Source organism: Rhinopithecus roxellana, chromosome 8, assembly GCF_007565055.1.
Source record: "Rhinopithecus roxellana isolate Shanxi Qingling chromosome 8, ASM756505v1, whole genome shotgun sequence".
Lineage (NCBI taxonomy): Eukaryota > Metazoa > Chordata > Mammalia > Primates > Cercopithecidae > Rhinopithecus > Rhinopithecus roxellana.
Window position 1 is genome coordinate 32,251,509 of NC_044556.1, and position 71,846 is coordinate 32,323,354.

The 71,846-nt window shown below is 47.3% G+C and overlaps 1 protein-coding gene across 1 annotated transcript; it reads left to right on the forward strand.

The window, feature by feature from the left end:
- The first annotated feature begins 15,850 nt into the window (after positions 1 to 15,850).
- On the forward strand, positions 15,851 to 36,238 carry CSF1 (colony stimulating factor 1). Its single transcript, XM_030936646.1, is given in 11 exon segments — positions 15,851 to 15,999; positions 16,184 to 16,433; positions 19,732 to 19,854; positions 21,099 to 21,161; positions 22,772 to 22,942; positions 27,109 to 27,256; positions 28,423 to 28,973; positions 28,975 to 29,448; positions 30,035 to 30,087; positions 30,403 to 30,460; positions 34,112 to 36,238. Coding segments are annotated over 9 exon segments (1,668 nt in total). The 5' UTR covers positions 15,851 to 15,999; positions 16,184 to 16,394; the 3' UTR covers positions 30,449 to 30,460; positions 34,112 to 36,238.
- The last annotated feature ends 35,608 nt before the right edge of the window (positions 36,239 to 71,846 follow it).

Below are 71,846 nucleotides of genomic sequence, written 5' to 3' on the forward strand. Positions count from 1 at the left end.
TGGTGTCTGTCTGCACACTCTGGAAGCTGCAGTGGGCTTCCCCCAGGGGCTTTGGCAGCCTCCAGCTCTCTGAGGCTTGCGATGCTCTTGGTCCGCTCCTCCTGTTGGGAATCTCCACTCCCTGGCACCTTGGTGCTGCACCACACAACCTAAAGCGCCCATCCGGGACACAAAGCACAGCACCTGTATAAAGTCCACTCTCTGACCATCCCTTCTTTCCTCCTCTACCGGCTCTTGTCCTCTCCCTGAGGCAGAGGTGACCCTCAGGTTCTGTCCCAGGCCCCTTCTCTTCCCACTCTGACTGCGGTTCTGCTGTCACCCCCACCGTCCCATTCCCTGCTGCAGGTGCAGCTATGGTGCTTCCTGGTGAGTCAGATGCTCCCAATTGCATCCCGTCACCAGTGTCTACTAGGTGTCCACTCTGGGCATGCCTCAGAAGGCAAAGAAGGCAGATTAAACCCCTCCCCTGAGGGAGGTCTCATTCTAGTGACGGAGATAGAAAAACACATGTGCAACCTATGATCTATCAGTCGGGGAATGATAAATGCCAAGATTAAAATTAAAGCAAGGGAAGCACATTGAGAATGATGGTCAGGGTCTACTCTAGACAGAAACCTGGATTATTTGGATGCAGAAGTCATGTGAGTGTCAAGGGCAAGAGTGTTTCAGGCAGAGGAAAGAGCAAGTGCATGGCCCCAGTTGGAAAATGAGCTCGCAAAGAAGGCGAATGTGGCTGGAGGGTGAAGGGGAACACGACTCACACCCCCATGACCTTGGCCCAGACCATGTAAACTCTTCCCATGTAAAGTCTCTCCACCTGCAGCTCACCCTCCTCCAATCTGTGGTCCCCACTCCAGTCACGCTGGACTTTCCAAGGTGAAGTTTTGCACACTGGGAACCTCTGCTATAAACCATTCACTGGCTTCTCATGGCTCTTAGGATAAAGACCAAACTGTGAGGGACCACTGGGCCACTCCCCGCCTCTTCTCACCACCCACCTCACACCCTCGACTCCAAATTTTATGACCAACTTTCAGTTCCTAGAATGCACGGACTCTTGACTGAGGTCTTCCTACTTTCTGATTCCTCTGGTCCACACATTTTTGCTGCCAGCCTCCAGCCCTTGTTCCCTTACCCACCTACCTCCTACTCACTCGCCAGGAAATCAGCAGGGGTGTGACCTCCTCCAGCCACCTTCCGTGATCTCAAGGTGGGTGAGGTGTCCCTCCCAGGTGCTATATTGCAAGTGCCTGAGTATGTCTCTGTACCTCTGCAAGCCTGACAGGCCCATGAGTGCTTGTCTAGCTCATCGGAGATGGAAACTTCAGCTCACAGCAGTGGACTTGGCACACAGAAGGTGCTCATTAAATATTTTTTGAATAGATGGAAGGGTAATGTAGGAATGGAAATGGGAATGGTGCATCTGGAAAGGAAAAGGCATTCCAAGGAAGGGGATGATGAAGGGCATGGCGAAGGCAGAAGTGTGGAGACGGCCGTGTGTGCTATGTCACATGCAGCAGCCAAGGAGGCCAGCCTGATGGAGCAGAAGGCATGAAGGAGCAGAGGGTGAGGAGATCGAAGAGGAGGTTGGGGCCAAGCAAGGGCATTTGGACTTTACTCTGGAGGTAACAAGGAGCCTCTGAAGATTATAATCAAGATGTGACATGGTCACAGCTGTGTTTAAGAACATCAATCTGGTGTGACCTGCAGGTGAAACTGCAGGGCAGGGAGGAGAGAGAGGAGGCATTTGGAGACTACCCCCACTTTTGGGGGTCAGCAGGCAGACTATTTTAAACCCCTTCTTCAGCAGTAAGACCCTGGTCTAGCCACAAGCCTCAGTGACCCTGGACAGTGAGCCTCCCCTCCCGGGGTTCCTCCTCCCCTCGGCAGAGGCGGATTGCCCTTCCTGGTGACTCACCCCAGAGGGGTCAGCTCCAAGCAGAAAGTCATTGTTGACAGGAAGAGGGGTCAGACTTTCCCTTCTCCGGCCAGCTTCCTGGGTACCAAAATAGCAACGCAGCACAGCAAAGAGCTGGGGTGGTGGAGGCCTCCCAAATGGGTTGGAGGACACATTGGCCCCACCCCATGCTGCCCACCCGCCCATGGGACCCACCATGCCACATGACAGCCAGCCTGACAGCACCATTCGCTGGTGAGTCAGGCAGCCCTAGAAACCCTCTCACAGCCAGCCAAGGAGATGGGAGGGACACAGAGAGGAGGTGCCATTTCAGCCCCCCGTGCCAGGCAGGTCAGGGTGAGAAGGGCACACCAATTAGGTCTAGTTCTGAGGCTCGCATCCGGAGGGAGATGCTGGAACCAGGGCTGAGGCTCGCATCCGGAGGGAGATGCTGGAACCAGGGCTGAGGCTCGCATCCGGAGGGGGATGCTGGAACCAGGGCTGAGGCTCGCATCCGGAGGGAGATGCTGGAACCAGGGGGCATCTGAGTTGGGGACACAGTCTGGGAAGGTGTCTAAAGGAAGTGAGAATTGAAGGAGGGACAGAGTGCTACCCAGAAGGGCATAAGTAGAGGCTGGGACCAGGTCAGGAAACGTGTCCCTCTGGTGTAGAAGCTGCAAGTGAGAAACCACTGTGGTAGGAACCTCAGCAGGCTGCCTCCAGCTCCAGAAGCTGTTGGAGTTGAGGATTTGTTCTCTGTAGAAGAGCAACATCACCTGCGTGGTCTGGTTCCTAGGCTAGACCATCCTCTAGAATTCTGTGTGAGCCAAAATGTTCAACTAATAAGAGAAAGCTGCACACTGGGGTAAAGGGCAGGAAAGAAGGGGGGCTTGCAGCATCTGCAGGGGCCAGAAACCACATGCACAGAGGTGCTTTCTCAGTCAGAAAAGAGCTTAGGAAACATTGAACCAGAGAACAATGCAAGCAAACCTGTGTCCGGGAGTGGCTCCAGTGAAACCCACCTCATTCTCTGTGTATGGAATTCCAAACACCCCTTGTACAGGAGGAAGCAGCTACAGACTGTCCTACTCACCAGCTGGGTGGCACCTCCGGTTTTAAGTAATGGGTAAACTGGCTCAAGCAAGCCTGGAACTCAGAGACAGATGTGCCAAGCAGAGATGTTGCCATGCCTAGACTGAGGGCCTTCAGCCAATTGGTGAGGGGAATGGAGGAGAAAGGAGAGAGGGGTGTTGGGCTGAGGGCCAGGATATTAAGAAAAGGGGTGTATCCTGAGAGATGGGCTAAGGACCTGGAGGGTGAAGAGAAACACCCCCTCCCACAGCCTCTGCAGCACCCAGAGTTGCAAGATCCGAGATGTTCCTTTCTGTCCTCTCTTTGCTGTCCCCCTCTCCTCCGGGCCCTCGCAGCATTGCAGACCCTGCCTCTGGTTCGCAGCTGGGCTAAAAGCAGAAGCAGGAGCCTGAGCTGCTTTGTCCTGCCTGGATTTCTGTTCTTGCAGTTGCCACAGAGCTGGCTCCTTTCCATCAGGCTGGTCTTGGCTTGAATGTTACATCCTCCAAGAAGCTTTTGCTAGTCACCACAGTGATGTAGTCCACCCTGACATCACTATCACAGTCCCTGCTTTAGTTTTAAGATAGCACTTACCACGAACTGGTGTTTTCTCTCGTTTCCTTGTTTATTTTTGTCTCCCCCAACTAGAATGGAAGCTCCCCGAGAGCAGGAACCTTGTCAGTGTTGTTCATGGCTATATCCCCAGCACTCAGAACAAGGCCTGGCACAGAGTAGGTGCTCAAATACTTAGCTGATTCATGATTGAATAATAATTGCTAACATTGGTTCAGTGTTACTACATGATAAGTACTTAGTTATTAACTCATGGACGAGCGAGCTATAGGCATCAGGGCAAATCCAGCTCCCTGCCTGTTTTTATAAATACATTTTATTGGAACACATGCCCATCGTGTATATATTGTCCATGACCACTTTCATGATACAATGGCAGCATGGAGTAGTTGTGACAGAGCCTGAGGCCTCCTAGAAGTGCTAGAAGCTTTTCCTTACCCCTCCAATCCTCTACCACTCACATTCACCACACCGAGCCAGTATCCCCTCTCCCCTTTGTTTTTGCTGCTCCCTCTGCCTGAGACCCCCTTCCCTGCCCGGTCCTTCTCTCTTTTCCTTGGCTCACTTGTCATTGGCCCTGAAAATTGCACCTGATCCTGGACCTTCTCCTGGAGGCTCCCAGAGCAACCTGGGCTTCCTCCCCCATAGCACTAACTATGGGATGCTGTCACTGGCTGCTTACCAGGCTCACCCCTTCCAACTCTGCTGGACTGTGAGCTCATTGACAGTAGACTATCTTCTACTTTGGAAATCCCAGCACTTAATCTTGAGCCAGGCACATAGTAAACATTAAGTAAAGATTTATCAGCCGGGCACAGTGGCTCACACTTGTAATTCCAACACTTTGGGAGGTCAAGTTGGGTGGACCACTTGAGGTCAGGAGTTTGAGACCAGCCTGGCCAACATGGTGAAATCCCATCTCTACTAAAAACACAAAAATTAGCCAGGCATGATGGCGGGCCCCTGTAGCCCCAGCTACCTGGGAGGCTGAGGTGGGAGAATCGCTTGAACCTGGGAGGCGGAGGTTGCAGTGAGCCGAGATCGTGCCACTGCACTCCAGCCTGGGTGAGAGAGCAAGAGATCAACACTCTGTCTGAAAAAAAAAAAAAAAAAAAGATTTATCCAGTGGACGGCTACCGATTTTTGTCAGGCATAGGGGTGAATAACGGTGCACACTAAAAATATTTACTATCTGGCCCTTTACAGAAAAGATCTGTAGACCCCTGTAGTAACTCAGTTAATCCTCACCAGTACCATTAAGGTCAGTGCTGTTATTATCTCCGTTTTATAGATAAGGCAACTGAAGCATGGAGGCACAGAGGGATTGTCCAAGATTACATAGCTATTAAGTACGGAGGCTAGAGTTGAATCAGGCAGTCTCGCTCCAGCCCATGTTGGATCATTCCCTTTCTAAGAATGTTACCTGCTTCATTCCCTTTCTAAGAATGATCAGGAGGTGCTGATGGGGTGGGAGGGATGGGCTGGCCAATGTCATAATGGAAGCAGCACAGCAGGAAGGAGAGCTGGGAGCCCAGCAGAGCCCTGATGGCCCAGGGCTATTGTTTTTGAGGCTTGGCCTGATTCTGGGACCCAGAGCTCTCAAATTCTGTTTCCTAGAGCAGGAGTCCTACCCCTAAACATACATAAACACCCCCAACCTTCCCAATCTGAAGACTGAGTGTAGAATACTCCCCACTTAGGACTTGAGGTCTCAACATTTTCCTTAAACCATTGACCCCTGCTACGTATTGTCTACATGAGAGTTGTCTTAGTCTGTTTTCTTTTTTTTCTTTTTTTTTTTTTTTTGAGACGGAGTCTCGCTCTGTCGCCCGGGCTGGAGTGCAGTGGCCGGATCTCAGCTCACTGCAAGCGCCGCCTCCCGGGTTTACGCCATTCTCCTGCCTCAGCCTCCCGAGTAGCTGGGACTACAGGCGCCCGCCACCTCGCCCGGCTAGTTTTTTGTATTTTTTAGTAGAGACGGGGTTTCACAGTGTTAGCCAGGATGGTCTCGATCTCCTGACCTCGTGATCCGCCCGTCTCGGCCTCCCAAAGTGCTGGGATTACAGGCTTGAGCCACCGCGCCCGGCCGTCTTAGTCTGTTTTCTGCTGCTATAGCAGAATACTTGAGACTGGGTAATTTATAAAGAAAGGAAATGTATTTCCCCAGTTATGGAAGCAGGGTAGTGCAAGGGCATGGCCCCAGCATCTGCCTGGCATCTGGTGAGGGTTTTCTTGCTGTGTTATAACAGGGTAGAAGGGCAAGCAAGCACGTGAGACACAAAGAGAGAAGCATCAGAGGACAGACTCAATGGATGACAGCACACTCGCATGATAACATGAATCCATTCATGAGGACCCCCCTCGTAGCCCCACCTCCCAACATGGTCACATTGAGGATTAAGTTTCTAACACATGAACTTTTGGGGGACATGTTAAAACCATAGCAAGAACAAGGATCCAGTTGTCTCTGATTTAACACAAGTTAGGTTAATTTAAGACTGAATATACTGTTATTTAAAAAGAGGTCGGGTGAGGTGACTCACGCCTGTAATCCCAGTGCTTTGGGAGTCCGAGGCAGGCGGATCACCTGAGGTCAGGAGTTCAAGATCAGCCTGGACAACATTGTGAAACCCCATCTCTACTAAAATACAAAAATTAGCTGGGCACGGTGGCGCACATCTGTAGTCCCAGCAACTCAGGAGGCTGAGGCAAGAGAATTGCTCCAACCCAAGAGGCAGATGTTGCAGTGAGTCGAGATCGTGCCACTGCACGTAAGACTCCATCTCCAAAAAAATAGAAATTTTTATTGTAGTTCCACAAAAGAATGATCTGGCTTCTATGGGCTTCACAGTTTAAACATGTTCAAGAACTTCCCATTCTTCTGATGTTGACATTTGGATGCGGTTCAACTCAGAGGTTAAAAAAAAAAAAAACAAGAAGTAAATCCTCTAGAATCAGAAGAAAAATTGCAGCCTTGAAAATCACAGCTTTACTCATAAAGCCTCCCAGAAGTGCTAGAAACTTTTCCTTACTGATAAGAAGTGCAAAAAAAAAAAAAAGAAGGCAAGTGCTTTCTCCTTAAGGCCCCCAGAGCAACCTGGGCTTCCTCCCCAATAGCACTAATTATGGGATGCTGTCACCACCTGCTTCCAGTCTCACCCCTCCAGCCCACTGGACTGTGAGCTCACTGACAGCAGACTGTCTTCTACTTTGGAAATCCCAGCATGTAACCTTAAGCCAGGCACATAGAAAACATTCAATAAAGATTTATCCAGTGTACGGCTATCCAATTTTTGTCAGGCGTAGGGGTGTATAATGGAAAACAAGACAGAAGCAGAAGGTTGGGACCAACCTGACGAAGGCCCTGGCATCAGTCAAGGGTGCTAGCATTCATGCTGTGGGTGTATGGAGCCACTGTCAGCACTAGGTGAGGCCACGGCAGGGAGGACAAGGCCCATCGACAGGACTGCTATGCCACATGAGGGCTGGAGCAGAGCAAGGACAGATCAAGAGTGAGGAAGGCCTGACAGGTGCCCCAGCATCCTGTATGCATGCAGGTCTCTGCAGCCTTTGGAGAGCCTGGACAAGTACCCCGAGTTCTGCTAGCACCTGGGTTACACTGACAGAGCAAGTTCTGACCTGCAGCTCTGGCATCCTGCCAGAGCCCATGACCTCACCCAAGTGCAGAGGGCCCATGACAAGCATGTGACACAGCAGCCAGCACGGGGACAGGCCACAGTGGGATGAAGGGATGGAGCTTAGCTTAGAAACAGGAGAGGGAAAAAGGTTGCTTCCAGCAGGGAGAATGGCCTGGATTCATAAAATCCATTCATTCACTTATTCATTCATCCATTCAACAAAGCTTTATTGAGCACCTAGTATATATGGGGTCTGTGGGAGATAAAAGCTGTCTCTACATTCATAGTTTATTAAGAAGAAGGGTAAGAAATGTACATAAACACAAGAGAGACACAGAGACCAAAGAACCACGGGGCCAGAGGAGAGAGGAAGCATTCCTGTTGAAAGTGAGGGGGAAGGCTTTCCGAGGAGGGGACTTTTCAGACAGGCCCTAAAGATGAGTACAAGGAGATTCCAACAAGAAGACATGGGAGGGGCAAGCAGGGAAGGCAGGAGACCATGAGCTCCTGGGGGTGGGAACCATGGCAATCTGATTCCTAATTGTCCCTGGTCCCCGCTTGGTGGTCAGTGAGCATTTGTCTTGTTTGGTGAATGAGACAATGACTGTTTCCTGGCCCCTCCTTCTCTCTTCACCTGGATCCACCACTGATTACCTGAATTTCTCCCTCTACAGCACTTAGTCTCCTGAGCTCTGTTCCTTCTGCCAAACCCACATCTTGGCCCTCAAAGGCAAAATGTCCCTTTCTCTGACCCCACAGACCCTCTCCTGATCTCACCCCTGCCTATCCCCAGGACCCTGCTCCTTCAGTGGCCCTGTCTCTCCATCTGCTTAGCTTCTCCCTCTGTGGGCTCCTTCCCTTTAGCTGATAAACCTGTATAAGTGTCTGGCACTCCCCCAAGCCCTCACTTCCTAATAAGATGCTGCATTTCCTAAGAACAAGTCCAGGCACCACGGGATGTGCCTCTTCACGGACCCCATCAGATGGTGCCCTATGCTTGGAAAACATTCATTAATGGATGCATCCAATCCTGTCATCTCCTAGCATCCTCAGTGGTCCTCAATGTAAAGTCAAATGTCACGTGTATGACCTACAGATGCCCAGTGAATGGGATTGGTCTGGCCTGTCTCTCACTTCCTCTAGTCTTCCTCCCCAGCTCCAATCATTCCTGAGTAATTATACTACCCAGAACCCACTACACTGCCCTTGCCTCTCCTGAGCTTTGTGCATGCTGTTCCCTCTCTCTGGAATGCTCCTTCCCTCTCTCTGGAATGCTCTGCACCATGTGCACTTTTGCTCTCAATGCAGCTCGAGGGTCTCCTCCTCCCACGAGACTGTGAGTTTCCTGGGAGTAAAAGGTGGTCCTGGTTAATAACGTTAGCCCTAGTGCCTATGTAGCTGCTCAATAGATGTTCATTAAATAAGCAAGTTAAGGAATGTAGGGAGAGGTGCTAGTGATTCCAGAGGCATATGCTCAATTTTCCTCTTGAGTCCTGGCTCCCACCTGCAAAAAGAGGTGAAATTCCTTAGGGGCACAGAGTGTCCAAGAAGACATGAGCCCGTAGTCTGGTTTCCCCCAAACTCAGCTCTAGGAAGATTCTTCTTTTAAGCTGGCTTAAAGAATTAGGCATGTGCTCAATGATTTTCTTTTAATTCAAGGCAGAACACGAGTATGACTTCTATTGTCATGTTCTAAAAATACTTTTTCTATGGTTCTCTGCTTTCTTCACAGTAAAATAGCCTTGGCATGACTCTGTTTTTGCATAACTGAAAACACAATTTAATGAAATAGCACTTTATGAGCTTTAAGGGAAGCAAATATCTGACCTAATCAGGGGTGAAAAAGGGGATAGAGACTCTATGCCAGGCTGTTCCATCTCTGTTAGGAAAGGCCCAGGGCCAGGCAGTTCCCAGCTTTTCAAGGAACATTGGCACTGGAGTCCAGGATCAATTATCCTCAATCAATCAGCAAATATTTATTGAGTGAGTACAGCATGGGGGCCTATAGCTGCAGAAAATAAGATGCATGTGAACCTGGTTTGCTTTCTATGGTGAGCTCTGTCTGGTCATATCATTCCTGTTACCTCTATGAATAATTGTAGCTAATAGTCACTGGGCAGCCACTCTGCAACATGGGCCTGTCAACACTATGTTGACTTTTTGTAACACTCTGAGACAGGTAGTATGACTTCCACTTAGTAGATGAGGAAATTGAAGTTCATAAAACTGCCTACATTGCCTCAGGTAACAAAGCTAGAAAGTAGCAGATCTGAGATCTGAATGTAGATCTGATTTCAACCCCAAAGTCCTTTACTAATGATAGCCAACATCACATGAGTCTTCTAAGATTACAGAGCATTTTCCAGTAAATTTCTAATTTGATTCTGTCACTACTCATGGGAGGCCAAAATTATGATAATTCCCATTTTACAGATAAGAGAACTGAGGCTTGGAGGATTCAAGCAAACTTGCCAAAGGTCCCTGTTGGTAAATGGTATATCCAAAAAGATCTGAGCTGAAGCCAATTCCTGCATTCCTTCTGCTACACCTTGGCAAGGACTGGATCATTGAGTGTTGGCCCCTCAGCTGCTTCTAGCAAAGAGCTGCACACTGACAGGCAGAATTCTCACCTAACAGCCCCAGCGAACACCCTGGTGCCAAGCCATGGATGGCCCTGACTGGACTCTGCCCCAGACACCTGCCCATGGAGGACAGAAGAGGAGGCTGTTCCAGGCCAAGTGACCAGCTGCTCTGGGGACTTGCAGCCCAGCACTGGGAGCTGACAGGGAGCAGGAGGGGCAGAGTGCTCTGCCTGGGCTCCAACAAACAGGCTTTCTAGTGAATGGACCAATTGGCAGTTGTGGGTTATGTGGCCAATTGTGGTTAGGGGAAGGGAGGAGCTCCTGGAGGAACACTGCATTCCTGCTCCTGTCAGTGACTCCGAGAGAGTTCTGGACTAAGAGGTGGGAACACAAGCCGTGTCAACTCCTCTGGGCTCCAGAATTAAGCTCACCCCCACATCCTCCTGGCCCCTGGAGCAGGGGCTCTCCCCATGACAGGATTCAGAAGGGCTTTCCTGAGTGGAACCAGCCTTGGTCATACGCCACCCCGCTCCCTGCACCCCCGCCACTGTTCCCTGACTGAGAAGGCATTAGCACAGACACTCTGGAGTCCCCCTTTAATGACACCTGAGGTAGCACTGACTGAACAACAAATGCAGTGCCCTCTCTGCTTCACCAGCCCCTCAACAACGACCACTCTACTCCTTCTCTAGCTATATTCTATATTCTATATATTCTAAGCAATGCTTTAGGCGTTTCATGCATAATCACCTAACTGATCCTTATACCAACCCTATGAGTAAGGCACCATTATTATTTTTATTTATTTATTTTTTACTTTTTTTTTTTTTTTTTTTGAGATGGACTGTCACTGTCGCCCAGGCTGGAGTGCAGTGGCACGATCTCGGCTCACTGTAAGCTCCGCCTCCCGGGTTTACGCCATTCTCCTGCCTCAGCCTCCTGGGTAGCTGGGACTACAGGCACCCGCTACCATGCCTGGCTACTTTTTTGTAGTTTTGGTAGAGACGGGTTTTCACCGTGTTAGCCAGGATGGTCTCCATCTGACCTCGTGATCTGTCCTCCTCGGCCTCCCAAAGTGTTGGGATTACAGGTGTGAGCCACCGTGCCTGGCCGAGTAAGGGCACCATTGTTAACTTCATTTTACAGATGAGAAAACTGAGGCACAAAAAGGTTAGGTACCCTACCCAGGGTCATGGAGCTATCAGGAGGCAGAGCTTGGATTTTAGCCCAAGCAGTTCAGTTACAGAGCTAATGCTCTTACTCGCCACATTCCACTTGTGAGGGCTGTGAGACTTTTCCTTCCCCCAGGGAGAAGTGCTCAGCAGCAACCAATGGAAAGGGGACTTGTCTTCTGGCTGGAAGACCCGGGACTGGGCTGGGCTGGGCCCCTGGCCTGGGGCTCACGGCAGCCACAGAAATGAGTGAGTATTGCTTATTGTAGTTGGAGTCACCTATGCCTTTCCTCCCTTCACACGGGGCAACCTTAGGAAGGTGTCCTCTCCCCACTTACTCTCCTGCTCTGGGCCTCCCCCATCTCTGCCCAGCCTGGCCTCCATACAGAGCATCCAAGCATCACCTTGGACTTCCCAGTTGGCACTGGGCAAACCAACATAGAGAACCAAGACAAGGAACAACCTTAAATCACGTAAGTGGAATAGAGGGGTCTGTCTCTCTGGCTGTATCTAGGACCTGATTTCTTCTAATTCCCAATCTCTTCTCTACTCCAGGTTTCTGATTTCCTTCAAGTGACTTCTGAAGCCAAACCACTTTGGGCCTTTGGGGCACTGGAACATTTCTTCATTGTCATACTCATACCCCTTGATGTGTGTGTCCCTGCCAGTCTGTGAGGACGGAGGCCATGTAATTCAACAAAGTGTGGACAACCACAGGCCAGGCATGCAGCAGGCACTAAAAGTGTTTATTGTACTAACAGATGACTACAGATGGTGTAGGTTCTCACTTCCTGTTTCTAGGTAATTCTCTGCCTCATTTACTCTGAAGTCACATAGGGCCAGGATAGGAAGTGAGCTTGCTGTGATGCCTGGGCACCAGCTGACACATCATCCTTTTTATGATTCTCTTTTTCCGATGAAGGTTGGAAACTTTCATTCTAGAAGGGTCCTCAGCTGAGGGCTTGTGACTTTAGGGGGTAGGGAGGGCACTTGGGGAGCCAGAATTCACTGTGGATAAATTGCTTATCAATTTCTGGGTTAGATTTTTCAGTTCTGAGGAGTTCATGAGAGCAACCTAAGAATCGGTCCCACTGAGGTCCAGGAGACAGTGCCGGGCCTGGTTGTGGCAGGAAGCTCCAGGAGAGGAAAGTGGACAGGCTGCTGATACAGTCGTGCATTACAGCAGTGCTTGTCCTTTGGGAGTGGCACAAGTCCTGAAGCCAGCACGTATTTCTGTGGCTCTGGGACAAGGGGGACAGCTGACTTTCCCCCAGCCATAGGATGGCGTGGTCTCAACAAGTATTAATTGTTCCAAAGTACCAAAGATTGGCTCTCGGTAGTTTGCCAAACACAAAGGCTTCACAGCAACCCCAGGAAGCTGGCAGGTGGGAGCTGCTGTTCCCATTTAATTGACAAGGACATTCAGTCCAAGATCCTTCCCTGGTGGCTGCTTTACCACCCTTCATGCTGCCCCTCACCTTGAAAGTGGGAGAAGACATGACTGAAAGGGCAGGCTGCAGCACAAAGGACATAGGTGCATGGCTGGGAGATGGGACGCTCTGGCTCTGACGTCCTGCTCCCAAACCTGGTCAGCCAGGAGTCCTACATTCTGGCCTTTTCTGTAGCACTGGGACAAGAAAGCAGCATTTTCTCTGCAGCCCCAGCTTCCAAGGTAGCTGCTGTCCACCCCCAGTCGACTTTCTAAAGAGCCACAGAGCCACTTAGGTGGAAGAAAGAGAGAAAGGTGGGAAGGAAGGAGAAAAGGAAGGGAGGAAGAAAGGAAGAGAGAAGGAATAGAAAAAAGAAAGAAAAGAGAAAGAAACGAAGAACAAAAGAAAAGGAAAATAGGAAAGAAAAAGAAGAAAGGGAGGAGGAATGGAGGGATGCATGAATAAAGGGAGAAAGAAAGAAAAGAGAATATAAAGAGAAAGGAAGAAAGAAAGCTCTTTGTGATAGAAGGCCATTCCTTAGAAGAGATCTCAAGGGGAAGTTGGCTGTAAAATAGTTTCAAGGAAATGACATTTGGACAACCAGCAAATGAGGGTTTCCTCCCACTTCCTGCCATCCATCTCTATTTCCCTCTGTTCAATCTCTCGCCTCCCTCCAGTGGTTCATTCCTCTGGCAAATAGCATCTCTTCCATGCTCCCTTCTACTCTCTTCTGTGGTCAGCTGAGCACTGCTTTCTTGACGATGCTACATTATGAAATCGTCAAAACCCCAAATCTCAGATGCTTCCAATTCCCCTATACCTGTCCCAGAACCTGGCCTGGGACATGACTTCACTGGTAGTCAGCAGGGAGGCCAGCAGCTAAGCTGACCAAGGTAAGCATGCAGAGCTGAGTCCTCTTACTCCAGGACTCACTCTGGAGGTCCCCGCCCTCAACTCATCATTCATGTGTGACTCTGGAGGAGGAGGCTTATCCTGTCTGGGCCTCCATTTTTTCATCCGAGGCAACACGGGGTGAAAAATCTCTTTCTGTGGTACCATCACTCATTGCCCATGGATGGGTACAAACAGCTTGCATGGATGTGAAGAGCTAAGACACCATGTGCAGACGGACACCATCCTGCTGGCTTGGCCCTAAGATGCAGGCAGGACCTGCCAGCCACAAGTCTCCCAGCCAGCCAGGCAGACACAGTGGGGCTGGGGGGCTTGCGGAGGGTGGAGGGAAGAACATCAGCTTCAGGGCAGGAGCAAGCGGAGGAGACTCAGGTGAGTCACTTGAGGCTAGCCATCAGCTTTTCCAGCCTCAATTTCCCTGTGTCTGGTGACAAAACATGTCCACATCACGCAGATCCACAATCCCTTCTTTTAAGATAACAGAGAAGAGACAGCTGCAAGTCCCACTGTGGAGTCATGGTTATCAAGGACCTTGCTCATCCCTCTGCAACTCCATGAAGGCAGACCCTCCCAGAGCCCCACAGCCTACATGTCCAAAGAGCTTTCATAACTGAACCCCTACTCTGTGTTGTGCATTGCCCTAGGGACTCCCATATGACCCATTTGACCTCATGACCACTCCTTGGGGAAACTCTTAAAATTGCCACTGTATAAATGAGGAAAGAGAGGCTCAAAAAGCTAAGGGTTTGTCCAAAGTTACACAGCAAATGAATGGGAGAGCTGGGACTAAAACCTGGCCTTGGGACTCCCAAGTCCACTGCACCATTGCGGTGTCATTGCTTTAGAACCTATGTGAGTGAGCAGATAATAGTAACAATAGCACTTACTGTCTTCAGGCCCTCTGCTAAATACTTCACAGGCCTTATCTCATTCAATACTCATAACACCTTAGTTCAGAAAGAGAAATTAACATCTCTATTTTATAGACAAGGGAACTGAGAGAAGTTTGTCCAATGTCACACAGTAAATAACTTGGCAGAGCTACCAAGGTCAAATCACTTGTAAGTAGTGGAGTCAGGTTCAAACTAGGGTATGTAAAGAACTTCAGTTTGGGGAATGATGACCTCAAGCCTTGCACCAACATGGAGAATGATTACGCTCCTCCAGAAGCTAAGCAAAGTCCAAATGCCAGCCTCAGTGAACCTGGGCCAGGGCTGGGTTGGTGAAGGAGGGAGCAAGTAAAACTGGACCCCATTCTCCACAAGTCTGTTGGTTTATCTTTCTCAGGTTACTTCCTCTAACCTTTTATCAGTCTTAAGAACTGTGGTGTCAACATGTTATCTTAAATCATTATTGTACAGTGACCATGTCATTGTTGTATCCCCAGGGACCAGCACAGTGCCTAGCATCCGGTAGCACATATTTGTCAAAAGAACAAAGTATTCTCTAATAGCCTAATTCAACTCAACCATCATTAACTGGGTACCCATTATGTGCTAGGTACCATTGATCCAGAGGTGACTGAGCATGGGTGCCACCTGCAGGAAGTCTCAGTCTAGGGTGGGGACAGAATGTAACCATCGGTACCACCTTAAACACTTCAAAAAGTACTGTGGAGAATGAATGGATGGCAAACGACTTATCAGAGCCAGCACTGAGGAATGAGCCAAGTCCAGTGGGAACACAGGAAAAGGACCCTTTGCTCTGCTGGGAGAGTCACAGAAGGCTTTGCTGGTGGAGGATGAGATGCAATTTCAGCCTGAAATGAGGAGTTTGTCTTCAGCCATGTGGAGAAAGGAACATTCCAAGCAGAGGGACCAGTCTGAGCAAAGGCATTCAGGTGTAAAATTATTGCCTAGGACTGGAGAGAGGGATATGTAGTGCAACTGACAAGAGACTCCTCTTCAAGAGCAGGCCACATATCCTTTATTTCCAAGGGGGTGGAAATGGGCAGCCTCACAGAGGAATTGAATCATAATGAATTGAAGAAAGAAAAAGCTCCTGAAGTTGGCATTATAATTAATAGGCTTAGGCTCATCCTACTAGTCCTCACTTAGATTCATTCTCATATAGAAACAAAACGTGATTAATCACCTCAGTAAGTGCAATTTCCGAAAACATCCAGGGAAATCTAGGGTCCAGGTGCAGGACCTTTCCAATCTGAGTTGGATTTTGCCTCCAGGAGAGAGCATGGGTACCAGCCAGCATTTTCATCATCTAAGGGTCAGGTGCCTTGAAGTGTCTGCTGGCACCCAGGGAACAGCCCCCCAGCTTGCTGTCATAGGACACAGCTGCTCCCTTCCTGGTCAGGTAGTTGGCCTCCCTCCCATAATGGGACTTGAGGCTGGGCGGGCTGCTTGGGGACTGCAGAGGAAGAAGGGGGCTGCCGGCAAACCTGCTGACTCAGGCTCCACGAGGGAGCAAGTAACACTGGACTCCTTTCGGCACTCCGATAATGGGGTGGGGGCGTCTTCAAAGGATTTCCCTCCTTTCCCAGTGCTTGTTCCTGCTCTCGGTCCGTTTTCTGCTAAGATTTGGGGATTTTCAGGCCTGGAGGGAAAGTCCCTTGGGACGATCATAGAAAGAGCGCTAGCACCGGATCAGTCTGGAGAGCGCGGAAGGAAAGGGTCGGTCCGCAGAGGGCGCGGGGAAGGCGGGGTGGGGACGCGGTGGAGCCCGCGCTCCTTTGCTGAAGGCTTGGAAGTGCAGCGCAGAAGACAGAGGGTGACTAGGAAGACGCGCGAGCGGGGCCGGCCGGCCGGCGGGTGGGGGAGGGGAGGCGGGGGAGGCGGCTGAGTGGGCCTCTGGAGTGTGTGTGTCTGTGTCAGTGCGCGTGTGTGTGTGTGTGTGTATGTGTGTGTCTGGCGCCTGGCCAGGGTGATTTCCCATAAACCACATGCCCCCACAGTCCTCTCTTAAAAGGCTGTGCCGAGGGCTGGCCAGTGAGGCTCGGCCCGGGGAAAGTGAAAGTTTGCCTGGGTCCTCTCGGCGCCAGAGCCACTCTCCGCATCCCAGGACAGCGGCGCGGCCCTCGGCCGGGGCGCCCACTCCGCAGCGGCCAGTAAGCGAGCGAGTAAGCGAGGGCGGCCGACGCGCCCGGCCGGGACCCAGCTGCCCGTATGACCGCGCCGGGCGCCGCCGGGCGCTGCCCTCCCACGGTAAGCGGCGGCCGCGGCGTGGGGCCCGGGACAGGCTGGGGCGGGGGCTCGGCGGCCAGGCGGCCCGGAGCTGCCAGTTGGAGCCGACAGCCTGGGCGCGCAGGCTGCACTGGCCCGGCGTTCCCGCCGCGGACCAACCGCCTTTGCGCACGGACTGGGCCCCTGGCGCCAGGGCGGAGGCCCGTGGCGGCCCTGTAGCTGCACCCGGACTGCCAGGCTTCCCTGGGAAACGGAGGGCTGCTCACCCCATTGCACGGAGGGGAACACTGAGCCACCTGCAGGCACGAGCCCCCGCTCAACCAGGGTGCCCTGCCTGTCTCCGTACCCGCCACCACCAAGGCACGGGCAGAGTGGCTGTGCGCTGAGTGTGTGCCCTCCCCCGTGGGCACCTTCCTCGTCGGCCACACACGTGCTTCCAAGGCCCTGCAGGGGAATGGGCGCTTCTGGGCAGGGAAAGTTCAGGGGGTCAACCAGCTTATAGAACGCCAAGGCCTTGCTGGCAGAGGGACGGAGAGGGGCAAGCCACTGCTTGTTCCAGCCCACAGGCAGGAGCTGCGGAGGACTTGGGTGGCTGTTTGAGGGGTGGCGGGGGCGGGGGTCGTGGGGTGGGGGAACGGCAACAGCCGACAAACAGCCCCTCGCTGGGGTTGCTTGGGGCTAGTTCAGAATCTCTTTTTCTTGCAAATTCTGGTTTCATCGATTGGGGAGATTCTGGGCTTTGTGGTGGTTTATGGTGGTTTGCAGTGCTTGAGGAAAATGGAAAGAGGGTTTGGTGTTGCAGAGCTGTGTCCAGGGGCAGGGTCTGCTCCTGACTGTGCAGGGGATGCCCTGCCCCAACTGTGGCAGTAGCAGATGCAGCCATAGAAAGTGAGGGTGGCACTGTTCATGACCAGTCAGTGGGCTCATAATGGGTTTGCTTCTAAGGAGTCCTAGAAGAAAATGAGAGAGGAAACCTGGGGGGGGAAGGAGCAGAAAATTATTTGGGGGTAGAGGAGAGAGGGTTGCAGGTGAGGTGAAAGAGAAAGGGAAGAGTGGGTCCACAGAAAGAAAGTGCCCCACTGAGAGAGAGGAGATAGGGTTGAGAGGGGAAGGGAGAAGGGTTAGCCGTAGGCAGCAAAGCAAAGCTTCAGGGCTGAAGGGGAGACCATGAGGAAAGAAGAGGAAGACAAGGGGGCTGTGTTTAGACAGGGGAAATCCAAGGGCCCGGTTCTGCCCGGTCTCTCTAGAGGCCTTGTTGAGGGGGAAGATGAAATGGAATAGGATAGGTGGCAGAGGAGGCTGGACAGCTGGACGGAGGTGTCCTAGCATCTCTGAGCCTGCAGCAGAGATTCCTTCTGAGGGCTGCTCCCCAGGAGAAGCCAGGGCGGGGGGTGGGAGGAAGAGGCAGTCAGAGGAGAGCCTGCCCAGCCAGATACAAGCCAGAGTGTTAACCCCCCACTGTCTGTCCAGATCCTCCTGAGGCAGAATGGAGGCCCCAGGTCCAGGAGTATCCCCTTTGGCCACCTTCCAAGTCACCTCTCATGTGGTGGCTGCACTCTCCCCACACTGATGCCGGAAATGTCACCAAAGCCAGACAGCCCTTGGGGTTAAGCATCGCTCCCACCTTGCTCTCCTCCAGGGAGGTTGTTGTCCTGAGCGGTCCCTTTCATATGCACCATTCACTCCAGACCTTGAGTGGCAGCCAGCCTGGGGTACATACACCGTCTAGTGGCCCAGTTCCCTCCAATCATTCCTGAACCTAAGGTTCCTGAGAACCTGGGCCATTGTTCCCACCCAGGGCAACCTCCCCCACAGAGCCTGAAGTCCCCCCAGCCCGCATGACTGTCGTCATGTGCGCTGAGTGTGTGCCCTCCCTCGTGGGCACCTTCCTCATCGGCCACACACGTGCTTCCAAGGCCCCTTCTTGCACGTGCTTCCAAGGCCCCTTCTTGCACACTTTCCCTCCCTCAGATTGGCCAGGACCCTCACCGTCCCTGTGCTGAGTGGTATTAAACTATCCTCTGCCTCTTCCTTCCATGCCTCCCACCCCTCTCCTGCCATCAGCTTCTCCCCATCTTTCAAGGCCTCACTGAGGTCCCTCCTCTCTGCAGTCTCCCTGGTCACCCAGCCAGAGCTGCCTTCTCCTCCCCATAAGGGCTGGCAAGCATTTGGGCTTTTGGTGATATGTAGATTAGCACATTGTTGTGGGCTGTTTCATAGCCTGCTTGTGTTTTTCCAGTGAGCAACTTATTTGCAGTATTTGTCTCAACATCTGGATTACTGAGGCAAAACCCAGAGTCCAGGATAGTGTCAACCCTCACCCTACCCTGCCAGCATTTCCCTGAATCTGGGGGCATCAGCTGCCAGGAGGCTTAGGAGCTCTCAGGAGGTGACCTCAAGCTGGAGAAAGAAAGCCCAAGAGTCCCTCTGCTTTTGGCTGAAGAAGGAGAGACCTAGGGCCAAGGGTAGGGATGAGGAGACCTCATTGAAGAGAAGGAAGAGAGGAAGGAAGAGGAAAGACAGGGCGTCAGGAGCCAGTCCCATCACTCTGGTGCTGAGCAGCTACTGGGCGAGGTGGGTGCTGGGAGAGAAGAGGGGTCTGAGAAAACTTCCCTGCCATGATAAGAGGTGGCTGGCTGGAGGCAAAGCCTGATGGTGCTCAAATAGGCAGGTGGCAGGCAAGAGATGGCCCATTACTGGCACTGGGGCCTCTGATTAGTCAGCTGGACTCCTTTTGAAACACACACCCAGGGCTCCAAGAGGTCTCTGGCAAGGGCTGAGTTCCAGTGAAACTGAGTTTGATCCCACAGTCTTTCCAGTGGCAGAGCCAGATCTGCATTGAACCAGGTGGGAGGAAGTGCTGGGCCCAGGGGAGCTGTCTCTGGCTTGCCATCTGAAAGCCAGTGCATGAACATGAACTTGAGGGCAGTTCAAAAAGTGCTTGGCTCAGTGTTGATGTTGCAGGGACAGAAAAAATGGGTAGATGCAAGTCCTGCCCTCGAGTTTCCTGTGTCATTAAAATTTAGACTGGTAGGCACACCATCTGTGTCACTATTAGTTCAATGTGTAGTTAGGTTTGGCTTAATCTGGGAAGGCTTCTTGTAGGTGACATTTGGGTTGTTTTCATGGTAGAACAAGGTTGTGCTGTGGCTGCTAGAAATCCTGGGAAAGCTGAATTTGAGGGATGCTGTATCCCGAGGTAAGGGGCAGAGCCTGTAGCATTGTACGTTTGAGGCCTTTGTTTTTCCGCTGTGAGCAGGGCATGGGGATAACTGGGGAGAGTGAGGGCGGGGAAGAAATGACGCCCTCTCTGTCACAGACATGGCTGGGCTCCCTGCTGTTGTTGGTCTGTCTCCTGGCGAGCAGGAGTATCACCGAGGAGGTGTCGGAGTACTGTAGCCACATGATTGGGAGTGGACACCTGCAGTCTCTGCAGCGGCTGGTGAGTGTGTGGCCATGCTGTATTCTACCTTCTCCCCACTGGGGAAATGGAGGCAGGAGCCAGGGAGCAGGTCAAAGAGAGCAGTTGCAGGCAGGAAAATAGGGCAGTGCAGGACATTGCTTGTGGTTCCCACTAGCTCCACCAGTGATATCCTTCATTAGCCTTCCCAAAGTTAGGACCTCTGGTCTCCCCAGCTCTGAAGCCCTCTCTGACTCCCCTGCAGGCAGTGGATGGGGTGGGCTTCCAGCTGCTTGCCTGGGTTAGTGATTGCCCAGGAATATCAACCACTGATTCTGAAAAGGCTTCTGAGGTCTGCTGTCCCTCAGTGGGATGCCTCCTCTGGGAAGCTAGCCCAGGCAGCCTGCTGTGTCCAGATGTTGCGTCTAGCTCCTGGACTCTCATGTGTGGCGCCAGTCTGGCATCAGAGCCCCACCCAGATTTGGAGGGGAAGTGCTCACTTAACTCCCAGCCTTCCACCCTCACTTTCCTGGCTCTTGCCCATACCCTGAGGCTGGGATGGCCTGCTCATCTAGGCCATGAAGGAGCCCGTATCTCATTCTAATCAGGCCCATAGGTGGTCCAGCCAGGCAGAATCAGGTTGCTGTCATGGCTGCCATCCTGCTCAGTGGGAATTTACCATCCCTCTGGCCAGCTAGGCAGGGTGGGGCATCACTGGCTAAGGCCAGCGCCAGGGCCCTGAGCTTGGGGCCTGTGGGCTGTGCGTTCCGCCTCTTTTGCCCTAGCACTACTTCTCCTGCATATAGTTGCTGTAGCAATCCAAGGTAGACCAAGAGCCCCAGCATTCTCTGAGGCTTAAAACCCAGAACTGCTGCTCTGGGGCTAAAGAGGACTTTAAGGGTATCCAGCTCCAACGCCTATAGATGTTCAGTCCCCAGAGCTTGTCCAGCCTCTGCTTGAATTCCTGCCATGACAGGGTGCTCACTACCTCCCAGGGAAGATTATATCCTATATTCGCCTATAGACATTTATTTCTTAAAACAAATGGGCATTTGTCAGATTTCCTAGGGTGGCAGATGGAAGGAAAAGACTTGTTCTTCTACAGCCTTCCCCTGGGCATATGGAAGGCACTGATCTTCTCCTAGACTTGACTCTGTCTTTCCACATGTGGTTGGCAGGGATGAAGTTTAAACCCCAATCCATTCAGAAGCTAAGGTCCCCGTTCTGAAGAAGGCTGAGTTGAGCTGTAGGTTACCCTGCAATCATTGGCCTGCTCTCTCTTACAGATTGACAGTCAGATGGAGACCTCGTGCCAAATTACCTTTGAGTTTGTAGACCAGGAACAGTTGGTGAGTGATGGCTGTTTACAAAATCCATGCACTAGTCTGCATGCAACTCCCAGGGTGGTGTGTGTATGGGAGCATGAAGGCAGCAGAAGGCAGCAGAATGCCTAGAGCTGGAAAGGTTGAGAGTGTGAGGATCCATGGGTGCTCAACTCTGGGGTGCCAGCATCCAGGGCTCAAGTCCCCTGCCATTCCCTTCTCCTGGCTTGATATATAACAAACACTCACTAGGTACCAAGCACTTTGCTAATTTAGTTCTGACAGTACCACTATGTGGTACACAAATACTGTTTATTATCCACAGAGAGGTGAAAGGAGCATAGCTAGTAGGTGGTAGAGGCCTGATTTGAATCCAGGAAGGTTGGCTGTAGGGCTTGAGGCAAATCAATACTTCTTCCAGGTCACATGCTTCGCTTAAGGATGTCACTTCTCTTCACTAGGCCAACCAGCAGGCAGGGAGGCAGTCCAGCCCTTCCTGGACTTGCCCCATACCCAGCAAGCCACCAAGTGCTGCTGGTTCTGCCTCTCAGCATCTCTGGGTTCTGTCTCCTCCATCCCTACCTTCACCCCTCAATCAGTTGCTTGGACAATTTCAGGAGCCTCCTAACTGGTCTCCCTGCTTCTAGTTCACTCTTCATCTTACCACTAGGGGGAATTTTCTGAAACGCCAACCTGCTGCCATTACCTCACTCTCCCAAAACCATCAGGGGCCCCATCACTCCAGAAGAAAGCCAAGGTTGTCTAGCCTGGGTTACACCAGGTCTAGCCATTCTCCACCACATAAACCTGTACACCGCCTCCCCATTCCCTGCTCCTTCCTACCTCCCATCTTTGCACAAGCTCTTCCCAATGACAGTCATGCCTTTCCACCTGCCCCCCCCCCCCAGTCACTATTCCACATCTGTTCATCTTTATGCCTCATGCAAAACTACCATGATATCCAGAAGTTGCCCCTGTCTCTGAGCTTCCACACACCAGACCCATATGCACCTCTATTAGTACTGGTGACCACTTCATGGTCCAAAGAATAGCCTCAGTATTTTATTCACTCACTCACTTGCTCTAGCACTCATGCCTGAAGTAGCATTTGCTAGGAACCTACTGGACTAGATGCTGGGGGTAGGAAGCTAAAGCAGAGTGGGTCTTCAAGGCAACTACCATCTCTTTAGAGAGACAAAACACAGAGGTTATCCTTTGTACCATGAGATAGTCTTTACCCCCCCTATATCCTGGAGGATTTGAAGGGGCCATATGGTAAAAGATTTTTGTGAAAGCAAGCCAAGAGGAAGACGGGAAGAAAGGCAGGGGGAGGTTCCCTGGAGCCCACCTTCCCTATGTACATCCATCCTGATTAAAACCTCATATTCCAGAAACCCAGAGAACTCTCTAATCAGAATCCACATTTCCTTCACTCTAACCCAGTCTCCAGTAGTGCTAGATCCCAAAGACAGAGAAAGACAGGCAAGCTGAGGGCAGCTTTCTCCTCGTTGCTGGCATGATGTGGTCCCTCCCCTGGGGGAAGGGGGAGAGCAAGCTGCAACCCTCCATCTGCCTGGGGTTGGGGGTTCTCAGGCCACAATGGCCAGGCTATAAGCCCCAGGTTCCTATTTTTTCAGAAAGATCCGGTGTGCTACCTTAAGAAGGCATTTCTCCTGGTACAAGACATAATGGAGGACACCATGCGCTTCAGAGACAACACTCCCAATGCCATCGCCATTGTGCAGCTGCAGGAACTCTCTTTGAGGCTGAAGAGCTGCTTCACCAAGGATTATGAAGAGCACGACAAGGTAGGAAGCCCTGAGGCCGGGAGCACTGAGTGAGGGCAGAGGGCAGCTACAGAGGCGCCGCTTGGTCCACAGGCACAGAGGATGTTCACTCACCTCGCCTCACGCCGTTGCTTGCTCACTCTCACTCATTTGTCATCCCACCAACCTTTACCAGGCAGGAGGCACGAGGGATCATGCTGGGCCCTGACGATGTCATCATGAGCAAAAAATACATGGTCCCACCCCATGCATCTTATAGTCAAGTGTGCTTGGCAGCTGTTAAACAAACCATGACACCAGTCAATAGAATTACAAACTATAAGGACTGTTCATTCCAACAGCAAGCAGTTTTTGTGTCTCTTGTGTACCAGATACTGGAAACACCAGGAAACAGCTGTGATCAAAACAGACAAAAATCCCCACATTCCTGGAACTTATATTTGGGGGTGGTGGTAGTGGTGGTGAGACAGTTAACAAAATATGTATGTAAAATATACAATATGTAGCATGGCAATAACAGCGTTGGAGAAGAGTAAACCAGGAATGAGATGACCCGAAGGAGGCGGAGGAGTGAGCTGGGAACAAGAACCGTGAAGGGCTCAGGGAGAGCAACAGGGAACTCAGACTTCCATGGAGTTGGGGAGGCAGAGACAAGGAAGGCTTCTGAGTAAGCAAATATTGATTTGAGCTCCAAAGATGAGTAAGTGTTGAAAGTGGTAAGGCTAGAAGAACATTCTGGAACAGGAAAAGCTATGCACAAAGCCCTAAGGTAAACAAACAGGAAAGTGCACATTCAGGGACCCAAAGGGTTGTAAGCATGGCCAGAACATGGGAAGTGAAGGAGGAAGAGGAGAGAAGGCAGACGCCAGATCATGTGTGGTTTTAGAGATGTGGGATTTTGTCTTAAGGGTGAGGGAAGCTGTCATGAACAGGATGTGGCTTACTCTCAGGTTGTAAGACTGACCTGGTTGCTGTGTGGAGGATAAACCACAGGGTCAGGAATGAAGGCTGGGAGACCAGCAGAAGGTGCGAGTCCAGGCTAGACACATTGACGGCTTGGACGAGGTGGTACAGTGAAGGTGGAGGCAAGTGGACTGGACATTTTCCCATGGGTTTGGGGGGGCCAGAATCAACAAGACTTGGTATGTGCAGTGGATGTGAGAAGCTGAGGGAAAGGAAAAGCCAAAGATGGTTTTTGTCTTGAGCACCTGGATATTCCAATGATGCTGAAATGGGGATGATCCATGGGCAGAGCAGGTTTGAGGGAAGACGGTTCAGTCTGGGGCACAGCAGATGTGAGGTGCTCATGAAATAGTGAGTGGAGACGTTGAGCAGGCAGCTGGGTGTGCGGGTCTTCAGTGTGACCGGCAATGCACACATCTATGAGGCATGGGGGTTCGGCTTATTTGTGAAGCCATGGGACTGGACAGCACAGACACTGTGAGAAGAAAAGCAGGCCCAGGAACCCAGCATTTGGAGGGCAAGCAGAGGACGGCGGACTTGGCAAGGGACAGCCTGAAGGTGGGAGGAAAAGAGGGAGAGCGCAGAGTCAAGGCACTGGGTTCCAAGATGGAAAAAGGGATGGAATTTCATAAAAGAGGGTGGAGAAATCAAGCAAGGTGAGAGCTAAAATTATCCATTGGATTTGGCAATGTGTCACAGGTGCCGGATCAGGGCGAATAGAAAGGAAGTAGAGACACCACTGTGGAAGAACTTGGATCCGAATGGGGGCAGGAAAAGAGATATAGCTGGAGGGAGTATGTGATTGAGGGGGGACTTTTTGTTCTGTTTCTGTTGTCGTTGTTGTTTTGAGACAGGGTCTTACTCTAGTCACCCAGGCTGAAGTTTAGCGGTGCAATCACGGCTCACTGCAGCCCCAACCTCCCAGGCTCAATTGATCCTCTGACTTCAGTCTCCTGAGTAGCTGGGACAACAGGCACACCCCACTATGCCCAGCTATTTTTTGTAGAGACAGGGTTTCACCATGTTGCCCAGGCTGGTCTCAAACTCCCAGGCTCAAGCAATCTGTCTGCCTTGGCCTCCCAGAGTGCTGGGATTACAAATGTGAGTTACTGTGCCTGGCCAGGAAAACATTTTTAATAAGACAGGTACTAAATCTGTGATTTTCTAACATTAAGATTCCTAAGAATCTCTTGGGGAATATGTTGAAAATGCATATTCCCAGACACACCCCTAGACAGTCTGATATACTGGGTTTAAGAGTGGCTCCAGGGCCAGGCACGGTGGCTCATACCTCTAATCCTGGCACTTTGGGAGGCCGAGGCAGGTGGATCACCTGAGGTCAGGAGTTCAAGACCAGCCTGCCCAACAGGGTGAAACCCCATCTCTACTAAAAATACAAAAATTAGCAGGGGGTGGTGGCATATGCCTGTAATCCCAGCTACTCGGGAGGCTGAGGCAGGAGAATCGCTTGAACCAGGGTGGCGGAGGTTGCAGTGAGCCGAGATCAAAACTCCATCTAAAAAAAAAAAGTGACCGCAGGAATCTGCATCTTAAGCAGCTGTCCCACTGATGATTATGACCCCCTTGGATGTTCACCCATAGACAGGTGTGAATGCTGTGGGGCAGGCTTCAGGAGAGAGGGTGGTGAAGCTGGAGGAGCTAGCTCCCATCAAGTCTCCGGAGAAGACAGTGGGAGGGATTTGGAGCTCCTGAGGGAACTCAGAGTGAGACTCCATCTAAAAAAAAAAAAGTTGGGCATAGTGAGGTGTGCCCAACTCATAGCCATCTCAGCTCACTGCAACCTCTGCTTCCTGGGTTCAAGTGATTCTCCTGCCTCAGCCTCCCGAGTAGCTGGGATTTCAGGCACGTGCCACCATGCCCAGCTAATTTTTTTCTTTTTAGTAAAGACAAGGTTTCACCATGTTGGTCAGGCTGATCTCGCCTGACCTCGTGATCAACCTGCCTCAACCTCCCAAAGCACTGGGATTAGAGGCATGAGCCACCGTGCCTGGCCTATCTGGTAAACATTTCTTAAGGGCCGACTGTGCACAGGCCAGGGGGATGCAGCGATGCCTTCAAGGACTTCACAGCTTAGAAAAGCCCATGGTTCTTCCCTGTGAAGCTCAGTTTAAGGAAAAACTTGGTATTTGTGATTCAGTGGCAGTTAGGCCCTGGATGAAGCTGTGGGCATGCATGGCATGGCCTTGTGTGAAAGGAGAGGTGGGCCCGGGAGTGAACCCTGAGGGATAGCAGCATTTGGACATCAGGAGGAGAAGGGGAGCTTGGTAAGGAGACAGAAGGAACAGCTTGAGAGGTGGGAGAAGACTCAGAATGATGTAGCTTCTCAGAGTTCTAGTAGGTGTAGGAAGCCGGGGCCCCTTGGGCAGCACAGAAGACAGGCTGGGACCTCCTCAGCCCTCCCGCCAAGACACACCAATGCCAGCAAAGGACCCACAGACCTGGCGGCTGCCCCGTTCCCTTCTCCACACTGCAGCTCGATGATTTTTCTCAAACTCAACTCTTACCATGCCACCGCCCACCCCTAACACCCCTTCAGATGTTTTCCCTTTGCTCTGTGGACAAAACTAAAAGTTCTGGGCTTGGCCCACGAGGCCCTCAAGACCTGGCCCTTGCTAACCTCTCTCCTTTTGCATCTCTTGCCATGCTCCTCCTAGATGGTAGTGCTGCAGCCACGCCAGCCTTCTTTTAGTCTTTGGACCTTTCATGCATTTTCTTGCCTCAGGACCTTTGCACAGTCTGTTCTTGCAGCCTGGACAGCTCTCTGGAATCCCATCTCTTTCCTGGTTAACTCTTGCTCATCTTTTAGTTGATTCCTTGGGGAAATTCTCCCTGAACACTTGTTGCACACCATCGGATGACCCAGTACTTCTTCATAGGACTCATTGCACTTGTAACAATGTGTTAAGTCCCTACTGGACTCAGTGTCCAACTCAGCCAGGAACCACCTCTCTCTTGTTCATTGCGTGATTCCCAGGTAATTACCATATGCCTGGCACATAAACATGTGTTGAATGGGTCGGTGAATAAATGACATATCTCATAACCTCAGGACTCATTCTGCTGCAAACCAGGGGAAAGGGGAGGGAGGAAACAAAAGGGAAAAAGAAGACAGATGTGAGAAAGGCCAAGGGAATTTGACAAACAAGACGGAGACATGGGGCCAATGGTCATGCTCACAAAAGGGGGCCCTGATCTCCTTCCAGGCCTGCGTCCGAACTTTCTATGAGACACCTCTCCAGTTGCTGGAGAAGGTCAAGAATGTCTTTAATGAAACAAAGAATCTCCTTGACAAGGACTGGAATATTTTCAGCAAGAACTGCAACAACAGCTTTGCTGAATGCTCCGGCCAAGGTAAGCATGGCAGGGGCCAGGAAGTGTGTGGGGGCGGTGGTATATGGAATGGGGATTGGGAGGTGAGATGTGAAGCTGGGGGGACCCCTGGGGAGGCAGCCTGGCTGCTACTTGTGTTCTTGTATGCATGAATGTGCTTGTTCCGTGTACATATGTGGCTTCACATGCCTCTGGTCCTGGGCACATGTCTTTTCTGATATGTGTGTGCATGCACACCTACTTATGTCTGCATGCGGCAGCGTCAAGAAGGATCATGCTGGTGCCTTGAGATTAGGGAGTGGAAAAGGGAGCCTGTCTTGGGAGCCCTGTAGGTATGGAAGCTTTCCCCACTGGCTCTGCAGGCTGGCTGAACGTGTGGGGGGTTCTGTGGAGACAGCTGACACCCATCTGGGAGTCAGGGCCCTTACTCCAGGAGCTCTGCTGCGAATCACCATGATACCCTGGCTCCAGAAGTCCCCAGGATGCCTTGGGCGTTCCCTCAAGGGACAAGGCTGGATTTGAAGTCTGAGCATCATTGGAACTCCCAGGGCTGGCTCAGCTGCATACATGTGTACACTGCGTGTCCTCGTCTCTGCGTCTCATGCCACACATGCCCTCCTACGTTCAACCTTGCTTCCCAAGGCAGGGTCTAGGGCCCTGCAACCTGCCAGTGGCCAAGTCTGGTCTGGTTGCTTCAATCCCAAGGCTTCAAGACTTGGCTGCATTCTAGCCCCAGCTTGTTCCTGCCTGGGGCTGTGGCTGTGGCTGTGTGGCTCCTGGCTATGCATGAAACCAGTGTCTTTGGGGCTTGAAGTTGTCTTGTGTTGGTCCTGGAAGGCAACTGTTCAACCTCCTGACCTGGCTGCTGCTCACCCCTAGCTTGGCCTGTGGCCAGTGGGTACCCTTGCATGGACTGTTCTCTTATCTTCTTTCTCCCCAACCCCCAGTGTGTGCATCTCAACCCTGTTCTTTGTCACTGCCCATGAGACCCTGCATATGGCACCTTCCCTGTGTTATGAGCACCCACTCTAGTCCCATCCTCTTCTCAGCCCCAGGGCTGAGCTAGGAGATGAGGGCCCCCCAGACTCATATTCCCCTCTTGCCCCGCTCTAGGAAAGCTGTGCTGGAGGCTAGTGACTCTATCTCCTCCCCATCTTTCTCTCTCCCTCTCTCTATGGTTCTTTCAGATGTGGTGACCAAGCCTGATTGCAACTGCCTGTACCCTAAAGCCATCCCTAGCAGTGACCCGGCCTCTGTCTCCCCTCATCAACCCCTCGCCCCCTCCATGGCCCCTATGGCTGGCTTGACCTGGGATGACTCTGAGGGAACTGAGGGCAGCTCCCTCTTGCCTGGTGAGCAGCCCCTGCGCACAGTGGATCCAGGCAGTGCCAAGCAGCGACCACCCAGGAGCACCTGCCAGAGCCTTGAGCCGCCAGAGACCCCGGTTGTCAAGGACAGCACCATCGGTGGCTCACCACAGCCTCGCCCCTCTGTCGGGGCCTTCAACCCTGGGATGGAGGATATTCTTGATTCAGCAATGGGCACTAACTGGGCCCCAGAAGAAGCCTCTGGAGAGGCCAGTGAGCTTCCCGTACCCCAAGGGACAGAGCTTTACCCCTCCAGGCCAGGAGGGGGCAGCATGCAGACAGAGCCCGCCAAACCCAACAACTTCCTCTCAGCATCTTCTCCACTCCCTGCATCAGCAAAGGGCCAACAGCTGGCAGATGTAACTGGTACCAGCTTTGCCCAGGGTGGGTCCCGTGAAGCCCACTGGCCAGGACTGGAATCACATACCCCAGAAGACAGACCATCCATCTGCCCTGCTGAGAGACCCCCCGGAGCCAGGCTCTCCCAGGACCTCACCACTGCGCCCCCAAGGCCTCAGCAACCCCTCCACCCTCTCTGCTCAGCCACAGCTTTCCAGAAGCCACTCCTCGGGCAGCATGCTGCCCCTTGGGGAGCTGGAGGGCAGGAGGAGCACCAGGGATCGGAGGAGCCCCGCAGAGCCGGAAGGAGGACCAGCAAGTGAAGGGGCAGCCAGGCCCCTGGCCCGTTTTAACTCCGTTCCTTTGACTGACACAGGCCATGAGAGGCAGCGCGAGGGATCCTCCAGCCCACAGCTCCAGGAGTCTGTCTTCCACCTGCTGGTGCCCGGTGTCATCCTGGTCTTGCTGGCCGTCGGAGGCCTCTTGTTCTACAGGCGGAGGCGGCGGGTGAGCAGATCCCCATGAGGAAAAAGAGGGCGTCCCTTAGGGCAGGGCAGAGCCTGGCAGGGGTGCAGGTGAGGGGGACAGCTCGGTTGTGGCCTGAGTTCTTCAGACGCAGAGAGCTAGGGGCTGGCTCAGCACAGAGGATGAGAGGTAGAAATTGAGGATTGCTTCGAGAATTGGGAAGGCTCAAGCTGTAAGGTCAATGGGAAGGGAGTGGAGCAGAAGGGAAGGGGAGAGAATATTCTTGGGCTGACAGCAGGATGACATCCAGACGGGCGGGGAGCTGGAGGAGGAGAGCAATGTTGTGTGAGTGTGTCAGGGTGGACGTACACTGGGAGTTCTGCAGAGCCTGGGACAGGAGGACTGATAGGGAGCAGCCTGCAAGGGCGTGGGGAGAGGAGAGGGAACACCATCAGCAGAGAGACCTCACAAATCTCCCTTAGGCCTCTGGCTGATCCCCACTTTTGGGAAGCTGAGAGGACTCTTGCAACTCTCTCATAAATACCTGGGGCAGCCCTTACTGGGGATGGGGCCACCGTCACCCCACCCTCCCCTGGCTCCTCAGTGAGATGCTCTTTCCTGTCCTCAGAGCCGTCAAGAGCCTCAGAGAGCGGATTCTCCCTTGGAGCAGCCAGAAGGCAGGTGAGAGCTTGAGGTGGGGCTCTGGGAGGCACTGGGGGCCTGGCTTGGGATCTGTTTCCCCTCTTCGTGGTGGTGGGGCTCTCCTGCTTGCTCTGAGGAAATGGAGCTGCGAAACAGGATGGGGTAGACACGGTCTTCTCTCCTTTCCCAGATATCTGGGCTTTTTCCTGATTTCTCCTTAGAGTTAGACAGTTCTGGGTTTTTTCAATCTGAGAGGGCCTAGAGCATGTGTGGGGCTTAGGGGTAAACTTACGGGGTCCCCTTACTCCCCTGCTCCTGCTGATGTCTAATGCCAGTGCTGTGCTCTGCCTACAGCCCCCTGACTCAGGATGAGGACAGACAGGTGGAACTGCCAGTATAGAGGGATTCTAAGGTAAGATTCTGATTTTGATCTCTACTCCTAAAACTTAGCTATACCCTTTTCCAGTCACCCTCACCTGTTGGTGACACCAATTCCCCTGAGACCCCCACACTGACTCCCTTGCCTCTCTCCAGTTCCCTTTCTATACCTTCCCAGCCAGGTCCAGCCACCCTCTCCTTTCCAGGTCCTCAGCTATCCCCCAGCCCCTCCATTCCATCCACTCCCGCTGAGGCCAGGGACTATTACCTCTGCACTGGGCTTCTAGGGTTGCTGCCATCTTTGACCTCAGAGCAGCTAAACCCCCCTTCTTCATATATGGCCTTTATAAGGTCTTTACCCGCCTGGGGAATCTTCAGTAGCTCTGTGTGGCAGCCACTGCAAGCCCTATATTCTTGGCTTGGCTGCCAAGACCCTCCAACAGCAGCTGCTTGCCAGATAGCCCCCACACCACCAGTTGTCCCTCCTCCCCAGCCAAGGACAGTTCTGCTTCCTTGCTTTTAGGATCATGTTGAGATAGAACCTGAGTCTTGGAAGGGCTCTCAGGGGTCATTTGGCCCTGGGTCACACCCCAAAGGGACTGCCCCTCTCCATGTCCCCAACAGGGAGCCAGCCAGCTGACTGTCACACACTCCCAGTTCCAGGCCAGCTCCCTGCCTAGCCACAGCCCGTGCCATCTTCCAGTCAGACTGGGAGAAACGTCTTCCTCATGCGAGGCAAAACTGGCTTCCCTGCCCCCTCCATACTGCTCCTCCCTTCTGTTCTCATGAAAGCCCTCAGATATTTCAAGTCAGGTATCCACGTCCCCTTTGAGAATTCTCTAAGCTAAGAATGGCCAAGTCCCTCAAACGTTCCTTATATGATATGGTTTTCAGACCCCTCACCATCCTGGACACACTCGTTTGTCAATGTCCCTCTGAAAATGTGGCGCCCAGCCCCGGACACAGTACTCCAGATGTCTGACCAGCTCAGAGAGAGTACAGTGGGACTGTTACCTTCCTTGATATGGACAGTATTCTTCTATTTGTGCAGATTAAGATTGCATTAGTTTTTTTCTTAACAACTGCATCATACTGTTGTCATATGTTGAGCTTGTGGTCTATTAAAACCCCTAGTTCCGTTTCCCATAAACCTCTGTCAAGCCAGACCATCTCTACCCTGTACTTGGACAACTTAACTTTTTTAACCAAAGTGCAGTTCATATTCACCTTTGCTAAAGCCACCTTGTTGGTTTCTGCCCATCACCCGAACCTATTGAAGTTGTTTGAAATCCTAATTCTGTCATCTCTGTAGCCCTCCCATTTGTGACTCCTGCACATTGATGAGTGCCTGTTGTTGTCCTTGCCCATATTGTTGATGTAGCTGTGACCCTATTGTTCCTTACCTTTGGCCCCCGCAACCCCAGCTGGCCCACTTCTTCCCCCTCCCACCCAAGCCCACAGCCAGCCCATCAGGAAGCCTTCCTGGCTTCTCTACAACCTTCTGACTGCTTCTTTCAGTCATGCCCCTCCTGCTTTTTTGTATTTGGCTAATAGTATATCAATTTGCATTTATTTGGATGTTGTTTTCATTTTTTTAATCTTATTTTATATGTATGTGTACATTCCACATCCCTAAGATTGTAAGCCCCTTGAGGGCAGGAACTGTCTTCCACTTTTTTTGTGTTTCTTTTTCCATCCTGGGTTCTACTACAGAGAAGGCCTCTCCACATTTGCCAAACATGAAATAAATATTGACTGACTGGCTTCAGGGCTGACTCACGGACTGACCTTGGCCAGCTGTCTCTAACTGACCAGCCTCTAGCTGACCAGTTAACCAGCTAACTGACTGACTCTGACTGACTGGCTGACCAGCTGGCTGGGTGAATGACTAACCAACCAACTATCTTGGTAACTGGCCAGCTGTTGCTTGGGGAGCCCATTGAGCAACTGACTAGCTGATTTCCTGACTAATTGGCTGGTTGGCTGACTAGCTGGGGGGGCCGAGTCAAGTTTCCAGTCACATTCTTTACCAAGTATAAGCCAGAGCCGCAGGGCTCTCCCATGTGTGGAGTGACAGGTCTGGGCCCCCTTCTAGAGAGATAGGGAATTTGGCAAATGCTCAAAACCAGGGGAACCTATTTAGACAAGAGCCAGCAGTAACAACATACCTAGAATCCTGGGGTCTACCTTGTCAGTGGGGTGGGCTAAGATGGGTGAGTGGATCAGCTGGGGCACTGGCAAGACTATGAAATGACCCAGGCTTCCTCAGAACTGGTGGCTGGTGGCTCAGTGCCACAACACCCTTCCCACTGGTCGCCTGTCCCCCAAACCCCTCGCCACGGTCTTGGCCCTCTGTCCCATCCCTCTACATGCCCACCCTCCTTTCCCCACTTGCTTATTCTCAGGCCCGTCCCAAGCTTTCATTTTCCTCCCTTCAAGATTGGAGAGGGAACCCGGGGCAAGGGGCTACACCCAGATCCCACTTGGCCCAGCAGGTCCAGCCCTAAGGTGGTCTCCAGGCCAGGCACCAGTGGCCTTGGAGAGATTGAGTGCCAGCCCCTAGACTGACTGCTGCTCTGATGGAAGAATTGAGAGAGGGAAACATAGAGGCAGAGACTGAGATAGGGACTCAGAGCCACAGAAAATGCAGACACCAGCACCTCAGCCCTAAGCAGCTAGGAGATGGGGCAGCAGGCTGGAACTTGCCCACTGGGTCCTTCTCCCCTCCTGGGCCTTAGCTGGGCCTGTGGCCTGGCTGTACCCATCATGGCTCATGTCCAGTTTATGGTTCCCCTTCTTTCCCTCTAGAGCATGGGAATGGGCAAGGAGCCAGAGGCTGTGGTTCCATCTTCCCTCCTTACCCAGTAGGGCCTATGGATGTTAGGGAGGGAGGCTCCACACAAGGTCCAAAGTCAAACTGTTGGATGGGGTCCAGGGGATTTCTGCTCTGGGAACAAAGCGTCCTGAGGATGCTGGGCAAGGGGACAAGGATGGGGGTGGAGCAGGAGAGGACAAGGCCCTGACTCCCATGGATGATGCAGGAGGCAAGGCCCTCGGCCCATCCAGGAGGGGCTGGGTTGCTTAGGGGTCAGCATGCCAAATGGCAGTGTGGGAATTTCCTTGTCCCGGCACTACCTCTAGACTTTTCCTCTCTGGGGCAAGTTCTTCATCTTCAGCTAGCTCTGCCCTACTGTCTTGAACATCATATGTGATGCCCCTCTGATGAATGCTGTGGAGGTGGAAATGAAAGATTCTTCTTTGCTAGTGTTAGCAGGAATCACCTTTTGTTCACTGGGCCAAGGCCATTGAGATGACCTTGCCTGAGGAGGGGTCCAAAGACATTCAAGTGCCCGCTTTGCTCCTCATCAAAGCCCTCTGCTTGAGGAGTAACCCCTCTTCCCAGCCCTGCCCAGACCTCTCCTGGGCCCCGTTATCTTCCACTGAGGCCCTGATTCCCCAGAAGGAGATAGGAGGTGAGGCCAGTTTGGCCAGAGGCCTGGGCTGGTGCCAGAGAAAGCCGCCTGGTCTCTCTGTGGTGTCTGGAAAGGCTAGGGAAGGGAGGAAAGGAAGTCCCGCCTGCAACACCGCCAACAGCCCACAGGAATGCCACACCTCCCAACCCATGTCCTCAACGACCCTCCCCACACTCCCACTCTGCTGACTAGCCTTTCCTTCTCTCCCACAGCTGGACGCACAGGACAGTCTCTCCGTGGGAGGAGACATTATGGGGCGTCCACCACCACCCCTCCCCGGCCATCCTCCTGGAATGTGGTCTGCCCTCCACCAGAGGACCGGACCAGAGCAGCCAGGCTAGGGCCCCTCTGTCACAACCTGCAGACCGTTGACTGAGAGAGGCCAGAGGATGCTCCCCATGCTGCCACTATTTATTGTGAGCCCTGGAGGCTCCCATGTGCTTGAGGAAGGCCGGCGAGCCCGGCTCAGGACCCTCTTTCCTCAGGGGCTGCACCCTCCTCTCCCTCCCCTCCATGCCAGCACCCAGGCCAGGGACTCATCAGCCTGTGGTTTGTGGGAAAGTAGGGTGGACGTTGAGGAGTGAAAGAACCCTGCACCCAGAGGGCCCGCCTGGTGCCAAGGGATCCCAGCCTGGACAGGCATGGACCTGTCTCCAGAGAGAGGAGCCTGAAGTTCACGGGGCGGGACAGCGTCGGCTTGATTTCCCGTAAAGGTGTCAGCCTGAGAGACAGGAAGAGGAGGCCTCTGGACCTGCTGGTCTGCACTGACAGCCTGAAGGGTCTACACCCTCGGCTCACCCAAGTGCCCTGTGCTGGTTGCCAGGCACAGAGGGGAGGCCAGCCCTGCCCTCAGGACCTGCCCGACCTGCCAGTGATGCCAAGAGGGGGATCAAGCACTGGCCTCTGCCTCTCCTCCTTCCAGCACCTGCCAGAGTTTATCCGAGAGGCCAAGCAGAGGCTCCCCTCATGAAGGAAGCCATTGCACTGTGAACACTATACCAGCCTGCTGAACAGCCTGCCCCCGTCCATCCATGAGCCAGCATCCATCCGTCCTCCACTCTCCAGCCTCTCCCCAGCCTCCTGCACTGAGCTGGCCTCACCAGTCGACTGAGGGAGCCCCTCAGCCCTGACCTTCTCCTGACCTGGCCTTTGACTCCCCGGGGTGGAGTGGGGTGGGAGAACCTCCTGGGCTGCCAGCCAGAGCTGGTCTTTAGGCTGTGTTGTTTGCCCAGGTTTCTGCATCTTGCACTTTGACATTCCCAAGAGGGAAGGAACTAGTGGGAGAGAGCCAGGGAGGGGAGGGCACAGACAGAGAGGCTGCAGGGCGAGCTCTGACTGAAGATGGGCCTTTGAAATATAGGTATGCCCCTGAGGTTGGGGGAGGGTCTGCACTCCCAAACCCCAGCCCAGTGTCCTTTCCCTGCTGCTGACAGGAACCTGGAGCTGAGCAGGTTATCCCTGTCAGGAGCCGTGGGCTGGGCTGCATCTCAGCTCCACCTGCATGGCACCCAGCTCCCGTCCACTTCTCACCCTTCTTTCCTCCTGACCTTGGTTGGCAGTGATAACCTCCAACTCTCACCCACCCATCTACCATCACCTCTAACCAGGCGAGCCAGGGTGGAAGAGCAATCAGGAGAGCCAGGCCTCAGCTTCCAATGCTTGGAGGGCCTCCACCTCGTGGCCAGCCCATGGTGGTGGCTCTGAGGCCTAGGCAACAGGCGACAGGGCTGCCAGTTGCCCCTGGGTTCCTTTGTGCTGCTGTGTGCCTCCTCCTGCTACCCTGGGTCCTCCACTGAGAGACCCTACCCTACCTGGCCACTGGGCCCGTGACTTTCCCTTCGTGCCCAGGAAAGTGAGGGTCTGCTGGCCCCACCTCCCCTGTCCTGATGCTGACAGCTAAGGGAAGGGCAGTGAACTTGCATATGGGGCTTAGCCTTCTAGTCACAGCCTCTATATTTGATGCTAGAAAACACATATTTTAAAATGGAAGAAAAAAAAACAAAAAAAAAGGCATTCCCCCTTCATCCCCCTACCTTAAACATATAATATTTTAAAGGTCAAAAAAGCAATCCAACCCACTGCAGAAGCTCTTTGTGAGCACTTGGTGGCATCAGAGCAGGAGGAGCCCCAGAGCCGCCTCTGGTGTCCCCCCCAGGCTACCTGCTCAGGAACCCCTTCTGTTCTCTGAGAAGTCGAGAGAGGACATTGGCTCACGCACTGTGAGATTTTGTTTTTATACTTGGAAGTGGTGAATTATTTTATATAAAGTCATTTAAATATCTATTTAAAAGATAGGAAGCTGCTTATATATTTAATAATAAAAGAAGTGCACAAGCTGCCATGTGAGTCGTGGGAAAGTTGCTTTTGGGGTGTGGGTGGCAAACATCAGGGTGGGTGGGCAGCAGTTGCTGGATGAACCCCAGCTCAGAGAACCTTTTTCCACAAAACACAGGGGAGGAAGGTTCTCTCCAAGTTTCAGTCTTGTTACCAAAACCTCCTGTATTATTGCTGTCCCAAACACATTCATCTGCATATCTGGTCGTATTGGGCAGAAAGTGGCCAAACCCCAGGCCTGGTCACCAGCCCCTGCTCCTGCCCAGCCTAGGAAAATGGCTGGTTGGGCTCTGTCCAAGGACCCCGGGGGCCTGTGAGGATAAGGCTCCTTGACCGTTGAGCCCTGCTGACCAGGGCAGAGGGAGCTGGCTAGGTCCTTGCAGGCTCTGAGGTGAATGAGTCCTGTTTCCAGGCTGGGAAGTGAGTGTGTTTAGCGGGGGAGAGTCAGGAGTCTGCCTGAGGACCCTCGTTCAGGCTTGACCTTCCTACTGGAGCTGGAGAGGAGACTGAGGGTGTGGCTTTCCATGGGGAGAGGGGCGTTAGGCAGGGCCAGAGGAATTGAAGGCCCAAACATACACCCTGGGCAAAGCTATGACAAGAGGGACCTCCCAATCCCTGAGGGTGTGGTAGACAGCTTTGGATTAGTGATTCCCAACGCTGGCTTCCAGGAGAATCACCTGGGTTGTTTTTTAAAAAAAAAAATCTGATCCCCTGAGCCCCAACCTAGATCAACGAAATCGAATCTTAGGGGGCGAGGCTCAGGCACCAGGTGTCAGAACTTTTAAAAAGACATCTCAGGTGATTCCACTGTGATCCAGGATAAGAAGTATCTAGAGCTGCACTGTCAAGTAAGATGGCTATTTAAGTTAAGATTAATTAGAATGAAATAAAAGTAAACATTCAGTTCCTTAGCTATACTATCCACATTTCAAGGGCTCTGTAACTACATGTGGCTACCATGTTGGACAGCACAGAAGTACAACATTTGCATCATTCCAGAAATTCTACTGGACAGCGCTATCCCAGGGATTAGGTCCTTGGACTTAGGGACCAAGGATACAGGGCCAAGATTGGCATCAAGCAAATTTGACCACGGGCTAAGTGTTCAGGCATCTCAGTCACCCCTTTCTGTGCCCTCACCCCTACCACCCTGTCCCTTATCATTTCCCTTAAGAGGACTCTTCCCTTTCTATCAAAAGAGCTACAGAAAAGATTTTTGAAGAAACTTAACATTTTATCGTTCAAGGCCCCTCTGAGAAGCCTTCCCAGCCTGACTCGAGCTCCTGAGGCCTACCCAGGTTCAATTCCTTCCCCCCCTGTGCTTCTCCAGATTTGGAATTTGGAGCCTGTTTGTCTGTCTGTCCCACCAGGCCATGATCAGTGGCAGACACTGCTACACCCCTCCTTTTATCAAAGGGGGACGTGCACCTAGTGCCTTAGTGCCTAAGAGTATCTGGCACTCGGTAGGTGCTCAGTAATTGTGTGCCAAAGGTTAATACTGAAAGCATGAACAGAGGCATCATAATGCAAATTCTGACCAGATGTAATGGGTGGCCTTTTCTAGAGGCCTTATTGGTATTAGCAAATGAGAGTAGTATCTAATAACTACTGTTCAATGGCCACGCAGAAGGATTTTCAGCAGAGGAGTCTTCCTGGCTTCTGACAGAGATGGGGCTAGGTTAGAGCCCTTCCTGATCACTGGGCGGTGGTGGATGGAATGTACACTTCAAAGCCTCTAAGCAAGGATTGGTGATGAGGGGAGCAAAAGATCCCTTCCCCTTAGCTGCCTTTCCAAAACCCCCAGAAAGAGCTGAGAATCTCAGCAGGCCTTTCCTGGGCTTCATGTGCTGCAGGGGCTGCTTGGGAAGCATCATACCTATACAGCAATATTCGCTTTGAATTGAGAACCAGAGAACTGGCTGAGGGTGGTGGCTTACACCTGTAACCTCAGCACTTTAGGGGGGCTGAGGTGAGAGGATCACTTGAGCCCAGGAGTTTGAGATCAGCCTGAACAACATAATGAGACCCCATTTCTACAAACAAAAAACTAGCCAGATGCGGTGGCACACACCAGTAGTCCCAGCTACATGGGAGACTGAGGTGGGAGGATAGCTTGAGCCGGAAGGTTGAGTCTGCAGTCAACCCTGATCGTACCACTGCACTCCAGCCTGGGAAATGAAGCAAGAGCCTGTCTCAAAAACACCAAAACCCAAAAACCAACAGAACTTAGGTTCTTTACTTGAATCTCTCATTGGCTCTTACTGTTTGACCTTGAGTAAGTATTTAACGTCTCTGAACCTCAGGTTTCTCCTCATCTGTAGAACTAGTTTAAGAGTACAAACCAGGTGACTGGCTACGGTGACTCACACCTGTAATCCCAGCACTTTGGGTGGCCAAGGCAGGCGGATCACCTGAGGTCAGGAGTTCAAGACCAACCTGACCAACATGGTGGAACCCCTGTCTCTACTAATAATACAAAAATTTGCCGGGCATGGTGGTGCACGCCTGTAATCCCAGCTACTCGGGAGGCTGAGGCAGGAGACTCACTTGAACCCGGGAGGCAGAAGCTGCAGTGAGCCGAGATCACGCCATTGCACTCCAGCCTGGGCAACAGAGCGAGGCTCCGTCTCAAAAAAAAAAAAAAAAAAAAAAAAAAAAGAGTACAAACCAGGTATACCTGGAGTGCAGTTCAAATGAAGTGACAAACCTAAAAGCACTTTGTGGGCTCCAAAGGGCTGCCCCTGAATAAAATGTGTACTGGTAACGTGCCTGCCAGCTGGTCCAACAGTTCCCAAGCCAAACAGAGAGCTCCCCTCTGGGCAAGCCGTGGGGGACCAGCATGCTACCAGGGCCTGGCTGTTCTCAGAGGAAGGTGGCAGAGCTGGGTGCTTCCCACAGGGATGAGCAGTTAGAGAGCTTGTAGCTCAGGGATTTCTGGCTGACAAGAAGAGCCAGGTAGGAGACTGGAGGGGAAAGTGGCCTTGGGTTGCTACGGGTGCCGGTGAGCAGGCAGGGTCAGGAACTCTGGCTTGGACTGTATAAGCAGAGACAACGGCCAAACCCCAAACCACTATCCGGCCAGAGGCAGGAAAGTGAATCAGAGGAGACGAGGAAGAAGCCTGAGGTTAACCTCGTGCAGACTGTGGGCCGTGGCAAGAAGGGTTGGTGACAGGACTAGATGCAGGGCCTGGGTGGGTGTCCAAAGACCCCTTGAATAAGGCACTAAAGTCATTTAGTGAGGTCAGTGACCAGGCAGCCCTGAAGAGAAAAGGCCACATTTCCCAGTGAGCACACGTCCCCTGCCCCAGTGAAGGCCTCCTCTGCCACAGCAGCACTTTTGTTTGCTGGTTTCCCTCTTCAGGCTCTAGGAGGGGTAGGGGAGTCACCAGGCTCTGCTCCTGAATGCTGGGACTGCTGAGGGAGCAAGGTGGACCACACTAGCTTGGAAAGCCCCATGGTGAAGTGGCTGGACCACAGGAAAGCCCGCAGGTTGACCTCTATGGCACCATCTAGAGTCCATACTGACTCAGCTCCACTACTGGGTGGCTGAGTCAGAAGAGGTTATGGATTGGGGCAGTGGAGAAGGCTGGGTCAGGGAGTTTTTGAGTGAATTCCTTGAGGAGGGCTAGGGGAGAACCCCAAGTTAGACTTTAGCCTCTCTAGTCCACAGGCCCCACCCCTGCTTTGAGGTCTTAGACGTCTTCCCCCAGTCACTCTGCTATTTTGTCCTCCTCATGTGTGTGCATCTAGTGAGGTCTGTGAAGGCAAGAGCCTCATCCTTATTTATTCATTCATTTCCCCATTGATTGCCACACACTGAGGAAAAAATGGTAAATAAAAGAGTCAGTGAAGGAGACAGGTATTAGTAAAACAATCACAAATAAATATCTAGTCATAAAGTATGAATAGAATTAGAAAGATGTCTAATAGGAACCTGACCAGGGATGCTGCACTCTGCAGGACTTCAGGTAGATTAAGACAAAGGAAGCCATATAAGGGTTACAGGAAGTCAGGCATGGTCTGTTCCTCTTCCTTGTCCAAGACTGTCAACAAGATCGAATGGAAGGCTATTTACTATTTACTGGTATGTATGAGGCAGTCTATAAAAATGCAATTGCATTCTATCCTATAATAGCTCTGTAAGCGAGGTTCTAACATCCTCATCTATAGATGTAGAAACTAAGGCTTAGAGAAACTTAACTCAGCCAAGATCACAGCAGCTGGCAAGTAGCAATGCCTGGATTTGAAGCCAGATCTGCCTGTTTTCAAATACAACGTCGTAACATCACACTGTAGCAGACATTTAGCAAATGCTTCGTGCACAAACGGACAGCTCGTGCCAGCTTGGTGGGCTTTGAGGGTCCCCAGGGCCTTAGAATTCTCCTTCTTCGTCCTCTCAAAAGGATTGTGTAGTCTGAAACTGGGCAAAAGGTGCCTATGACAGACTCCTGTTTTCTCAGTCTTGCTGCTATCCCTAAATCCACCAGGAAAGGAAAAGGGACCTCTCCTGGGTGGTGTGTCCACTGCCTGGGCCTCTGAAAAAGGCCTCTCTCTTGACTGGCGGTCCCTCCTGGCTTCTCTTGGCTTGAGTCCATTGTGACCCATGTGTTTTCTTCCTGCCCACCCTTTGGACATATCCCAACCCCCTGGTTAATTATTGAGCCAGGTGACACCTGGCCATTGATCACTCCAGCTGGCAGCAGGCTTTGTCATCATTCTTATTTTGCCTGATTACGACTTTCCCAGAAGAAAGGGCTAGAAATTTGTTCTCCCACACCCAGCAAGATCTCCAGGGGAGGTTGTCCAGGCCTGGGCTGGGGTTTCATGGGCAAGGCTGGATCAGGACCACCAAGTGTGATGTCTGCAGGCTCAATATGCTCTAGTGATTCTGAGAAGACAGACCAAAGACTAGGGGCTGAAGAATCTCAGAGGTGGGAGCAGGGCCGTCACCTGGCCTGTGATATTTAGGGGATCTTCCAAGAGGTGTCACTATCAGAGGGCACTATTGGTACACTTTCCATGTTGGCTTTCCTGAAAAGAGCTCCATGCCCACATGCAGGAAACAGTCTCTGTCTACTCTCCTGAAGAAGAGTTTCAAGTTTGAAGCTCTTTGGGTATTTGGGCCCAAGTCCTCTGCTATGTTCAGAGTATTTCTCTATATCAACAACAACAACAAATCCTGGGGGAGGGGGTAAAAATGTGACTTCCAGAGTTGATGCATTATATTATTTTAAATGTCTAGCTTCCAACAACAACAACAAATGCAAGGCATGTAAAGATACAGAGAGTATTCTCTATACTCAAGGGGGAAAAGCGATCAATAGAAACTGCTTCTGAGGAAGCCCCAACATTAGATTTACTAGACAAAGATTTTAAATCAGGTATTCCAAAGTGTTCAAAGATAAAGGAAAACATGTATGAAGAACTAAAAGAAGATATGAGAATAATGTCTCACCAAATAGAAAATATCAATAAAGATGAGAACATATAGACAAGGAACGCCTATAATCCCAGCACTTTGGGAGGCTGAGGCAGGCGGATCATGAGGTCAACAGATCGAGACCATCTTGGCCAACATGGTGAAACCCCGTCTCTACTAAAAATACAAAAATTAGCTGGGCATGGCGGCGCATGCCTGTAGTCCCAGTTACTCAGGAGGCTGAGGCAGAAGAATTGCTTGAACCCGGGAGGCAGAGGTTGCAGTGAGCCAAGATTGTGCCACTGTACTCCAGCCTGGGCAACAGAGCAAGACTCCATCTAAAAAAAAAAAAAAAAAGGGAGGGGGAACCAAATAGAAATTCTGGAATTGAAATGTACAATAACTGAAATGAGCATTTTACCAGAGGGGCTTAATAGTAGATTTGAACAGCCAAAAGAAAGAATCCATGAACTTGAAGTTAATCTCAATTGAGATTACCCAGTCTGAGGAAGAGAAATAACAAAGAAACAATGAAGAACAGAAGAAATAAACAGAGCCACAGAGGCCTGTGGGACATCTTCAAGCATATCAACATGTACATAATGAGAGTCCCAGAAGGAGAGGAGAGACAGAAAGGAATAAAAAGAATATTTCAGCTAGGTGTGGTGGCTCACACCTGTAATCTTAGCACTATGAGAGGCTGAGGTGGGTGGATCACCTGAGGTCAGGAGTTTGAGACCAGCCTGGCCAACGTGGTGAAACCCTGCCTCTGCTAAAAATACAAAAATTAGCCAGGCGTGGTGGCAGGCACCTATAATCCCAGCTACTCAGGAGGCTGAGGCAGGAGAATCGCTTGAACCCAGGAGGCGGAGGTTGCAGTGAGCCGAGATTGCACCACTGCACTCCCGCCTGGGTGACAGAGCAAAACTCCATCTCAAAAAAAAAAAAAAAAAAAAAAAAGGAATATTTGAAGAAATAACGTTTGAAAATTTTTCAAATTTAATGAAAGACATTAATCTACACATCCAAGGAGCTCCATGTACTCTAAGTAGGATCAACTCAAAGAGGAACACAGACACATCACAATCAAACATTCAAAAGACATAGAGAGACTATTTTTTTAATTTTTAGTTTTTGTGGGTACATAGTAGGTGTGTATATTTATGGGGTACATGAGATATTTTGATACAGGCACACAATGCATAATGATCACATCAGGGTAAATGGGATATCCACCACCTCAAGCGTTTATCATTTCTTTTTGTTACAAACATTCCAATTATACTCTTTTGTTATTTTTTAATGTACTATAAATTATTATTGACTATAGTTATCCTGTTGTGCTGTCAAATACTAGATCTTACTGATTCTATCTAACTACATTTTTGTACCCATTACCCATTCCTGTTCACTCCCACCCTGACTACTGTTCACAGACTCTGGTGACCATTATTAGAGGGATTCTTGAAAACAACAAGATAAAAATAACTCATCCATACAAAGAATGCTCAATAAGGCTCACAGCTGATTTTTCATCAGAAACCAGAGAGGCTAGAAAACAGTGAGATGGCATAGTCAAAGTGCTGAAGGGAAAACAGTGTCAACCAAGAATTCTACATCCAGCAAAACTATTCTTCAAAAATGTTGGAGGAATTAAGACATTTCTAGATAAACAAAACTGAGTGAGTTTGCCTAAAAGAAAGCAGATCCAACCTAAAAGAAATACTAAGGTGGTCCTTCAGGCTAAATTGAAAATACACTAGATAGTAACTTGAATCCACACAAAGAAATAAAACCACCAGTAAAGGTAACTATGTAGGTAAACATAAAAGACAGTATAAATATATTTTTTTCTATTTAATTTTTTTTTAAAAATTCATAAAGCATTAATGACAAATCTATGTCAATGGGAAAAATGTATAAAGATATAATTTGTGTTAATAGCAGCATAAAGGAGAGGGAGGTACACAGCCAAATAGGAGCAAAGTTTTGTGTACTATCAGAATTAAATTGGTATTAATTTGAACTAGATTGTTATAGATTAAGTTGCTAATGGTAATCTTCAGGGCAACCACTAGGAAAACAACTCAAAAATATATAATAAAAGAAATGACAAGAAAATTAAAATGGTGCACCAAAGTATTTTCCTATGAAAACCTCACTCTTAAGCAACCAGCAAAAAATGGGGAGTCTGAACTCCCTGAGAAGGGGAAATACGCATATCCCCTTTGTTTCCCAGCCCTATGCTTTACTCATACCTTAACATAAAATATCCAGCATTCCTTAGTTTTGCATGCCCTTTCCCAGAAAATATCATGTTTTCTCCTCACAACAACCTTGTGAGGCAGGCTTTATAATATCAGTTTTAGAAGTGAGGGCTCTGAGGCTCAGAGAGGTTAGGTAAACAGCTCAAAGACACACAGCCAGTAAGTGTGAGAGTTGGGATAAGAGTGAGGTCTATCTTACTCATGACTCTTTCTTCCACAGCTCAGCTTAGCACATGGCTGTCAGAAATGCTGGCTTGCTTTTCCTTTGTTTCTTTTCTAAGTTTTAATTATGGCAAATATAAAACATGTACCGACTGGGCAGAGTGGCTCACACCTGTAATCCCAGCACTTTGGGAGGCTTAGGCAGGTGGATTGCTTGAGTCCAGGAGTTTGAGACCAGTCCTGGGTGACATGATGAAACCTCCCTCTACAAAATATACAAAAATTAGCCAGGTGTGGTGATGCATGCCTGTAGTCCCAGCTACTCAGGAGGCTGAGGCAGGAGGATCGTTTGAGCCCAGGAGGCTCTTGCAGTGAGCTGCAAGATCATGAGATCTTGCAGTGAGCTGAGATCATGCCACTGCACTTCAGCTTGTGCAACAGAGCAAGATCCTGTCTCAAAAAAAAAAAAAAAGGACCAAAATAAACAGATAGTAAAATGAAATCCCATGCACTCATCACTCAGCCTGAACAATTGCAGCCAATATTCATCCATCTATATCACCACACACTATTCCCTTCCCCACCTCATTATTTTGAAATAAATCCTACGTATACCCTATCAAACATAACAATCTCAGTACGAATCTTTAAAAGATAAAGATTTGTTTTTAAAAACATAACTACAATACTCATCACTTCTAAAAATTAATAATCTCTTAATGTAATCCAATAATTTGTCTAAAATTTTTTAAAGTTTGTTTGAATATGGATCCGATATTCATATATTGCAATTAGTCAATATGTTTCTTAACACTTTTCATCTCTAGGTCTCCTTCTCCTCATCTCTTTCCCTCAGCAGGTTATCTGATGAAAAACTTGTTTATTTGTCCTATAGAGTTTCCCAGAATCTGAATTTTTCTGGTTGCAGCCTCAATATGTCACTGATGTGTTCCTCTGTCACTAACGTGTTCCTCTGTCACTTATATTTTCTACAAATTTGGAAATTCAATGTAGAGATTTAACCAGGTCCTGGATCAGTTGTTTTTATAAGAATACTTCATAGGTGCTGTTGTATACTTTGATCAGAAGGGTACATAGAACCAGTTGTCTCCTTTTGCCCTCATGATATCTTTATCTTTAAACTTGGAAACACCTTAAATATCTGATACTAGGAGAATAGTTATATAATAATAGTTCATCATTTACAGTGGAATTTTATGTAATCATTACTGGTCATAGTTTTTAAAGAATATTGAGTGATATAGGAAATGCTAATCATATAATATTAAGGAATAAATGAGAATAGAAAATACCCATGGGGCTGGGCACAGTGGCTCATGCCTGTAATTCTAGCACTTTGGGAGGCCAAGGTGGACAGATTACTTGAGACCACGAGTTCGAGACCAGCTTGGCCAACATGGTGACACTCTATCTCTACTGAAACTACAAAAATTAGCCAGGCATGGTGGTGCACATCTGTAATCCCAGCTACTCAGGAGGCTGAGGCACAAGAATCACTTGAACCTGGAGGTGAAGGTTGCAGTGAACCAAGATCACACCACTGCACTCCAGCCTTGGTGACAGAGCAAGACTCTGTTTCAATAAATAAATAAATAAATAAGGTAAGCCATATACCTGTACATAGAAAAAAAGATGAGAAGGAGCCATTAATTGCAAGGAAAAATGACTATGTTAATGGAGGCTATTACTAAGGGTTAGAATTATGGGTGATTTAATTTCTTTCTTTATTCCTTCTACATTTTCCAATTTTTAATAATACATTTACGTTACTTTTGTAATCTGAAAATATATTTTATAAAACTTGTATTTTTGTAATGAAGTTGTAATTTTTCTGAAGTCATCCACAGCAGGGCTAGGAACTGGTACCAGTCCATAGACTGTTAGGAACCAGGCCACACAGCAGGAGGTGAGCGGTGGGCCAGTGAGCAAAGCTTCATCTGTATTTACAGCTGTTCCCCGTTGCTGGCATTACCACTTGAGCTCTGCCTCCTGTCAGATCAGCAGCAGCATTAAATTCTCAGAGGAGCACGAACCCTATTGTGAACTGCACATGTGAGGGATCTAGGTTGCACACTCCTTATGAGAATCTAATGACTGATGATCAGTCATTGTCTCCCATACCCCCAGATGGAACTGTCTAGTTTCAGGAAAACAAGCTCAGGGCTCCCACTCCCTCTACATTACGGTGAGTTGTATAACTATTTTATTATATATTACAACGTAATCATAATAGAAATAAAATGCACAATAAATGTAGTGCATTGAACCATCCCGAAACCATCCCCCGCTCCCTGGTTCGTGGAAGTATTGTCTTCTATGAAACCGGTCCCTGGTGCCAAAAAGGCTGGGGACTGCTGATCCACAGAATGGCAAAGTGCTACCTTGAGGCAAGACCTAAACATACTAAACAGTGTGGTCATAGAACAAATTGCTAGTCCATTGCTGGTTGGTCACTGGTTGTTTGATGACTGTGAGTGGTTATTTTGGTCACAAAAATCAGTCTGCTGCTCACGAGAGCCTGGCAAGAGTGGAGAAGAGTTCATTAGGAAGGCCAAGGGAGAAGATCCTTTGGTTCAGCTGGTGTGGCCAGTAGGTTTGAGTCTTCAGAAAGCCCAGTCTCACTGCCCTGTGCTCTCTGTTAAATCGTTCACTATGAGACCAAATCACTCACACAGCCACAGAGGCACAATCCTTCTAGCAGCAAAGATCTCCAGCAGGGCTAGACTAGTGTAGCAGCTATGGGAGGCATGCCCAAGGGTCCTTCCACCAGGACAGCAAGGCCAGACTTGAAATTTGACCAGGACAGAGGAAGATGTGAGATTTCCATTTCTGATTTCAAACTTCTTCTCCTTCCTGGTCGATGTTAACCCTGAACAAAGGAGGCATCAGATACTGATCTGTAAGAAAAGAAGATTCGATTTTAGGATCTCTGAAGCCCCTTTCCAGCTCTGACACTCTAATCTTTTCTGAACTGGTTTCCCGGAATTCCAAATTCCATAAACCATTTAAACTCTAAGAAGAGACATTTTTTGTTTCCTCATTCATAAGTAATAATTTAAATCTGTATCCCCACATATAGACCATCTAATTGCAGCAGCATATCACATACACAAATCTATTCATTATGCAGCTCCACCCTTCGGAGACCACAGATCACTTGGACGACCATTCAATCAACCAGTCTCTTCTATGGTGTTCATGTCTTCCTTTAAGTGGATGATTTATTTTAAAACATTTTCTCTTTTTATAAAGTTAGCATGAGCTGATAATAGATAAATAGGAAAATGCAGAAAACTGTAATTAGGAATATTAAAAAAATCACTCTTGGTTGGGCGCGGTAGCTCGTGCCTGTAATCCCAGCATTTTGGGAGGCTAAGGTGGGTGGATCACCTGAGGTCAGGAGTTGGAGACCAGCCTGGCCAACATGGTGAAACCCCGTCTCTACTAAAAATACAAAAATCAGTCGGATATGGTGGTACATGCCTATAATTCCAGCTACTTGGGAGGCTGAGGCACGAGAATCACTTGAACCTGGGAGGCGGAGGTTGCAATGAGCCGAGATTGTGCCACTGAACTCCAGCCTGGGCAACAGAGCGAGACTCCGTCTCAAAAAAATCACTCTTAACCCCACCATTCAGGAATAACTACTGTCAACATTCTGTTGTGTTTCCTTCCAGTATCTTAATAGAATGTTTATATTTTTACATAGTTGATATCATAATGAATGTACAGTATTGATTTTTTACATAATGTCATAATCATGACTATTTTTCCATGTCATTACAATTTTTGTAGATAGCTTTTTACTCTTTTACCTTCTATGTTTTGTGCATTCAAAGCTTTCAGACAAGGCCAGGGAGGAAAGAAAGTTCATGTGTCTCAGGAATGGGAGACAGATGATAGGCAGTTTTGTGGACCAAATTTTCTGAGCCGAAAATTGAGCCACAAGATCTGACCAAAGTGATCTTGGGTAAATAATTTAATCTCTCTGTGACTCAGTTTTCTCATCTGTAAATTGAGGGTGATAATAGCACAGTTCTTACTTCTAAACTGTCCTGGAAAATAGCACCATCCAAGTTGTAGTTTTTATCATTTGGGAGACACAGGTATTTCAGAAGCTGTTGCTTGGTTGTCAAAATATTTGCATTTCACTGTAATGTAGAGACTGTGGGGTAAAATATTTGAAATCTTAACTGTCCTGGGAGATGTAGAATAAAAGATTACTCCTACCTAGAGGAAAGGGTAGAAAGGAGAGAGGCCAAGGGACAGAAAAAGAGAAAGAGAGAGTCCTTCCAGCAAATTATCAGGGAAGAATACATAGAGGAGGAGAAATTTTAAGTGGGCTTTAGAATCTTCCTTAAAAGTCATAACTCTTTGAGTTAAAAACTCAAATACTGAGGTAGATGAACGTCGTCTGACATTCCCTCATCATTGGACGGGAACTCCATTCACAGGGCCTGCCTACCACCCACCACAGACCAACAGAGAGAAAGCGCTCATTTAACGTCCGTGGAGCTGATAAGAGCAAAATGGAAAGAGAAGACGAATACAACTTCCAGACCAGTTATTCCCCTTTTTATTTTTTATTTTTATTTTATTTATTTATGTATTTATTGAGATGGAGTCTTGCTCTGTCGCCCAGGCTGGAGTGCAGTGGCGTGATCTCGGCTCACTGCAAGCTCCACCTCCCGGGTTCACACCATTCTCCTGCCTCCCGAGTAGCTGGGACTACAGGTGCCCGCCACCACGCCCGGCTGATTTTTGGTGTGTTTTTAGTAAAGACAGGATTTCACCATGTTAACCAGGATGGTCCCAATTTCCTGACTTCGTGATGTGTCCGCCTCGGCCTCCCATAGTTTATTTTTTAACCAAGAACCAAACCCTGAACCAGAATTTTTGTTCTAGTGCAAACAGTCTCCACCAATTTTTCAGCACGATGTTATTTGATATGAGAATATCAGCAGAGGTCCAAGTAGAATGTACTTTAAACAGCATTTGGCTTTTTGGCTCACAGTGAATGCTCATCTCTCGCAGAAACTATTGTCTTCATCCTTTGCATGATTTAACAATGAGCAATTTTCTTTTCCTTTTCCTTTTCTCTTTTTTTCAAGATGGAGTTTCACTCTTATTGCCCATGCTGGAGTGCAATGGCGCAGTCTCAGCTCACTGCAACCTTCACCTCCCTGGTTCAAGCGATTCTCCTGTCTCAGCCTCCCAAGTAGCTGGGATTACAGGCGCTCACCACCACACCAGGCTAATTTTTGTGTTTTTAGTAGAGACAGGGTTTCACCATGTTGGCCAGGCTGGTCTGGAACTCCTGAACTCAGGTGACCCATCTGCCTTTGCCTCCCAAAGTGCTGGGATTGCAGGCATGAGCCACTGTACCTGACCAACAATGAGTAATTTTCTAAAACAAAAACCAAAAACAAGACAAAAAAACTTCAACAGTATTTTTTAAAGGGGAAAAAGACATGAACAAATTTCAGCTCCTAACTGCCTTGTGTTGAAATAGAATTGATGGAGAAAGAAGCACTGATTGGAACCACACAATCTGGGTTCTGCTCTGGGCACCTTAATGAGGAGCTGGGATGAGGTGGTGGAAGTAAGATTAAGAAGGGCTTATGGAAAAGTTAAGATTTAGCCCTATGAAGGTGCCATCTTCCCCACCACTGAAATTCCTCATCATCCAGAGGTTCAAGTCACCTACAAAGGATGCAGGTTATCCCTTCACAATCAGGGCCCAATCTATCATTTAACCATTTAACCTCATCTCCAGCCACTCACATTCACATCTAGTAAATGTTCTTCCTGTTGCCCTTCCTTGGGCTCTCGCTCCCCTTCCCCTTCTCACATCTACTTCCTGTCCAACCACAACCTGCTAAAATGTCCTTCCTCTAGAAAGCTGTCCTGATCCTGCTGGCTGAGTTAATCTCTTCTGTCATTCCATCTGAATCTCCAGTATGTCATTTATGTCTTTCTCATATGCCTTCAAGATACTTAAGTGAGTGTCTTGTTGTTTTTTATGTCTTTCTCATATGCCTTCAAGCTACTTGAGTGTCTTGTTTTTCTTATACCTAATTACAATAACACCTCTTATTTCTATAATGCTTTACAGATTACAAAGCAAGTTGGCATATATTTTATCACTTGGTCCTCACATCTGGTGAAGCACCTCTTTCTATGGTTTACTCAGAAGGACCTAAACCCAAAGAGGTTAAATAACTGGTCCAAAGTCATAACAACCCAGAGCTTTTATGCCAAGACTCCCCTGCTGGACTGTAAGTTCCTTGAGGGCAAGAACCCTGCCTTAATTATTTTCATATCCCATCAAAACCAACACAGGAGCTGGTTCAGAGTGGATGCTCAATAAATGAGTATGTATGACCCTGGACAATCCCTTCACCTCTCCACACCTAACAGTGCTAGGTAAAGACACTCTTAACATCTTTCCCAACTTCCTTTATGGCAAGAGTCAATAGCACCACTTCTCTGTATTCCCTTCTGACACCTGGATGAGCTGCATGTCAACAGAGTAATTGTCAGGATGTCCATTCCATTCTGTGCCTCTTCTTTCACTAAACACTAATATATTAGTTTCCTACTGCCGATATAACTAATTGCTGCAAACTTAGTCACTTAAAACAACACAAATTGGGCCAGGTGTGATGGCTCATGCCTGTAGTCCCAGTCCTTTGGGAGGTCAAGGTGGGTGGATCTCTTGAGGTCAGCACTTCTAGGCCAGCCTGGCCAACATGGTAAAACCAGGTCTCTACTAAAAATGCAAAAATTAGCCGGGCGTGGTGACTCACACCTGTAATCCCAGCTACTCAGGAGGCTGAGGCAGAAGAATCGCTTGAACCAGGGAGGCAGAGGTTGCCGTGAGCCAAGATGGTACCATTGCACTCCAGCCTGGGCAACAGAGTGAGACCCTGTCTCAGAAACAAACAAAAAAACCCCACAAATTTGTTCAATTTATTCTCTTAAAGATCTGGAGGTTGGAAGTCTGAAATTGGTCTCAGTGGGCCAGAGTCGAGGTGTGGGTTGGGCTGGTTCCTTCCAGACACTCCGAGGGGGAAATCTGTTTCCTTGACTTTTTCAGCTTCTAGAGGCCTCCTGCATTCCTTGGTGTGTGCCCCCTTCCTCCGTCTTCAACGCCCATCACACCAATTGCAGCTTCCGCCATCACATTGTCTTCTCTTCTGTGGGGAGTTCTCCCTCTGCCTTCCTCTTATGAGGACTCTTCTGATCACATTTAGGGCCCACCTGGGTAAGATGGCATTCACAGGTTCCAGACACAAGGATCTGGATCTGTTTGGGAGACAATATTCAGCCTACCACAACTATTATTACACCCGCAATTTACCTATTATTTGTATATGTATCTGTATCTCCAGTACCCTGTGACCCACTTGAGGACAAAGACTGTACCTTATCTACCTCTCTATTCTCATCTCCTAACATGGCTCCTCAGATACAGTAGGTGCTTAATAAATAATGATTGTGTGAATAAACAATCCCATACTTACAGACTTCTATTGCTTCTGCCTTAGGGAGCATCACAGCACAACATTCCAAAGAATTCTAAAGCTGACTTTTCTTTTAAAGCCTTAAAATAAATGTCAGTCTTTAGCAAAATTATCTTGGGACATAGAGGAGAAGGTTATACAACACATTGCACAGCAACGCTTCCTAAAAATGCCCTGAAGACATTTCTTCCCTCCTCCAGACCCCTTCACTTGGTCCCTGCACTTGCCTGCCCATCCACTGCCTCAGCCAGCCAAATCTGTAACTTTTCCCAGGGAAAATGCACAAGCATCAGGTTTTAATTTTGACACTACCCACTCTCAACCAATGGGTAGGCAATCAGCAGGAAGGAAAAAAAAAGCACTATCTACTTTCTAAATTCTTGGATGTGTTTCTGCATCTGTCTCCCACACAGTGGGGTCTTCAAGGCACCCGTGGTCTAGTGCCCAGTGATCCCATGACTCCATTTGGGACCAGTCCTGCCTCACTAGAAGCAATTCAAGAAGAACTCCTCTAGCCAGGGCCCCAAGGTTGACTGTGAGAGGGCCTCTGGTGAGGGGAGAAACCTTCCTCGTAGCCCAACTGAGAACTGAAGGCTTAGGGCATCCAACCTCCCCACACCAACCCAGCATCTCCAGTGTAAATAACTTGAAGACTTTCTTTCTTCCTCCTCCCAGATGCTCACTGGGTTGGGTAGCTCTTGGTTATAAATTCCTGATGCTTCTGTCTGATCCAACCTTTCTTATTCTCTGAGCAGTGCTCCCAGACACTTTGCTGCATGGCAAGATAACCGTAGTACAAAATAATGACAGGAGCTTGCAGTTAATGAGAATCCTAATGTGGGAGCTTTTCCTGTTTTGTTGCACCCTAAACCTCACTGCACCCCAAACCTCACTGTACCCCTGAGAGGAAGGTGCTGTTGTTAAACTGAGCTACAGGCACGTAAGTGACTTGCCCAAGGTCACACAGCTAATAAATCGTAGAATCAGAATTCAAAGCCAGGGCTGGGTGTGGTGGCTCACACCTGTAATCCCAGCACTTTGGGAGGCCAAGGCAGGTGGATCACCTGAGGTCAGGAGTTCGAGACCAGTCTGGCCAACATAGTGAAACCCCTTCTCTACTAAAAATCCAAAAATTAGCCGGGCATGGTGGTGCGCACCTGTAATCCCAGCTACTCAGGAGGCTGAGGCAGGAGAATTGCTGGAACCCAGGAGATGGAGGTTGCAGTGAGCCAAGATCAAGTCACTGTACTTGAGCCTGAGTCACAGAGTGAGACTACATCTCAAAAAAAAAAAAAGAATTCAAAGTCAAGCAGTCTGGCATGCCATGCAGGTAGGCAAAACATCTCATCTTCCTGTTTACCTGCATTATGAGTTGGACAAATAAATTGTAACTCCTCTCTGTCTTGCCATGTGTCCTGTTTAGAACTTTCATGCATCCTGTGGCATTTACAGAAGGCTCTGGGTTCACACAGGCAGAATTGCCTCACAATGGACCTTTACTCTGGAATTTTCCCATCCCAAGGCCTGCCATTCCTGCAGCCTTAGAAGGCACTTCCTCCCTGGTGCAATGCTCCCTGCAAAGTTCTCTAGCTTCCCCGAGTGTGGCTTACAGCTTCCTCCTTTGTGGGCACCCAGTTCCTAATGAAGCTGAACCTTTCAGTCCTGCCTGCCTGGGCACCCTCCTCTCTTCCTCTTACTGCAGGACAAGTGTGTCCTTGAGGCCGAGTTAATAGTGTCCATGAAGTGAAATGAAATCGTTACTTCAAGCCTCAAGCCTCACCAGGGAGTTTCTTAGACTTTTCAGTCTGGCAGGTTGGCATAACCCTGTGTAAGAGGATTCTTCACCTAGGACAATAAGTTCTGGGCAGCGCACTGTTCCAAAGATTAGAATTCTGTTCTCAGGGGTGACCTCTCTTGGCTTTATTACAGAAAAATCATACTTCAGCATCTCAGGTGGTAGCACTGCTGTGTTAACATTCACATTCTTTCATGTTAAAAAAAAATCCCCAGATTTTCATTCTTAATTGTCCAGTATGTTATTACAAGAAAGTTTGCTTAAAATTTCCTCTATTATTTGGCACTTGAGTCATTTCAAAGTTTCACTTTTTCACACAGTATGAAACAGATTGATTTTTTTTTGTTTGCTTAATTTTGGGTTTATTTACTTCCTTGTAGATAAGCTTCCAAAAGCAGAGTCAATAGTCCAAAAGATATGAGCATTTTTGCTGCCTTTGATGCATGTCCTTTTATTGTTTAAGATATTGCACAAGTTCATATTATCATCAGCAACATATAAGTTGCTGTTTCCCCACAGTTTCCCCACAGTTCTGTTAACATGGGATTTATCACTTTTATTAGCTTTTTGCTAGTCTAATAGTTCTAGAATGATATGTTAAAGTTGTTTAAATGGTCTTCTCTTTATTGCTTTCAAGGCTGTATGTTTTTCTATGTGATAATTGTTCTTCCTTTTTGGGGGAAATAAACTATTCCTCTTCTTTGACAATTTACAGAGTAGAATCCAGATACAGCCAAGAATTTTCTCCATCTGTTGTTTTCTATTTGGGGATAAGCTTTTAATAATTAATTTTTTCACATATCTTTTATTTCTATAGCATAGTCTTGTATGTAGTAGCTACTGTAAAGTTCAGAGTAATCTTTATATATTTGGCCAAGTATAGTGGCTCACACCTATAATCCCAGCAGTTTGGGAGGCTGAGGTGGGGAGATCATCTGAGGTCAGGAGTTCAGGACCAGGCTGGCCAACATAGTGAAACCCCATCTCTACAAAAAAAATACAAAAGTTAGCTGAGCATGGTGGTGTGTGCCTTTAGTCCCAGCTACTTCTGTGGCTGAGGCAGGAGGATCGCTTGAACCCAGGAGGTCAAGGCTGCAGTGAGCCAAGATTGTGCCACTACACTCCAGCCTGAGGGACAAAGTGAGACCCTGTCTAAAAAATAATAATAATAATATATGTTTATATTTCTCTACCTTGTCCATAATACATTTTTTTCATTTCTTCAATAGTCAGACATTTATGACCCCTTCAAACATGAGATAACCATGTTATTTTCCCTCATTTAAAAAAATACTAAGCTGGGTGCGGTAGCTCACGTCTGTCATCCTAGCACTTTGGGAGGCCGAGGTGGGCAGATCGCTTGAGGTAGGGAGTTCAACACCAGCCTGGCCAACATGATAAAACCCCCTCTTTACTAAAAATACAAAAATTAGCAGGGCGTCGTTGCACACGTCTATAATCCCAGCTACTCGGGAGGCTGAGGCAGGAGAATTGCTTGAACCCGGGAGGTAGAGGTTGCAGTGAGCTGAGATCACGTCACTGCGCTCCATCCTGGACGACAGAGCGAGACTCTGTCACCCCACCAAAAAAAAACCAAACCAAAACAAACAAACAAACAAACAAAACCAGTGTAGGTTTTATTCTAATTCATCTGAAATGTATTATTATTATTATTTTATTTTATGTTTTTGAGACAGGGTCTCACTCTGTCTCCCAGGCTGAAGTGAAGTGGCACGATCTCAGCCTCACTGCAGCCTTGACCTCATGGGCTCAAGTGATCCTTCCACCTCAATCTCCTGAGTAGCTGTGGTTTCAGGTGTGTGCCACCATGCCTGGCTAATTCTTTTATTTTTTTGTAGAGATGGGGTTTTACTATGTTGCCCAGGCTGCTCTTGAACTCCTGAACTCAAGCAATCTGCCTGCCTGGGCCTCCCAAATTGCTGGGATTACAGGCCTGAGCCACCGTGTCTGGCTGTATTATTATACATAATGCCATGTATTACTCTAAGATATTAAATTCCCTTTTTATTATTTGATTGCTCAAACAATTAGCAAGCAGTGAAATCTTTCTACATTGTTGTGTTGCTTCTGCTTTGTTGTAAATTAAGTTCATAAAATAGAATAGCAGTGCCACAAGAATTTCTGTTCTATCTCATTCATTCATTCATTTGACAAATACGTGTTAAGCACCTACTATGTGCCAGGTACCATTCTGGGTGCCAAGGATACAGCTGTTAACAAAACAAACATCCCTGCCCTCATGGAGTTATATCATTCTGGTGGTGATGGAGACAATTTAAAAATAGATAATAGATGGATAAATAAATAATAAATAAGATAGGAATGAGTGATAGAGAGCCTGGCATGGGAATGAAAAGTTGAACTTTTCTCTGGGAATCTTAAGGAGGATCTCATTGAGAAGAGGCTGTTTTAGCAAAGCCTGAAGGAGAGGAGGGAAGAAGTATGCAAATATGTGGGAGAAAAAAGGATTCCAGACAGAAGCACAAGTATAAAGGAACATCAAATTTTGTGACCGGGAAAGTGCCTAATGCATTCAGGCCTAGCGAGAGGCCAAGGTGACTGCAGTGGAATAAGTGAGGGACAGAACAGGAGAGGTGACCAGACCTGGAAGGGCGAGAGCAGATCTTGCAGGGCCAGGTCGTGCATTGTAAGGACTATGGTGTTTACTCAGAGGCAGATGAGAAGTCTAGGATGGTTTTACACAAAGGAAAGGCAGGGTCTGACTTAGCTTATCAGAGCCACCCTGGCTGTGGTGTTGAGAAAGTTTTGATCAATGTACTTTTTGTAATACATTTTAAATCCTGTGAAAACCCTACTTTTTTTGTGTCTTTTCTTATTTTCTAAGATTGTTATCTATTATTCTGCTTCTGTAATTATTTTGTAAGGCCTTAAACTAGTACTGCATGAAATCTATTAACTTTGAAACACTGTCACATTTATTAAATGTATTTTTCCAATAATAATCTGGTATATCTCTCCACTTGTTCATATCCTCCTTTACTTTTCCTGCTATAGTTTAGTAATTTTCTTAGAATAAATCTTGTGGCTTAAAGAAAATCCTCAAGCAAATTTATTTTTGGTTTATGGTTATGAATGGAATCTTTCTTTTTATTTTATGTTTTTATTAATATGCAGCTATATTTCACTGACAGAAATGCAGTTGTTCTATGTGGGTTTCTTTTGGCTCACATCTTTGCTAAATTCATTTATTATTTATAGTAATTTAGAGGATACTATTCTCAGAACATTCAGATAAATAATCGTGTCAACTGGAGTAGTATTTTTTACCCTAATTGTATTTTTTTTTTTCCGAGAAGGAGTCTCACTCTGTTACCCAGGCTGGAGTACAGTGGCTCACTGTAACCTCTGCCACCTGGGTTCAAGCAATTCCCTGCCTCAGTCTCCCGAAGAGCTGGGATTACAGGAGCCCACCACCACATCTGGCTAATTTTTTGTATTTTTAGTAGAGACAGGTTTTCACCTTGTCCAGGCTGGTCTTGAACTCCTGACCTTGTGATACACCCACCTCAACTTCCCAAAGTGCTGGGATTACAGGCGTGAGCCACTGCGCCTGGCCTACCCTAATTAGTTATGCCTTTCCCAAACAGCTATTGTCAGCATTTCTAGTACCATATTGAGAAAAATAAACATGGTGCACCTTCTGTTCTGTTTTCCAGAGAAACAAGTCTCATGCATCTCCAATAAGTATGACATTGGTTCTTCAGATTAAGTACATTTTGTTCTTCTTATTTGAGAGTAAAAATCTCTGCATCTAATTACAAAGATTTAATAAGGAATACATATTAAACTTTACTGACTGTCTTTTCAACAAGTATTAAAAATATAGTTTGCTTACAAATTGCTTTTCTTTTTCATTTACAGTTTAATTTTCCCTATTTTCTCTCTTTTGAAAATTAGCTAGTTAATAAAGTGCCAAGGAATCCAAATGCAATTATGTTTTCATTTTTCTCTTTTTGCATGTCTTTATTATTGCATTATTTAGATCCTAAAACTTGAGGATTACTAAACATTCATTGCTCAACATAGGTTATCATTCTAAGTATTTGTTATCATTCTTCATATTTGCTGCCATGTTTTTTATGTAATCAGGCGAGAAGTTAGGATACTCCCATCATCTTAGTCTTTTTTTTAAAAAAAAGTCTTGTGGTTTTAGGCCGGGCGCGGTGGCTCATGCCTATAATCCGAACACTTTGGGAGGACGAGGTGGGCGGATCACCTGAAGTCAGGAATTCGAGACCAGCCTGGCCAACGTGGTGGAACCCTGTCTCTACTAAAAATACAAAAATTAGCCAAGTATGGTGGCAGGTGCCTGTAATCCCAGCTACTTGGGAGGCTGAGGCAAGAGAATCACTTGAACCTGCGAGGCAGAGGTTGCAGTGAGTTAAGATCACACCATTGTACTCCAGCCTGGGTGACAGAGTGAGACTTGTCTCAAAAAAAAAAAAAAAAAAAAAAAAGTCTTGTGATTTGTGATTTTTCTTTTCCTTTTCTTTTTCTTTCTTTCTTTCTTTTTTTTTTTTGAGAAGGAGTCTTGCTGTGTCTCCCAGGCTGGAGTGCAGGGGCGCAATCTTGGCTCACTGCAACCTCCTCCGCCTCTCGGCTTCAAACTATTCTCCTGCTCCTGCCTCAGTCTCCTGAGTAGCTGCGACTACAGGCGCGCACCACCATGCCCAGCTAATTTTTTTTGTATTTTTAGTAGAGACAGGGTTTCACTATGTTGGCCAGGCTGGTCTCAAACTCCTGACCTTGTGATCTGCCTGCCTCAGCCTCCAAAAGTGCTGGGATTACAGGCGTGAGCCACCCTACCTGGCCTAATTATTTTTCTTGTAGATAATTAATAGTTATATTTCTTTTTTAACTCAGTCTTTAAACTTATTTTCTCCTTATAGGGAGTTATCTTCTGGATGTATACGTGATATACTTGTAAGATCTTTAACTGGTCCTGGTATTTATCTTTATTTCATCATTCTTGACTTTCTTGATTTCTTCCACTCGTCTTGGAGAGGAACAGAAGTACCAATACCAATCTTTGTGGTTATATTTTGACAGTCTGGAATCCTTTTTGAGGTTCTGGTTTTTCAGATGGGATTTGACAGATATTTGAATGCCAGGCATATTTTTTGCCTACATTGTCCCATTTATATGGGGTAACAAATGTGGGAAGTAGCTATTATCTTCATTTTGCAGACTTCGAAGCTCAGGGATGTTGGTTACTTGTCCGTGTTTTATATCTAGTAAGTGGTAGAACCGTAATTTAAACTTTATTAAATATCATATTACCAGTTGTTTTTACTTTGATTCATTAACCTTGCCTTTTGATAATGTCCTAGTAGATTATTTTTACCTAAAGTTTTTTCAGGTGACTTCTTTGTCCCTGGCTGTGCTCTTTGCCTCTATAGGAATCTGCTGATAAATAGAATCCAGTCCTCTTCTTTGATCTTCAAGAAAAAAGATGGAATCGGTCAATCTCATTAGATTATAGGAAAAGGAGAGGTTCAGATACAAGTGTGCCCTTCTCCGAATCCCTGAAGTAGCTTCCATGGTGGTGTTTGTGTAGCTATGGCCTGGGGACCACCTGCCTCAGATGCATCTGAGAAATTAACTGCTGTCTAACTAAACAGATCTCTGGGCCCCACCTCAGACTCACTGAGTCAGAAATTCTGGAGATAGGTCCCAGGAATCTATCTACTAACAGGCCCCCAGGCGATTCTTAGGTATACACAAAACAGAACCACCGCCCAAGTTTGACACGTTATGCTGCCTATGTAGGACAGATTCTAGGATGACCCCCCAGTGAGTCATTGGGTGGAAACTGTGACCCTCGTCTGAGCAATGGAAAAATGGCAAAGACAGTGAGATAGACTCTCATGTTACATCATACAAGAAAAATGGCATTATACAAGAAAAATGGCATTATGCAAGAAAAATTTATACATTATACAAGAATGTATATAAGAATGTAAAAAATGTATACATTATACAAGAAAAATGGCAAAGTCAGTGGGATAGACTCTCATGTTACATTATACATTACACTTTACATTATGCGAGACTTACATTACATTATGTTGCTACATTGTATGAAATTCTGTCTTAGAGGACTAGAGAGAGGTTCTTGTGCTGGCCTTGAAGAAGTAAGAGGCCATGTTGTGACAGCCTGTGAAAAAGTCATATGCCAGGAAGTGTGGGTGACCTCTAGAAGCTGAGAGCAGGCCCCAGATGACAGTCAAAAGAAAACAGGGGCCCAGTCCTACAACCACAGGAACTGAATTCTGCTAACAGCCATGTGAGCTGGAAGAGGACCCGAGCTCCATAAAAGAATGCAGCCTGGCAGAAATCTTGATTGCCACCTTGTGAGACACTGAGCAGAACACTCAGCAAAGCCATGCCTGGACTCCTGAACCACAGAGACTGTGAGATAATAAATGTATGCTGTGTTAAGCTACTAACTTTGGGGTCAGTTGCTACATAGCAATAGAAAAAACTTAGACACCTTCCTTCTCAAAATTTCAACATTCAGCTTTTTCATAGCATTATTTACAGACTTGGAGGGAGAGGCTATAAGTAATGACCTATTTATTTATGTTTTATCTTAAATATTTCTTTTAAAATAGTGAATACACCACTACACACTCAATGTAAAATTAAAAAGACCCAACAACACCAAGTACTGGCAAGGATGAGTACAACTTGAATTCTTATGGTAGAAATGGAAAATGATAAAATCACTTTGAAAAACTGGCATTTCTTTAACAGTTAACATATACCTACCATACTATCTAGCCTTTCCACTCAGTATTTACCCAAAATAAATAAAAGCATATTTCCACTCAAATGGAACATTATACACAAATGTTCATAACAATGGCTGGGCAGGGCGTGGTGGCTCACGCCTGTAATCCCAGCACTTTGGGAGGTGGAGGCAGGAGGATCACTTGAGGTCAGGGGTTTGAGACCAGCCTGACCAACATGGTGAAACCCCATCTCTACTAAAAATACAAAAATTAGCCAGGCACCTGTAATCCCAGCTACACGGGAGGCTGAGGCAGGAGAATTGCTTGAACCCAGGAGGTGGAGGTTGCAGTGAGCTGAGATTGTGTCACTGCACTCCAGCCTGGGTGACAAAGCAAGACTCTGTCTCAGGAACAAACAAACCAAAATGATTGTTAACAGCTTTATTCATGTAGTCCAAATCTGTAAACAATCCAAATGTTCATCAACAGTAGACTGGATAAACAAAATGGGGTATATTCATTCAATAGAACGCTATTCAGGAATGAACTATGATACACATAACAACACTAATAAATCTCAAAATCATTATGCAGAGTGCAGAAGTCAGATACAAAAGAGTATATACTGTGTGATTCCTTTGATATAAAATGCAAACTAATCTCTAATGACAGAAAGCAGATCAGTGGTTACCGGGGGCCAGGGAGGAGAGACGATGGAGGGCAAAGGGCACGAGGCACCTTTTGGGGAAACGTTAATGTTCTGTATCTTGATTGTGGAGCTGGTTTCACAAGTGTATAATTTTCTTTTCTTTTTTCTTTTCTTTTCTTCTTTTCTTTCCTTCCTTCCTTCCTTCTTTCCTTCCTTCCTTCCTTCCTTCCCTCCTTCCTTCCTTCCTTCCTTCTTTCTTTCTTTCTTTCCTTTCTTTCTTTCTTTCATTCTTTCTTTTTTTTTGAGATGGAGTCTTGCTCTGGCACCAGGCTGGACTACTGTGGTGCAATCTCGGCTCACTGCAACCTCCAGCTCTCTGGTTCAAGCGATTCTCCTGCCTCAGCCTCCTGAGTAGCTGGGATTACAGGCACACGCCACCATGCCTAGCTAATTTTTGTATTTTTAGTAGAGACAGAGTTTCACCATGTTGGCCAGGACGGTCTCAATCTCCTGACCTCGAGATCCGCCCGCCTCAGCCTCCTAAAGTGCTGGGATTACAGGTGTGAGCCACCGTGCCCGGCCTCACACGTGTATAATTTTCAAAAGTCATTGCATTGTAAATTTTAAATGGATGTGGTTTAACTATACATAAATTATTGCTCTATAAAGCTGATTAGGAAAAAATAGATAATACACATGGTACAAAATTCCAAAGGTACAAAAGATTTTAAGTAAGTGCCCAACCTTAGAGGCAACCACTGTTATCAGTTTACTGTGTATGTTTCTATACATATGTTTACTTAATATAAATCGCAGGTCTTTACATATCAGTCCATTTTTTTTTTTTTTTTTTTTTTTGAGACGGAGTCTCGCTCTGTGTCGCCCAGGGTGGAGTGCAGTGGCGCGATTTCTCGGCTCACTGCGAGCTCCGCCTCCCGGGTTCACGCCATTCTCCTGCCTCAGCCTCCGAGTAGCTGGGACTACAGGCGCCGGCCACCATGCCCAGCTAATTTTTTAGTAGAGACGGGGGTCATATCAGTCCACTTTTAAAAACACTCTTTCTTTTTAAAAAGTGTCCATTTATGGCTGTACCATAATTTGCAGACCCAGTCTCTAGTCGATGGTTGCTAGATTATCTCCAATCTTTTTACAAACAAAAATGAGCATAAAATTGCTGGACTAAAAAGTATGTGTATTTTTTTCTATTTTTAAAGATATTGTTAAATTATCTTCCATAGAAGTTATAGCAATGTATATTTCCATCAGCAATGAGAGTGTCTATTTTTCCATCCTTTGCTGACACAGCACGTTACAAAATATTCCATTTGATAGGTAAAAAAGTAAATATCACTACAATTTTGTTTTGTGTTTTATGTTATGAGTGAGATTGAACATCTCTTCACGTTTTTTAAGAGGAATTTACATGATTATTTGCTTTTATAGTTGCTTTTTGGTAAACTATTTAGACCTGCCTGCTTTTCTATTGGGTGGTTGGTCTTTTTCACATTGTTTTACAATAGTTCTTTATATATGGTCTTGGCTCAGATTCCCCTATGAAACAGAGCCTGAAGCAAAGCTCACATGGTAATGCTTTACTGAGGGAGTGCAAGCCCAGAGCAGAATGCATGAAGGGAAAAACGGAAGGGAGGACAAAAAGGAGAGAAAGCAAATACAACATGATACGTTATCAGGCTGACCATAGCTTCATGAGGATACGGACAGTTGCTCAGTTAAGTTGCTCAGTTGTCAGGAGTGAAGGATGGTGGGAATGGGAACAAGAGGATTTTATCTGTCCTCCTATCTGCAGCCTCTCATAGATCCTCTTTTGCCACAGGGCGTTAACTATGCTGCACTTCTGGGTTGCCTCACCTAGCACAGATGATGGGAAAGCCAGGTCCTATGTCCCGCCTGAGACCAAAGGAGGAGAGCGTCATATCTTCCAGATTTGGGTACCTGTGCAACTGTGGCCCTTGCCCAGTCTTCATCCGAGGGGAGATGAGACAGGCAGTGTTGCTGGGGAGAAGGTAGAGAGGGAAGGGTTCAGGGCACCCTATGGAGCAAGCCACTGAGGCCCTGGAGAGGCAGGTAGATGTGAGCAATTCTGGAGGGAATAATAGTTATAGACGTAGATACAAATATAATAAAATATACATATAATAATATGTATAATTATTGTTTTGCTGTCTTATAATTTTTAGATATCCTCACCCACCCCCCCAAGTTTGTTATTTGACTTTAATCATTTGTGTGATTTTTTTTGACCATGCAGAAATGTTTGATTTTTATCTGACTGAATTTATCAATTCTTTATAGTATGGCTTCAGCTTTTTCCACCCCTGAGATTATGAAAAAACAAACAAGCAAACAAAACCAAAAAAACTTCTATATTCTTGTGCTTCTGGAATTTCATTTGTCAAAATTTAAATATCTCTGATCCATCTGGACTTTATTTTGGTATAAAAGCCTATATTATAGATATAATTTTATCTTTTCCAAATGGCCACACATTGTCCCTGATGTAAAAGGCCACCTTTATCATATATTAAACATACTTATTTCTGAAGACTTCTTATTGAACATGCTTTCACCTAATCTGAATCAGACCTAGTCTGAAGTTTACTAGGTCTAAGAAATGATTTATGGGAGGAAAGTCACAAAATTGTAGAGCTGCACTCTGTCCTGCACTGTTGTCCACTCTAGAGAGGACAATAGAGGTCAAATAACAGAGTTAAAGTATAATTAATAATTCATTTTGTAATACTATGGCCAAAGTTTCATCTCCCCCATTTCACCAAGATGTTTCTAGTTGTGGAGACATTGCCCAGTCCTGACGTATTGTGGTTTGAATTAAAGCTTCTTTCCCTGGAGAATGTTGTAAAATATAAATGTAGTTTTAGATGTGCTATTTTTACTTGGCATGGTCTGTAGGATATCCTCAAAGGTATTTAAAATGCAAAACAAAACAAAACAAAACAAAACAAAAACAGTAAGACAGGAATGAACAGGAAAAAGAAAAAACATGTTTAAAAGAAATTGGACCTTCGAAACAACCCTTGCCCTAGAGAATTAACCATTGATTTGTGCACCCAACCCCCACTCCATTGACCCATTTAACTTGTACATCCTTCTGGCATAACCCCAAGACACTTTTAATGTCATTTAATTATTTACAGTCCATCCCTCCCGGCCAGACGGAAGGAAGCCATGCCTACATTTAATCCCAGGGCTTAGCCTAGAGCCTGAAACAGAACAGTTGCTTAAAACACATTTCTGAAATGAATGAAATAAACAGCAGGACAACGAATCAACCCAAGTCTTTTGAAAGCTTCTTCTGATGCCATCATTTCTTCCTCCAATCCCACCTGGACTCCAGGGTCCCACTGTGCCCTTTCATCTAATCACTGGCTTCCTCACTTACCCATTTATGTGTCTGTCTTCCCCATCAAAGTGTGAACTTTGAAGATGACTGTCTTAATCATTTTTATATCCCTAGCACCTGATATACACTATAAACATTTGTGGGGTGAATAAATGAATTAATTACAGTTACAGAGGCAAACAGTTAGGAAAGGTCTGAAAGTTGTTAAGGGGAAGCTAGAGTATCTGGTCGTTGCATCCAGAAAAATGGCCTTCTCTTTGCAAAGGAGAAAATGTGGCCAAGTAGAAAGCGCATGTGCTTTGGAGAGAGAAGGCCTGGGTTCTAATTCCACCTCTGCCACTTACTTTGGGCAATCAATTACCTTCTCTGAGCTTCCGTTTCCTGCACTGTAAACTGGAAATAGGATTGGAGATAACGTTTGGAAGTGTCCACCACAGGCATGGGCATGTAGTAGGTTATAGCTGTGCTTGGCCAATATTACTATTTACACTTATTGTTATTAAGAGGTGTAGGAGGAATACAGACCAAAGAGAGCTGTTAAATTTAGAATTTAGGGCCGGGTGCGGTGGCTCATGCCTATAATCCCAGCACTTTGGGAGGCCGAGGCAGGTGGATCACTCGAGGTCAGGAGTTGGAGACCAGCCTAGACAACATGGCAAGACTCCGTCTCTACTAAAAATTCCACAAAAAAAAAATAAATTAGCAGGGCGTGGTAGTAGTCCCAGCTACTCGGCAGGCTGAGGCAGGAGAATCCCTTGTACCTGGGAGGTGAAGGTTGCAGTGAATCGAGATGGTGCCACTGCACACCAGCCTAGGCAACAGGAGACTCTGTCTTAAAAAATAAAATAAAATAGAATAGAATTTGGGTAGCTTTGGAGGAGATAGTTTGGGCGTGGAACGGAGTGTGGGGGACCTCTAGTCATTGTTATGGTGATGCTAACCATCACATACCGAGCCTACACTCCAAACACATCATTTCATTAATCCTCACAATAAATCCTAACATCAGTGGTATCACCCCAATTGTCAAAAGAAGGAAACCAAACCTCGGAGAACATCTTTGAGTTTCAAGGTCACAGAGCTAGTAAGTGGTTGAGCTGGCTTCAAACCCAAATTCATTTGATTTCAAAGTACATGCTCCAATTTTAACTTTTATTATCTTATTCTGAATAATCTGGGAGCTGAGAATATTCTGGGAATCCAGGTTAGAGACCTGCCAAAAGCCTAGATGGTGAGTTAAGCTGGGCTAAAACACTGAGTAAACTCAGAAATATGTCTGTTTGTCATCTCCCTGTGCTTACTGCTCCTGTTGTTAAAGATGTCTTAGCATCTTCAACAGCTGAGCTTGTGCTGAACAAATGGACTACATCGGGTGTGGGAGCTGGTCCTTGGGGGAAAAACTCTCTCCTTGCACCCATATGTTTAGAAGCAGAAAGTTACCAGTGATTTTAAGAAAGCTACCTTTTAGGAGACTGTCCTGGGCCTGGCTTATCACACGAATACAGAATATTGGTTTGCATTTCACCAGTCTACATCAGATGTTTGTCTTAGCATACCATACATTCTTAAAGCATGTGGGACAAGGAGATGCACCCCAGGAAGGGCCCTTTCAAAGTTTCGACTGGCCATAACCTCTTTTGACCTTTGCTCTAGTGCACAGGCTCATCCTAGTCAAAGACTTGTCTTCAGCATTGCAAAATTTAGAACCCAACTCTGAATTCACATGCATTGTTTGCCAATGTTTTTCAAGTCTTCTCACTTCCAGCCAGATGGTCTTAAATGTGCTCTGACCCACACAGTTTCAGGCAAGTTGCAGAGCGCTTTGTAGGTATTTGATAAATATGCCCTGAATTGAGAGGCTAATTAAACAAGAGGAATTTAGCAATATCACCTCTTGGCATCAGTATTATGTAGCATCAGTATTCAGGAGGGGTGGAGGGGTTGTAGAGCAGGGGTGACTTCTTTAAAACCTCTCAGTTGCATATATGCCTCCCCTACTGAGAGTCCTGCAGGTAATAAACATAATCTGCCCTGTGTGTTCCCACCACAGGAGGGACATATAGCATGAATAAGAACTGGCTTCCCTTGGACAGCTTTTCCAAAGGACACCATCTATTTACTTAGCAAATATTTACTGAGCAAAATGGGACGAGAAGGGCATTCCAGGGAGAGAGATGAGTTTGAACAAAGCTAAAGTGGAGGAAAAACCAGGAGGATGTATGGAATACACTGAATAGTGAAATTCAGGTGATAAAATCTGAAAGGTAGGAGGGAACTGATAAGTAGAGCTTTGAATGCGTGGCATGGAGTTTGGACTTACTGAAACAGGCAAGATGGAGCCAAAGAAGATTTTGAGCAAGTGGTAAACATAATGAAAAATGCTTATTAGGCAAATTAATTTGCCAGCAGTTCCTAAATTGGACTGGGTTGAAGAATAACTATATAAAGCAGCCAGCAATGATTGAGTAGCTACTATGCACCCAGCACCATGCCAAACTCTTTGCATAGGTTTTCTCATTCCCTAATGAAAGTAATAGTTAATGCATTTAAGACTCGGTGTCTGGCCCATAATGTATTCCAACCCTCACGATCATCCTGTAAATTGAGTATTATTATTACCTCAGTTTTATAGATGATGTCTGTATTGGTCTGTTTGCTACTGCTTATAACAGAATACCTGAAACTGACTAACTTCTAAAGTTTATTTCTTACGGTGATGGAAGCTAAGAAGTCCCAGGCTGAGGGGCTGCATCTGGCGAGTCTTCTTGCTGGTGGGGAGTCCCCAGGTAGTGCAGGGCACCCCATGGTGAGAGGCTGAGCATGCTAATTAATTAATTATTTAATCCATTAATCCATGAATGAATTAATCCACAAATGAGGGCACTGCTCACATCAAATATTTGAATTTTTTTTTTTTTCTGTGTCTAAAGGGTTTTTATTTAAGAGCCTGTAGTGCCGAGTTACACCAAGCATTTGGAAGGTCACTCTCAGCAGCAGCCACTTCTGCCAGGACCAGTGGTGAGCACCTGGCAGAGGAGCCTTGCTGTTTCCACATAAGGCAAAGGAATCCAGCTTTTCTGTAGGATTTTTGCGGCAGCTGTTCAAAATCCTGTGTGAGCCAGCAGTTCCAGTTCAAAGGTTAAGAAGGTGCATAGCACCTAGGTGACCAGGTTCCTGTGAGTCACCACTCAGGCCATAAGTACACCATGGAAGGGAGAGACAAAGCAGCCACAGCTGTCCTGTTTCCAGTCCCACCCCTCTGGCAAACAGATCAGGGGAAATGGAGAAGAAAAGTTCACAAAGTTGGTGAAATGGCCAGGCACAGTGGCTCACACCTGTAATCCCAGCACTTTGGGAAGCCAAGACGGGTGGATCACTGGAGGTCAGGAGTTCGAGACCAGCCTGGCCAACATGACGAAACCCCATCTCTACTCAAAATACAAAAATCAGCCGGGCATAGTGGCAGGCTCCTGTAATCCCAGCTACTCGGTAGGCTGAGGCAGGAGAATCGCTTGAACCCAGGAGGTGGAGGTTGCAGTGAGCCAAAATCGCACCACTGCACTCCAGCCTGGGCAACAGAGTAAGACTCCACCAAAAAAAAAAAAAAAAAAGTAGGTGAAATGAAGGGGGCAGAGGAGTTGTAGGCAACTATGTGTAGGCCCCATGCACCTGACAGTTCTGCCCTCAAGATCCAATCACCTCTTAAAGGCCCTACCTCTCAATACTGCCAGAGTGGGGGTTAAATTTCAACATGAGTTTTGGAGGGGACCAATAGTGAAACTATAGCACTGCCCAAGGTTCAAAGAGGTTAAGTATTTTATACCAAAGATCAAAGAACTATATGTGGCAGAGCTAGGATTTAATCTCAGGTTGATCTGACACCAAAGTTGACTCTTAAGGCAGGGAAGTATTAGGAAGCAATTTCAAAAGTTCTGACAAGTGGTGATGGACTAGAGGAGCGCGGGGGGAAAAAGACAGGAAAATGGATGTACAACTAAGTTACGAATGCATAGCACACATGACATGGCAATTGGTAAACCTTTAGATAGAGAGAATGGTCAAAGATGACCCAAAGTTTCAAGCGTGAGTGACCAACAGAAAGGTGGCACCAGACTGAAAATCCAGAACATATGATGGAAAGTCAATTAAAGGGATTCTGAATACGTTGAATTTGATGTGTTGATGATAACCATGTGGAGATATCTTGCAAACATTTGGAAAAATTTTCTTATTCCTTATACTCCGTTCCTCATTTATAACTCCTCATTCTTTTATTTAAAAGCATTTTAAGAACAACTGAAAAATCAACAGCTCTTCTTGGATCCTTCAGAGAAGTGAGGTCATGGGACAAATCACTGCCTCTAAAATTAGAGACAGGTACAGAGAATTACAACTTAACCAAGGCAGAAACCCATGAGCAGAAACTTCTGTGGGAACCAGTATTAGGGTAGAACAACTTAAACTGCAATTGATAAATTGCAGAGGCTCCATGTGGACAAGTCTGAGAAATAAAAATTCCGGGGGGTCCCAGTCAGAGGGAGGCCCCACAAGTTTTTTGTGAGGTTTAGCTCCAGGAGCTCTACCAGGTTCTCACAGAGAGTACTAGAGAAAAATCCCTTTATACTTCTGGGGAAAAGTAACCATTTTGAAATATTCCAGAGCATTCTGTTCTTCTGAACAAGGTCTGCCTTCAAGAGAAACTATTTTACCAGAGCCTAACTTAATGGGGTTTTATCAGAGCCTAAAACCAACTGGGGGAAAAGGGAAATACCCAACTCCAGCCCACTGCAGCCATCCTGTCCCACACTGGGGGTTGAGGTGAATATTGAGAAGCACTGTGAAGTTTACAGCCCAGGGGCACAGGTTTATTAAAAAACTGAGACCTCATTATATAGAATGCTTATCCTCCCACTACATCTTAACTCCACACCACTAACGACTGTTTATCAGAGTTCCTTTTACCCAGTACATTGTATCTGGGGTTCAACAAAAAAAGTACAAGACATACAAATGGCGAAAAACATAGTTTAAAAAGACAGAGCGGCCGGGCGCGGTGGCTCAAGCCTGTAATCCCAGCACTTTGGGAGGCCGAGACGGGCGGATCACGAGGTCAGGAGATCGAGACCATCCTGGCTAACACGGTGAAACCCCATCTCTACTAAAAACTACAAAAAACTAGCCGGGCGAGGTGGCTGCGCCTGTAGTCCCAGCTACCCGGGAGGCTGAGGCAGGAGAATGGCGTGAACCCGGGAGGCGGAGCTTGCAGTGAGCTGAGATCCCGCCACAGCACTCCAGCCTGGGTGACAGAGCGAGACTCCGTCTCAAAAAAAAAAAAAAAAAAAAAAAAAAAAAAAAAAAAGACAGAGCAAGCATTATAACCAAGCTCAGGTATAGGAGGAATGTTGGAATTATCAGACCAGGATTTTAAAACAACTATGATTTGTATATTAAGGCCTCTAATGGAAATAGTAGACTACATACAAGAACAAACGGGTAAACAGAGGGATGGAGATTCTAAGAAAGAATTTTAATAACGCTAAAGATAAAAAACACTGTAACAAAAACGAAGAATGCCTTTGATGGGCTCATTAGCAGACTAGACATGGCTGAGGAATCTCTCAGATTAAGGATATGGCAATAGAAACTTCCAAAGAGAAAAGAGACTGAAAAAAAAAAAAAAAGGAAGAGAATTTCAAGAACTGTGGGACAACTACAAAAGGTGTAACATAGGCATAATGGGAATATCGAAAGGAGGAGAAAAAGAGAAAGGAACAGAAGAAATACTTGAAGCAATAATGACTGAGAATTTCCCCAAATCAATGTCAGTTAACCAAACCTCAGATCCAGGAAGCTCCAGAGAACACCAAGCAGAATAAATGCCAAAAACAAAAACAAAGCCCCACACCTAGTCATATTATATTCAAACCGCAGAAAATCAAAGATAGAGAAGCCAGCGAGTGGGGGAAATCCCATTACCTATAGAGGAGCAAAAGAAAAAATTACATTAGAATTTTCAGAAACCATGCAAGCAAGAGAGAGGAGAGTGAAATATTTGAAGCGTTAAGAGAGAAAAAAAAGCACCAACCTAGAATTCTGTGAAATTATCCTTCAAAAGCGAAAGAGAAATAATTACTCAGACAAACAAAAACTGAGAGAATTTGTTGCCTGCCTTGAAAGAAATGCTAAGACAGTTTTTTCAGAGACAAGGAAAATGATATAGGTCAGAAACTCTGTTCTATATAAAGAAGAGTATCCAAGAAGAAATAAGTGAAGGTAAAATAAAACTTATTTTTCTTATACTTAATTGATCTAACAATAGTTTGCTCTAAGTAATTATATTATGGATACTTGTGTGTGTGTCTATATATGCTTATGTATGTTTATGTATTAAGTAAAATGAATGAATGATTAAAAAGATAGGAGGGAGGAATTAAGAATATTTTGTTATTTTAAGGTACTTTCACTATCCCTGAAGTGGTATAGTGTTACTTGAAAGTAGACTTGGATTAATTGTAAACATATATTGCAAATTCTAGGGCAAAAAACCATTAAAAAACATTTTTTAAAAAGTATATATTAATTAATATGCTAAGAAAGGAGAGAAAATGGAATAATACAAAATGCTAAATTAAAGCCACAAAAGGCAGAAAAAGAATAGAAGACAAAAATAGGAACAAAGAATAAGGATAATGAATAGAAAACAGTAATAACTATGGTAGATATTAATCCAAATGTATCAATAATAATTTTAAACATCAATGGTCTAATATGCCAATGAAAAGACAGATTGTCAGAGTAGATTTTTAAAAACCCAACTATATGTTATATACAAGAAACCCACTTTTAATATAAACATATAGATTAAAAGTAAATTAATGGAGAAAGGCACACTATGTTAGTTCTAATCAAAAGGGAGTGTGAGAAACTATATTAATTTTAGGCGCAGACTTCAGAGCAGGAAAGTTATCAAGGGTAAAGAGAGGCATTAGATAACGATAAAGGGGTTAATTCTCTAAGAAGACAGGACAATTCTTAATGTGTGTGCACCTAAAAACAGAGCTTCGAAATATGTGAGCCAAAAATAGATAGAATCGCAAGGATAAATAGAAGAAACCACTGTTATAGTTGGAGACTTCAATGCTCCTCCATCAGAAATGGACAAATCCAACAGGCAGAAAATCAGTAAGGACATAATTGAACTCAATAGCACCATTAATCAAGTGGATATAATTAACATTTATAGACGACTTCATCCAACAACAGCAGAAAACACATTCTTCTGAAGCTCACGTGGAACATCCACCGAGATGATCACATTCTGGGCCACAAAATACACCTTAACAAATTTAAATGAATGGAAATCACACCATGTCTGCCCTCAGATGACAATGGAACTAAACTAGAAATCTACCACAGAAAGATAGCTGAAAAGTCCCAAAATACTTGGGACATAAAACACTTCTACACAACACATGGATGGAAAAAAGAAATCTCAAGAGACATTTAAAAATATTTTGAAGTAAATGAAAATGAAAATACAACTTATCAAAATTTGTGGGATGTATTGAAAGCAGCACTTAGAGGGAAAGTTATAGCATTGAATGCATACATTAGAAAAG